Source organism: Miscanthus floridulus, chromosome 19 (assembly GCF_019320115.1).
Source record: "Miscanthus floridulus cultivar M001 chromosome 19, ASM1932011v1, whole genome shotgun sequence".
In the NCBI taxonomy this organism is placed as follows: domain Eukaryota; kingdom Viridiplantae; phylum Streptophyta; class Magnoliopsida; order Poales; family Poaceae; genus Miscanthus; species Miscanthus floridulus.
Window position 1 is genome coordinate 76,867,743 of NC_089598.1, and position 72,089 is coordinate 76,939,831.

Genomic DNA, 72,089 nt, shown 5'->3' on the forward strand with positions numbered 1-72,089 from the left:
CCAAATATAAGTCGTCGATGGTCCGAAAACACACAGCGAAAGCCTCATACTCATACTATATATGGCCTTTTCTTTTATCACCGACCTTGCATTGCATCAGTCTTGCCTATTGAAGCGCTAGTCAAATTGTCGCCAAGATTATTTGAGATGGCGCTCATGTCCGTAAGACCGTAATAACTAACGCTTGTTCAGTGAACACGTGAATTGAATTCTGACAGAGAAATAGGAAACCCACATTTTGGACAGCTACAAAAATCTACGGCCTACGGTGAACCAGCTTGGAAATCGAAACTTGAATCAAACTTTAATTGCCGCCACGTGCGATAAAAGAAAAAGGAAAAAAAAAGGTTCGAACGTATGTGGCTTCTTTTTCTTCGTCTCCTAACCCGTGAACGCAACAACCCGAGGCCTGAATTTTCTGTTTGATTTTGGCCCATAGATCAATTTCGAGGCCCAAACACTATGGGTCTAGTGTTCCAAATTCAAATCAGGCATTCCGACATTTAAGTGGCCCGTTAATGTTTCCAATCTTTTTTATCTGCATATCTGTACCTTTTCCTAAAAAAAACTGTACTTTTGGAGTTGCATTTCGCAAGTGATGAATGTCAGCTAGATTATCCTGGCAGGATTGTTTCCGGGACGTGATTCCCTAGGAACCGAATGTAGCCGTTGGAAACCAAACAACTACAGCTTTTCATATATTCAAAATTCAAAAAGTGAACATGTGGAGGATAGTAAATTATGTCGCACACGTTATTAGAAGGAATAGGAAGGCTATAGTAAATTATGTCGCTTCCATAATAAATTAGAAACCATTTGATGCATATTTTTTTAATGTCATTATGCTTTATTGTTTTTTAAAAAAGGGGAGAGTTTAACCATAGAAGGTCAACGTGATCAATCACAGGCTAAAGCCACCGGGATATCATCAGCAACAAAAACATATGAAAGCTCTCTTCTACCAAACTGACGTAGCTCATAAGCTACCTCATTTGCACTCCGATGACACTTGGAGATTCTTACTTCCCCAAAGTTCTTGAGGATTTCCTTCGCTTCTTCTATGGTATGGCATAAAATATATTAGTTTTTGCACTTGTCCTCTGGATGATGTACCATTCCGAGGCAGTCTAATTCCAACCAGAGGCACCCTTTCCATGAAGATAGGGTTGTGTTTTAGACCCGTCCAAGCAGCTAGACATTCTGCTTCTTCGGCCGACTTGCATCGTTGATCGCTTGACCATCCAGAGAACAAAACTTCACCCATATGGTTCATTGCAATGAAATCAAGGCCGACATGACTGGAGAGGGGGTCGAAACCTGCATCCACATAGTTTTATCTAGTCGGGGGAGGCGGCGACCAAGGAACTTTGACTTTTTTGTCATATTGAGGAGCAGTGGAGTGCTCTACAGGCTCTGGATTACTGATTTCTTTGCCCTTTCCTAGGGATGGTATATTGTTGTTTGGTTTCTTCGAGGGATACAATTCTGAAGGAATTCTACTGAAGCAGATATAGGACTTTCTCCTTTCCCAAAGATGATATCATTTCTTTTTGGCATGCTTTGCAATTTTGTTCCATATTGTGTTCCATTGTGTGTGTGGAGAATCTATTCAGTGGATGGCATAAATAGGAGGCAATCACACTATAATTTGCTACTACTAATTGATGCTGCTGGTTTTTATTCGTTATACGTCTAATAAGAAATAGCATCGTTTTTTATAAACTTCAACTTAAACCATATTTGTATGTTTATTCTATTCAGGAGAGCGGATTGGTTATATATATATATATATATATATATATATATATATATATATATATATATATATATATATATATATATATATATATATGCTTTTGGGCCTAATTACAACGATGTGATTAGAGTAAAGATTGCATCTTCTGGTAATATCATTAGTGGTAGTTTGTTGTGATGGCTTTGTTCGCCTCCCTTGTATGGCCTTTTAAATTTGGGCTTGAGTTTTAAAGTTACTTTGTGTAAGAGGCGTGATGGGAGAGGGGGCTAGCGGCGCTAGGGCAGAGGGGCGGTGGCTAGGGTTGGCAGCATGGGAAGGAGGGGCGGAGCTAAGAGAGAGAGAGAGCGACAGACGCAGGGAGAGAGGGAGAGAGATAGGGAAGGAGCAATCACTCATCTATTGCTTAGTTTGATTGATTACATCCCCCTCGTACTTATAGTCCCTCTAGGATTTGGACTCTAAGCAACCTACGGGAGATCCTTATAGGATTGGATTCTCCCTTTCCATACTAACAAACTCCAAATCCATAACTAACCAAACTCTATCCAAACTATAATAGATTCGACATGGTAACTTGGATAACGACTGTGGGATCGATGGGAGCGGCGGTGTCCTCCCCCCTAGGCGCGCTGGTGGAGGCACCTGGTGCCCCTCTGAAAGGTCCTAATGGCTAGAGGGGGGTGAATAGCCTATTAAAATTTTCTACAACAACACTTAACAAACCGGTTAGACAAATATGAGGCAAAGCAAGTGTTGCGCTAGCCTACTAAAAATGCAAGCCACCTACCATAGTTCTAGTTTCTATAGTCTCTATCCACACAATGGCTATGTCACTACACTAAGTTAGTGTACTCTCAAAAGCTAACTAAAGAGCCACACTAACCAAACTAACAAGCTCTCACGACTAGCTACTCTAAAGGGCTTGACAACTAGTTTGTGGTAATGTAAAGAGAGAGAGAGTAAGTTGATTATACCGTCGAGTCGAGGAATGAACCAATCAATCACAAGAATGAATACCAATCACCTCGGAATAAAATGATGAATACAATGATTTTTTACCGAGGTTCACTTGCTTGCCGGCAAGCTACTCCTCGTTCTGGCGATTCACTCACTTGGAGGTTCACGCGCTAATTGGCATCACATGCCAAACCCTCAATAGGGTGCCGCACAACCAACACAAGATGAGGATCACACAAGCCATGAGCACTTTACTAGAGTACCTTTTGTCTCTCCGCCGGGGAAAGGTCAAGAACCCCTCACAATCACCACGATCGGAGCTGGAGACAATCACCAACCTCCGCTCGACGATCCTCGCTACTCCAAGCATCTAGGTGGTGGAAACCACCAAGAGTAACAAGCGAACCCCGCAGTGAAACACGAACACCAAGTGCCTCTAGATGCAAACACTCAAGCAATGCACTTGGATTCACTCTCAATCTCACAAAGATGATGAATCTATGATGGAGATGAGTGGGAGGGCTTTGGCTAAGCTTACAAGGTTGTTATATCAATGCAAATGGCCAAGAGAGTGAGCTTGAGCCAGCAATGGGGCTTAAATAGAAGCCCCCATAAAATAGAGCCATTGTACCCCTTCACTAGGCACTACTCGAGGTGACCAGACGCTCTGGTCAGATCGACCGGATGAAGGACCCTAGCATCCGGTCGCCCGATGCTTGCCACGTGTCATCAGCTTCAAACGCTGATCGCCAGATCTCAACGGTCATCAGTACATTTAAGTAGTGACCGGGCGCGCTGCTCAAAGTGACCGAACGTAGGACCCCAACGTTCGGTCGTTTCCAATAAGCTTCTAGAGGTGGAAATTCGCGACTAGATGCATCCGGTCACCCCTGACTAGACGCACCCAGTGTCCGGGCAGTCACCCTCTTCTCTATGCGCTGCCACGTCAGCAGGACCGGACACACCCTCTCAGTGTCCAATCGAAGACCAACGCCAGTGTCTTCACTGCTTCTACTGATCGGACACGCCGGTCCAGTTGAGGCCAGCACCCGGTCCACTCTGTGAAACCCTATTTTTCTATACAGGGCGCCGGTGGCACCATTGGACTGTCCGCACTCTACGGGCGGACACTCCACCGGTGAGTTTCTAACTCTTGCTCAAATATGCCAACCACTAAGTGTATCACCTTGTGCACATGTGTTAGCATATTTTTACAAATATTTTCAAGGGTGTTAGCACTCCACTAGATCCTAAATGCATATGTAATGATTTAGAGCATCTAGTGGCACTATGATAACTGCATTTCAATATGAGTTTCACCCCTCTTAATAGTACGGCTATCGATCCTAAATGTGATCACACTCACTAAGTGTCTCGATCACCAAAATAAAAAAGGCTCCTACCACTTATACCTTTGCCTTGAGACTTTTATTTTTCTCTTTCTTCTTTTCAAGTCCAAGCACTTCATCACCATGGCATCACCATCATCATGTCATAATCTTTATTTACTTCAACACTTGGAATGTGCTACCTATCTCATGATTACTTGATAAACTAGGTTAGCACTTAGGGGTTCATCAATTTACCAAAACCAAACTAGAGCTTTCACCCTCCTTGGGCCCCTCTCAGCCCATTAGCTCTAGGTTGGGAGGCCTCCATTGGATGTATGACACCACCCCCCTTCTCCACTCGGCGTGTCCTCGTGCCGAAGTAGGGTCCAGTCATCGACGCTAGCTGGTGGAAAAGCTTTGTCGGGAAGAATGACCTCGATGCGGCCATGCATGTGGCTGAAGATGGGGTCAACGACGATGATGTTCTCCTGTGTGCATATTGGTGAAAACTCGAAGCAGTAAAGGAGATTGCCGATGTAGCCATAGAAGAAGTAGAGGTGCGCGCCAATGTTCGTCGCAGCTCCTATCGTCTGGCGAGCCACAACAAGTAGAGGTCGATGTATGGCTGCCCTGAATATGCAGTGTGCCATCTCTCTTGGTGGAGCAATGAAGTCATGGATGTGGTTGTTGGCGTTAGGGGTGAGGTAGGCAGGGATGCGGTGCCATACCATGGCATTTGATCATGTTCTCGGTGATGTCGTCAAGTCAAACATGGTGTTGAACATGAATGAGCCCAAGTCAAACTCTCTTGACGAAAGACGATGGACGTCGGAGTCAGGTCTGAGAGCGATGTGGATGCTGTCGACGTGAACGAGTCGATGGCTCAAGTTGTCGAGGAAGACCACCATTGCTCACGTGATGGGGCACCCTTGCAGCCACAGGCGTCCAAGTAGGACGCTTGTTGGCACTCCATTGTGTTGGCCCCTTGTCGGTGGTTGGTGGGTGCCTGAATGCTCTAGTTTGGTTTTGGTTAATTGATGAAACCCTAAGTGCTAACCTAGTTTATCAAAGTGATTATGAGATATGTAGCACTATTTCAAGTGGTGAAGCAAATAAAGATCATGACATTATGATGGTGATTCTGTGGTGATGATCAAGTGATTGGACTTGGAAAAGGAGAAAGAAAAACAAAAGGCTCAAGGCAAAGGTATAAGTGGTAGGAGCCTTTTTGTTTCGGTGATCAAGACACTTAGCGAGTATGATCACATTTAGGTTCGATAATGATACTATTAAGAGGGGTGAAACTCATATCAAAATACAGTTATCAAAGTGCCACTAGATGCTCTAACTCATTGCATATGCATTTAGGATCTAGTGGAGTGCTAACACCCTTGAAAATGTTTATGAAAATATGCTAACACACATGCACGAAGGTGATACACATTGTGTTTAGCACTTGCGAGCAAGGGTTTGAAATTCCACTGGCGCTCTATATAGAAAAGATAGGATTTCACAGAGTGCACTACATGCTGGGGTCCTGTGTCCGGTCAGTGGAAGCAGTGAAGACACTGGCGTCGGTCTTCGACCGGACACGGGGTCACTTAGTGATTAGACGCTGTTGGGCTGTGTCTAGTCCTACTAACATGGCAGCACACAATGAAGAGGGTGACTGACCAGACACTGGGTGAGTCCAGTCAAGGGTGACCGGACATGTCCAATCATGAAAAATTGTCTCTAGATGCTTACTAGAAACGACCGGACGCTCAGGTCCTACGTCCAGTCACTTCGAAGCAGCACGTCCAGTCATAACTTAAATGTACTAATGATCGTTGAGATTGGGCAATCAACGTTTGAAGCAGGGGCCACGTGGAATGCATAGCACGACCGGCGTGTCCGGTCGCCCCGTTTTTCAGTGAACTATGGAGCCAACGGCTCTATTTCTTGGGGGCTTCTATTTAAGCCCCATGGCCAGCTCAAGCTCACCCTCTTGGCCATTTGCATTGACATAGGAACCTTGTGAGCTTAGCCACGGCCCTCCCACTCATCTTCATCATTGATTCATCATCTTTGTGAGATTAGGAGAGAATCTAAGTGCATTGCTTGAGTGATTGCATCTAGAGGCACTTGGTGTTCGTGTTTTGCTGTGGGATTTGCTTGTTGCTCTTGGTGGTTGCCATCACCTAGATGGCTTAGAGCAACGGAGGAGGATTGGCATGAGTTGGTGATTGTTTGTGGCCATCTCCGATGATTGTGAGGGGACTTGTACCTTCCCCGGTGGAGCGCCGAAAGGTAACCCTAGTGGATTGCTCGTGTCATTGAGTTACCTCACTTGTGGGTAGGTTTTGCGGTGTCCAATTGCGTGGACGAGGTTCGTAAAACACCTCTTAGCCGCCGAACCACCAAGTGTTGGTTGACACAATGGGGATGTAGCGTGTTAACAAGCACGTGAACCTCGGAAGAAAATTGGTTGTCTCTTGCCCTTTGGTATTCTCCTAGTGATTGATTTAGTATTCATCTTGTGATTGGTTCTCTCCTCTACATGGCGGTATAATCACCCTACTCACTCATTTATATTCTTGCAAACTAGTTATAGCAAGCTCTTTAGTGTAGCTAGAATTGAGAGCTTGCTTTGTAGTTTAAGTTCATCTAGTGGAGCTCTTTAGTGTAGCAAGTGTGAGAGCTCTTAGTGAGTAGTGACATAGCATATTGTGTGTTTAGTAATCATAGCAACTAAAATTGTTGGATAGGTGGCTTGCAACCCTTGTAGAGCTAGAGCAAGTTTGCATTTTGCTATTTGTCATACTAATCAAATTGCTCTAGTTGGCTTGTAGATTTTTAAATAGGCTATTCACCCCCCTCTAGCCATATTAGGACCTTTCAAGTGGTATCAGAGCCGTGGTCACCGTTTGATTGAAGGCTTAACAACCTCAGAATCAAATTATGGCTCAAGTTGTGTTTAACCATGTGGGGGGGCAAACCACCATTCTTTGATGGCACAAGCTATGATTATTGGAAAAGAAAGATGATGATGTATCTTGGTTCAATCAATGATCAAGTATGGGATGTGACAAAAAAATGACTATGCTATCATTGATCCCGACAATCTCACCAAATAAGACAAGGCCAACAAGCAATGCAATACAATGGCCCTCAACACCATATACAATGCCATTGATTCCAAGGTGTTTGAGCAATTCAAGGATTGTGATAGAGCAAATGAGGTGTGGAAGAGATTGGAGGAAACCTATGAGGGCACACCGGAGGTAAAGAGTGCCAAGTTGTATATTCTCAAGGATAAGTTGACAAGCTTCAAGATGAAGAAGATGAGAGCATTCCAGAGATGTTCCATCGATTGCAAGTAATTGTCAATGATTTGAAGGCATTGGGAGAGAAGATCAAGAATGATGATGTCTCTTATCGGTTCTTGATGTGCTTACCTCCAAGATTTGAGATATTGAGATTGCTCATCATAAGAGGTGGATTGAAGGAGACTACCCCTAACCAAGTACTAGGTGAGGTCATAACATAAGAAACATACCGTGTGGAAAGGGAAGGGGTTGACATGGATAACAAGAAGGAAGATGAAGATAAGAAGAAGAAAAGTGTAGCATTCAAGGCTAGCTCATCATCCAAGAATAAGGGCAAGTCCAAGAAAGAATCAAGTGATGATGATGATCTTAGTGATATTGATGATGAAGCCATGGCTCTCTTTGTGCGCAAGATGGGCAAATTCATGAAGAAGAAGGGCTATGGTGCAAGAAAGAGAAGAGATCACACCAAAAGCAAAGAATATGTGAGAAGATGCTATAATTACAAGAGCCCCAATCACGTTGTAGCAGATTGTCCCTACAATAGTGACAATGATGAGGATGAGAAGAAGAAGCATAAGAAGGATAAGAAAAAGAAGGAGAAGAAGATGACCTTCCAAAAGAAGAAGAAGGGTGGAGGCTATGTGGTCACTTGGGATAGTGATGACTCTAGTGATGATGGCAAGAAATCTATTAAGAAAGCACTAGCAAGCATCGCCATCAACAATAAGCCCTCCATATTTGACACTCCATCGACATGCCTCATGGCAAAGCCAACTAAGGTAAAATATGATGTGAGTGATGATGATGAATGTGAAAATGATGCTTGTAGGAGTGATGATGATGATGATGAGGAGGAGGAGGAGTACACCAAGGAGGAGCTCTTGGACATGTGTGAGCAAGTGCTTGTAGGAGTGGTGAAGGTGAACAGGCGCCCGTTGCGGACGTACTAGAGCTGCATGGTGGTGAAGTCCCAAGTCAGTCGACCAAGGCTAGCCAACCAAGGCGTGACGAGGATGATGGCGACATCATTGCCAATGTTGAGGAGGTAGGTGTCGATGTTGAAGACGTTGGCATCGATGCGGAGAGGTACATTGAAGGATGCAACATGACAGGGAACCTCGTTCCTGCTTCCAATGAGTATGGCGGTGTTGGTGCGCTGCTCTTGTAGACCGATGAGGCGGGCTACGTTGACGTCAATGATGTTGTGCATAGAGCCCGTGTTGACGAGGATGTGGACGCCTGTGCCCGACACGACCCCCGCCAGGTACATGGGCGGCCGTCCCTAGACCGGGGACTAACCAGTCCCAATCATCATGAGAAGGTTGTTGTCGATGTCAACGTCATCATTGATGTTGTTGTAGTAGTTGATGGCCGTGATGTCGAGCAAATGCTTGCACTTGTGGCCGCGTGAGAAGGGCTCATCGTAGTTGAAGTAGAGCCCATAACGTCGGCATTTCGCCATATCCTCGGTGGTGAGATGCTTGAACGGGCGTGGGGGGCTATTGGAGATGCCGTTGGTGTAGCCGTCGAAGTCAGTGTCGAGGGGGCACCTTCAGGGGCAGCACCCACAGCGTCGAGTTGGTGAGTGGCGCCTTTTTGGAGTCGGCGACCACGGTGAGGCGTCGTTTGTATGCCCGAGCCAAGGACATGGCCATTTCCATGTCGATGGGGTTCTAGAGCTCGACGTCGGTCTTTAGAGGTTCGAGGAGGCCGGCGGTGTAAATGTTCACTTGTTGTTGTTCGTCGAGGGGCTCGGCACGAGCCACGTGCCCCAGGAAGCGCTTGGTGTAGTCATCGACGGTGCCTGTCTTGCGGAGAGAGGCGAGCTTGCCGAAGGGGTTGCACCGTGTAGGGAGGCCAAAGCGCTCGTTGACGTACCGAGCGAAGTATGCCTAGTCCATCACCATCTTGTCTTGCATCAGGCGCATGTACCACTACTGTGCGCCTCCTGTTAAATACCAGACTTGCTCCGTGTCTGGAGTCTTTTGGCCTCTGAAGAACTGCTCGTAGCGGTTGATCCATGGCAATAGATCGCCCTTGCCATCGTACGTGGGGAAGTTGAGCTTGTGGAGGCATGGCGTGAGGATGGGGAAGGAGCCTGGTAGTGTCCAATGGTACGGGAACGGCGGAGGTAGATTGATCTTGGGGGGCTCCGTCAAGGCGATGAAGAGTTTGCTCTCCAGATCATCCGCAATCTCAGGGATTGTAGATGATGGAGATGCCTCCTTTTGCTGCTTGAGGAAGGAGCATCCTGCATCCTCCATGGCTTTCTTGATGTCGACTTCGAGCTTGGTGGCAAGCGCTTTGCGCTCGCGTTCGGCATGAGCAGCAGCCGCGGCATCCTCCGTCGGGCCGTCGCATTGCTCGATCGTCGTTAGACGATTGTTGATGGAGGTGAACTCGTTCTTGATGTCGTCGAACTGCTGGTGGAGGTCTGCGACGAGCTTGTCGAAGCTAGCTTTGAAGTCACCATTGTTGGCACCCATGGCAGCGGCGTGGGATCGAACCGGTCTCTGAGATACCAGGTGTAAGAGCCATGATGGGGGAGGGGGCTGGCAGCGCTAGGATAGAGGGGCGGTGTGGGAAGGAGAGGTGGTGCTGAGAGAGAGAGAGCAGCAGGCACAGGGAGAGAGGGAGAGAGATAGGGAAGGAGCAATCGCTCGTCTATTGCTTAGTTTGATTGATTACATCCCCTCATACTTATAGTCCCTATAGGACTTGGACTCTAAGCAACCTACGGGAGATCCTTATAGGATTGGATTCTCTCTTTCATACTAACAAACTCCATTTCCACAACTAACCAAACTCTATCCAAACTCTAATAGACTCGACATGGTAACTTGGATAACGACGGCGGGATCAACGGGAGTGGCGGCGTCCTCCCTCCTGGGCGCGTGCGGCCCCTAGGGCACGCTGGTGGAGGTGCCTGGTGCCCCTCCTTGGGCCCCTCTCGGCCCGTTAGCTCTAGGTTGGGAGGTGTTCATCGGATGTATGACACTTTGTGAGTTGCGTACGACTAAGTTTTTATGGTTCACATTGTAATAAGCTGAATGTCTTTCATTATTAAAAAAATGAATATCTCCGCGCATTCTTCTGAAAAAAGGCTGCAGCGCTTTTTCCTCATCATCAAGGAAACTTCTCTGTTGGTACATATATAACTTTTTCCTCATCATCAAGGAAACTTCTCTGTTGGTACATATATAACCGTCTGCAGCTTACAAAACGCAGCAATCATGTAGTGCTAATACCTCGTGAAAGTTGTGCCGAAATGCAATGCTTAATCAGTGCGAAAGAGGCAAACAGGATATCACTGCAAGCAGCTACAAAGAACAAAACCCTATGCAGAAAGTGAACAGATATTTCAGTGCAAATGCCCAATGTAAGATACTACCACTACTTACTCCTGCACAAAGCCAATGTTTCAGCTACTGTAAAAGAGCAACAACTTGCTGAACTTTGCAAAAACACAAATAGTACTTGCCTCATAAAACTTTGCAGAAAGTGCATAGATATTTCATTGCAAAAGGAGCCCTGAATGCATATATATCTGATTGTCACCTGGACCCTATACGGTGCTCCATAGCCAATCTTCAGTTACTTCGTTCATCAACTTGCAATTTGAATACACAAAGAACAAAGAAAAGAGAAGCAATGAGAAGGACACCAATTACAAAGAGCAAGAGCATGCATTCAGACCTATCTGTTCCCCGATTAGGACACAAGCAATCATGCCCTCCAAAGCTGTTTAAAGCAGGATATTCCAGGGATTCAAAGCTTTAAAAGAGCCCTAATTGAATATAACGACCTCAACCATATATGCTTGCCCCTTTCTGCCCACTTGCCTCCAAACCAGCAGAAATAGCACCAGATCACTGTCTCCGGTAAGTTCATTCTATGGTCCGTGTAGAGACATGGAGTGATGACAACTTAAGAAAACATATCTCCTACTCATGGTTCACAGGTTTCTGTACTACTTAGTCAAAGAGCTGATTAGTGGGTGGATTAATTAGTAATTGTGTGTGCTTTCACCTTTGCGATAATGAGTTGATTACACTGAAAGAGGGAGAAATTGGGGGTTAGGATGGCACTAGTGGGGACGGCAATTGTGATGGTGAGGCTTGCAAAGTTGCAGACATGTACCTAACACGGCTATTGGGAACTAACTGATCATTCAGGTACAGGGTCTCTAGCCGGTGAAACTACTCTGAAACTGGTATATATAAGAAAACATGGATGCTTGCTTTGCCAGATCAGTTAGTTATTTGTTTTTGTCTTGAATGATTTGACGGTTAAAAGCACGCATGGTGGGCCGAAAGGCGGTTACATCCTTTGAAATGAACGGTGTTCTAGTTAAAAATATCAGAGGAGCTCTTGCCTGGCTTTAATTTGTCAGACTGGCTACAGTACGTCGAGTTCCATCAATAGTAGTCTTGTTACAGTGTAATTAACTTTGTTCCTTTTTTAACGAAATGACATGCAAATCTTGTGTTTGTTCCGAGAAAAGAAATGATACCTATGCTCAACGGAATCACAGGTCCTCTTTTCTAGTGGGTTCGTCCGTGCATCAACAATGCTGAATGGATCAGATAACAAAGCAGTGAACACTCTCTTATCGACAGAAGAAAAGGGGCCCGGCCCGTCTCCTTTGTCTGACTCCTCGTTTGATAGAGCGCACAAGGTTGCTGCATTCCACGGCAGCAACAAAGCAAGAACACAACTATACATATCGCTCCAAAGAAGAAGAAAAAAGTGATTTGTCTGAAGCAATAATTGCATCGGCAGACGAGATATAGTCTACTCTACTTGCAACACGTACGTAGGTCACCAAAATTCAGCAACAATAATTCACTTCACTGATTTTCAAATGACACAGAGGACAGGCATTGCATTGATTTGAGTTGTGTGGTCGTGTGAACTGGGGCTTGGTTAAGTTTTTTACATGCAACACGTATGCAAGGCGGCAATCATCGATCAAAGAATCTGCATCATATAAATCGATGCTGTGCACGTTTTGTATTTGTTGACAATGTGAATTCAAATCAAGACAAACTATATGTGCTGGTGGTAGCTAAGCGTTGTAGGTGCTCCTACGTGTGCATCCTGTGTTGAACCACGCATGAAAGGGAGGAAGTTTTGACTGCAGTACAGCTTCAGCCGATGCACACTTAGTGTTGTTGGTGATCTGGCCTAAACTCCACCAGTGATGGATACCTTAACCACGATTAAAATTGAAGAGCTTCGCTATCAAATGGACTGCTCGTTAGCTTGCTGCCACAAACACGATCTCCATCTACAACACCACCAACAAGCAGCTCAGTCATTATTGAGTTTCCATCGATTAAAATTGAAGAACTTCGCTATCAAATGGAAGTACTGCACGTTAGCTTGCTGCTCACAAACACCAGCTCACAGTCATTGAGTTTCGCTATCAAATGGGAGTACTGCACGTTAGCTTGCTGCCACAAACAAGATCTCCATCTAATACACCGCCAGCTCACAGTCATTATTGGGTTTCCATCGATTGAGATCTGGACGGAAACTACTCAAAATTTCGCCGAACCAGAACATGTGGAGCACGCTGGGAGAGCGAGTGCTTTGCGTCCCAAATATCATCGGTTTGATTGATTAATTTGATGATTAAGAACGTCGACAGCTGGGGCCAGTAGGGTAGCACACGATGGGTTTGTTTTGTTTACCACTGCACACAAAAGCGACCCCCTCGTGCCAATCATGCAGTTTGCAGACGCGGTCACTGCTTCCGCCTCACTCTCACAGCAGGTCACTTTCTTGGCATTGCAGCGCTTGTTCTTGTGGTCTCTCTGGTTTGGAGTGAGTCTCCAATGGGCAATGGCCAATGGCCAATGGCATCAAGTTTTCAGATTACGTGTTCGTATTCATATAGCTAGTTCCTGCCTTAAACCCTAAGAAAAAATGACTTTTATTTGCGTGCATGACCTTTAAGGGGGTAGCTTGTGACAAGGAGCACTACCGGAGACTGTGTAGTTACCGAGTGCCCCGACAATTACCGAGTGTCAAAAGTCGGGGCACTCGGAAAACAGTACTTACCGAGTGCCAACACTCGGAAAACATAAACACCCGGTAGTAGACCGCTTTACCGAGTCAGAACACTCGGTAACTTCAGACACTCGGTAAAACTACAAATTTACCGAAGGGGTGCACTCGGTAAAAACAACCACTCGGTATTGAGGTGCCACGTCACCTAGGATAGCAACCGTGCCCCAAACGGCGTCACGGCATGACATGTTTACCGAGTGTATTGGCGCAACACTCGGTAAACACTATCTTTTACCGAGTGTATTGGCGAAACACTCGGTAAAATTCAACCAAATTTCTTGTTTTTCCCTTCATTCTTTTTCCTCTATCCACATATGATATTTAGTACTCCATTCCAAAATATGGTGTTTATTTCGATTTATTTACTATATTTCACAAAATTTTCATTCTTTATGAAAATTAGGTACATATCGTGTAAATTTAATTGTAATAATTAAAATCCAACTCGATAAATCACAAGATTGGAAGAATTAACATTGAAGCATACATCTATGTTATAGAAAAAATTTCATAACGTTTTGGAAGTATTTTTACATTCGTCGCTGCCGAACCGGTACATCTCCCAAAGAGACGCTAAACATTCACAATGACGAGTATGATTTCTATTAAGAGTGAAATTCAACATTATGATTTGAACTTGGAATTTTTTAGATAGTAAATAGATGACATGAAATAGTTCATGTGAAAGTTTGGTGAATTTTAGGATTAAATTGGCATTTTTTCTTTTCTGTTTTGCATGAAATAATGGATACTTTTACCGAGTGTGACCTCAAACACTCGGTAAAGGTTAGCCACGGCCCACCTGTCTGCCACAGTGGGCTGCCATGCTTCTGTTTACCGAGTGCCGTAGATCTGGGCACTCGGTAAACATGTATCAGGCCCACATGTCATTGGGCTGCGGTGCTTGAGTTTACCGAGTGCCGTACATCTAGGCACTCGGTAAACAGAAGCATTAACATTTAGCCGTTTCTCCCTCAAATCGTGCACAGACACACACACACACCGCACACGACTCCCCACCACCGCGGCCGCCTCCTCCCCTCCACCACCGCCGCCACCGGGCGGTCCCCCATAGCCGCCGCCACCGGAGAGACTGAGAGAGAGAGACGGAGAGAGAGACAGTGGCACCGGCGCACCAGATGACGATCCCCTCCGCCGACGCCGCCCCGTGCTCCCTCCTTCGCTCCCGTTCCCGCGAGGTGGGGTGGGGTGGGCCCCAGCAGCAGCGGCGACGGCGAGCACTCTCTCCCCTCCCCTGACCGCGGCCTCCCCTTCCGTACGTGCTCCCGCCGCACCGGTCGCGACAAGGGACCCCTGCCTGCTCCCGTCGACGCCAGGTACCTGCCCTGTTGCCCACCTCTCCCCTCCGTCTGGTGGCGCCGTGATGCGATGGAATGGAAATGGATGGATCCGTGCGGGACGGCCCCCGTTGCCTGCACTGGCCGCCGTTTCTGCTGCTCGGACTGAGCGCTCGGCGTCCACGGACCTTTGAGGATTGCTTGCGTGCTCGTCGCGCCCGTGTGGAATTCATGTCAGATAGGGGATGTAGCGAGTCCGGCGGTTTCTTGTTTTTTCTTCTGAAAGTGAATAGGACACACGCTGAAAGCAGCAGGCTTCTCCTGATCTGAAGCTGAAATGCACACGCTGCACATATGTAAATGATACTAATTGATCAGCTAAAAGAGGAGACAATAGGCTTACCTTACTATTAGCCTCATGGAATATTTTGTTTTCGAAGTTGGTAGTAACCCTTCTGAGGTCCACGGTAGAGAGTCCAGGGAAAATGTGGTCCAATCTACATGCTCTGATTAAATTGAACATGTTCGATTGGGTTCAAAAAGGATTGGACGTGAGACATCAAAGAAACATGCTGAAGTTATGTGTCTGACTGATGAGAAATGCATTAGTGGATTCTCAGAGACAGAAATAAAGCTAGCTGATAACCAAACTGATCATCTTTATGCAGATAAAACATGAAGGAAATTTGAACCCGCGACACCAAAAAGATCCACATTTTAGAAATCATTGCAATATATTTCAAACCAAAAATGCCTTATCCACACATCAGTACACTAAAGAGAGTACGACTGATAAAGTCGTCGTAACAGTATGCATGAATGGTGGATCGAGACGAATCGAATTAAGACACTGATGACTGATCTATCTCCAGTAGTTAGGCTGTCCCTTGGCGGGTGTTGGAGGCTCCTCGCCACCTTTACTGTTAGTGTTGTAAGGTTTAAAACTCATGTCCTCTTAATGAAAAACGGGTGCAAACCCGCTCGCGAAAAAAAAATATGGTAGTAGCTTTTTAAGACAATTAGTTGAAGCAGCCAATGCCGGGCACTAATGAAGCATGGTAGTCTTAAGCTAGAAAGAAGTGTTACTAACATTTTACATGAAAGCAAAAAATTGTGGTTCAAATGTACAGCAGTGATAAACGCACACTTCCCTTAACCCACATGAGGATCTGGTGTGAACTTTAAATGGACACAGGCACTGCCACACTAATTGTCTAGTATCTGGACATGCCAAGCAGTACAATGTAACTTTTTCTAAGTAGAGAAGTCGTAAGTAAGCTAATTTCGAATAAGCATGTTTTTTTTATCATAACTTTCATATGAAATATTTTCTCTAAGTTACTGCTTCCTTCTTTAATTATAACTTGCAAAAAATTCTTTGAGTACAGATGAACACTTATTCTTGTTCGATAGTTTTGTTGCAATTGCAACCTCATTGGATCACATAGAACCTGCTCCACTAACTTGTTTGATTACATTCTATCCATTTATTATTTTCTTGTGATAAGTTTATTACAGTGTCATAATATTCATTTGTTTTCTTAAGGAAGGGGTCACCATCGCTCCCTAACTAACATGCATTTCTGAGCGTTTTTTCTTTCTTCTCCATTGTTTTCGATGATATGCACATCTAAAAGTTTCTTCCTATTTTCAAGGTTGGAGAATCCTAGCATCAAGCTTCTAGGAATTATAGTTGTTATTTCTACTGGAGTTCTGTTGACAGGTACAATATGCTTCTAAGATTTAACTGTTTGCCTGTCTTTGTTAAACTGTATTTTTCCTGCACTAATTGGAACATAAACCTTTAGGTGATGAACAAAAGCTTTACCTATAGAAAGGTGTTGTTAGGATACACATAGATATTCCACATATATATTACTAGTTTTTTAGAGTTCCAGGGACAAAGCCCCAGTCCATTGCATTGCATCAGGACCAGTAAATTCAGCGTTATTACAGCATAATCAAAGTGCATGCCCTCTGGCTGAACATCCAGTACAAAACGTTGAGCAATGCCATAGAGTTACGCGGATTTCATTTCGTTGTTGCTATGCTAACTTCTGAATGCATAATATCTTATTGTTGTGCTTCTTCCTGCAGACGCGGTTCCACCCCGGCGAGGAGTGCGCCTCGTTCAAGGCATATGCCTTGGCACACAAGGGCAAGGCAAAGGACCCCGACCTCGTCTACAACGCGGAGGACCCGCCCGAGGCAAACAGCAACCCGAGCGTGCACAGGCGCCTCAGCGAGTACACGGCGATGGCGAGAGAGATCCATGGGTCAGAATTTGATCCGAGCACCGCTGACCTCGAGGGTGACATCGTCATGAGGTTGGGACCAGGTAAGCCACACGGGTGGTACTATATGGGCAACAGCACCATAGACACGGCCAACACTCTGACACTCGCCCAGATTAGAGCCCGGAGCACTAGTTCGAGTCCGGCCATACGCCCACGCTCACAGCCCCAGGTGGTAGCACTCCAGGTTAGTTCTGTTGTATTCGTTGTCCATTCATTTTCTACTCGTTCTTTATTTGCATTCTAACTATGTGATAAATAATTGTAGGCCCAGATTGAAGCCCTGCAGGAGTCACAGCAGGCCTCACAGAGCCAGCTTTAGGCCCTCGAGCTGTCGCACCAGGCCGAGTTGGCACAGGAGAGGGCGCGAGTGCAGGCCCAGCTTGAGGCCTTCCAGCAGGCGCACAAGGACTGGTACGAGTACATGGCCCATTTTTCTCAGAGCATGGGCCAGCCTCCACCGCCTCCGCCGCCGTCGATGATACCGTTGGTGCCTCCACCTCCGCGCGACGGCACTCCTGTGAGTCACTTAGATGCACTCTTCACTTTCGTGTCATATACCTTCGACTTATACCTTAGTCTGACCTACCATAGCTTAGACCTTAGAATTTGCTTTGATCCAGATAACTCACATGTGCAATCTCATTCTAGGGACCTTCTACAGCTGGATCGAACAATGATATGCAGGGTGATCAAGACCTGGACTTGACTCCGTTTCTCCGCAGGCCTCCAACCACGTGACAGGTCATCCGACCTTGTTTGATGAGTTTGTATGTTGAACTGTGGACTTGGTTGAACTTTGTGGACTTTGGACACATGTTGATGGTGTTTGTGGACTTTGCATGGTGCTTGTCGACATATGTTGGTTATTGTGAGTGGATGTGACATTTGTGGACATATATGTGATATATATTGCCTATCTGTTATGTTATTATAATTTCCTGTGATTTTGTTGCTTATTGTGACTGGATATGCACTGAAACAAACGAAAAAAATTCTGTGGACATATTTTACCGAGTGCAGCACTCGGTAAAACGGAGATTCTGTCAGTTTTACCGAGTGTAGCACTCGGTAAAACAGAGAACAGAACCGAATTGGTTCTGATTATGTGAATTTTGCCGAGTGTGCCATTTTTTACCGAGTGCCGCATCCCCACTCGGTAATATTTGACTACTTTTTACCGAGTGGGAACACTCGGTAAACATTATTTCCCGAAGTTTATTTGCGGAATTGTTTTAATCACGAAATTGGTTATTCTTTTACCGAGTGTTTGGAGCTACACTCGGTAAACATTATTCAAAAAATTTATTTGCGGAATTGTTTTAATCACGAAATGCTAATTTATTTACCGAGTGCTGCTGGTCACACTCGGTAAAAATCGTCGTTAACGGTCAGTTTGGAGGCTGACGACCGTCAAGTCATAATTGTTTACCGAGTGTCATTTCAGCACTCGGTAAACCTATGTTCCGAGTGCGCCGATATTAGACACTCGGTAAAATAACGTTACCGAGTCGTTATTTGCCGAGTCCACTTTACCGAGTATGACACTCAGTAAAGAGTTTGCCGAGTGTGTAGCACTATTTGCCGAGTGTTACTCACACTCGGTAAATACACAGTATCCCGTAGTGGAGGTTTTAAACCCACAGCTGACAGATCAAAGTATCAGTCAACAACAATTGCATATATAATCCAACGCTGTTCCATCATGGCTCTGTGACCTATATATGAACAGAGTTTGATTCCCACCAAACAACGGCTGAGTGGCTGACGAAGGTTATCCGGTGGATTTTCCGGTATGTTTTTTTTTTTTTACTTTTACATAGCGTGTTCTTCAACGGAAATGGTTAAACAATTCACATGAAAGTTTGAAAGGTCGTCTATTTGTGTGCAAAATTATCTTCTGCCAATCTAACGGAAATGGCAGTAATATAATTCTCCCTACTAATCCATTGACCTGTGTGCTACTGCATGCATGGCCAATAATTTTAATAGACATAAGTGTGTTAAATATTCATGATAAATTAATGCCAACAACATATTCAAAAAAATATTCTTTACTATCTCATTTGCTCATAATTTAATACAAAACTCATTATTATACTTTATATTATTATCTTAATTAGGTTGTGGTAGATTTTAATCAACAATATTCCTCTGTATTTTTTTATGTGAATTACATGGTACAAACACAAATGACCATAAATACGGAAATGCAATCATCCCTATGAGCGCACGCGTAAACCCTACCCCTGTAAGTTAAAGACTAAGCTGGCACATTTCGAAACTTAATAAATGCAAGCACATTCATATGGACTTATATGGGCACACTAGAGAGACGAGATGGCATATCTTTAGAATGATAAAGTTACCACAAACGCCTTGCTATGGTACACCTCTTACCATATAAAGAATAATTAGTCATAAATACGAGCACTCTTGTCATGCTGGTGACTCAAATCATAGGGGATGGTTAATTTAATTGCCAATAATAATAATAATAATTTTTTAGATCAGTTTTCATAGTGGAATATAGAGTAATTTATTTACATGAAAATTAGGGGTTACTTTATGTTACTTTGTATGATGAGATTAATTTCATAATGGCAGTGGCAGGCTAATTTTTAGAAAAAAAAATTGATCTGATGGTTAAATTGTAAAAGATTATTATAGTCTACAAATTTTATGCTTTTTTTCTTAGGGCGATATGGACTAATAATGCAGAGAGGCTACAGATTGAGTCTCCGGTTAATAAAATTAAGATAGGCAATACATATGAGTGATCGACTCCTTGTCTGTGCTCTTCATTTTCTCCTTCTCTACTCTTTATCTCTCACAATCGCTTTTATTTGATATATAAAATGGTTTAATTTGTGTTTGTTAACTACTTGTTAGTACATTTTTAATGCGCAAAAATATAGCCAATTTCTAAACAATTTTCCGAAGATAGTCTGCTTGTCTACTCTTATATATGGTAGTAAATTCTACACAACACTACTACAGGATGACCTTGTTGTCCCGGGCGGTAACGGCCTTTAGTCCCGGTTACCGCGCCGGGACAACGATCCCGGGACTAAAGGTGGAACCTTCAGTCCCGGGTCATCGAGCCAGGACTAAAGAGGGACCTTTAGTCCCGGTTGGTGTTTCCAACCGGGACTAAAGGCCCTCCAGCCGAGCAAACGTGGCCGCACCCTTTAGTCCCGGTTGGTAACTCCAACCGGGACTAAAGGTTCCTTTTCTTTTTCTTTTTTTTTTGTTTAATTTGTTTTCAGTTCAGTTACACATATTTATTTAATATATAATATGTTTTTATGTATGTATTCTACACTGCTAATATAAATACACGCACGCATATAATTACATCTAATTCTCATCTTAAGCATTATTATATTCAAATAAAGTATGAAACTATATATATTATAGATATATATGTATATATACAACACTTTCATAATCTTGCTCTCGAAAATAACGATATCAATAAATATTTAATTTATATCATTTATTTCTTAGGATCAAAGTAGAACTCGCCGTTGGGATTTAGCACTTTTTCTAGAAGAAATCCTGTTATTGACTCTTGAACTGCTTTCAGATGGTCTTTTTGGATGACCCTTTGTTTCAACCATTCAGTCTTTCATTTAAAATAAAAGAAAAAGTATTAATACATATATATATATATTCATTTAAAAATAAATAAAAAATTGATATATACGTACTCTAAGGACATCTTCAGGAGTTCTTCTTATGTGTGTAGTGATAAATTCACAAACGTAGTATCCACACGAGTTATTACCTGGTTGCTGCCACAAACACCACTGTATGAGAAGAAGATTATTCTCATCATCTCACACGTAAATTGAAGTACGATATAGTAATTAAACACGTGGGGAAGTATATATAGTACAACTTACTGGTATTTCAACTACATTAAGTGGTGCCTTGCAATCCTTGCGGTGTTGCCGAATAAACTCTTTCCAAACCCTGTGCGACCAATAATGTACGATCGTTAATAAATTATGGCAAAGTCTATTTAATAATAGTTGTGCGCGAGAGATCGAAATTACCCCTAGATAATGTCTATCATATCTTGGTATAGTGCCTGCTCTTTTCTCAATGAGTCCAAGATTACTAACCGACTTGAGTTTAACTCAATGACAATGAGTATCCAGTGAAACCTACATTGGTTTATACACACACGTACATGCATATAAGTTGTATTGATATTACATAAAATGTGTAGACTACATTATTATTAACACTTACTCAAAGTTGTATGGGAAAAGTATTGTTGTCTTGTCGTGCTGCTTCACGAAGAACCTCATGATATTCTTCTATGCTTTAGATACCCACTGCTCCTTGACAATAATATCGGTTTTGAATACGATATAAGGATCAATGAAGCCAACACTGGTGTCTTATATTCTTTGGAGCTCTGACATCTGGAATCTGTATATAAATATAAGTTACATGTGAGGATAATTATATACACGTACGCATGGAAGTGAGTTTATTAAATAAAAGTAAGAATCACTTACAAACAAAAGCAGCTAATGATTGATTTGTCCAGAGCGTCCATGTGGTATAGTTGATGCAATTCTTCGAAACTAATATGTAAGATGTCATCGCCACGGAAATAATGATGGTCTCTAAATCTGACAAAGATCCACTCCTCACCCCTGCCACACGCCTGCATGTACCACTTGTTGAGCAAGTACATTTACGTACCCAATTCATTCAGAGCCGCAGGGTTGTACAGACTTTTGCCAAATTTATAAGTCTTCCAGGTATCAACTTCTAGGTTCTGGATTGGAGCTTTGCCCGTCAATTGATCCAAGGTTAAACCAGTTAGTTCAAAAAAAGCATTAAGGTCTTGAACCGACACTTCTCCAGAGTTGTCTGGTCGATAGACTTCTATGTTAGAACCATATTCATTAGCAACAACAAGATTTTGCATTGGTTGCTTCTGTTGTCCGAGCTGTGGGACATCCTTCCCTGAGGCTCTTTTCCTTTTCTTATCTACATCATGTGACTTCACGAGGGAGCGGTCATAGTTTGATAGTGGCGGAGGCTTACGAAGTTTAAGCATCTTTTTCTTGTGAGCTTCAACCTTCTGCCTCAGCAGATCTCGTGGTATGTAAAAGTATGACTTCTCCTTAAGCTTCGCTTGTCTCTGCTTTTGGATATCTATAAAAAAATCTGTCACTTTTTTGTCTTCTTCAGCTACTATTTGCTCATCAGTCTTTTCAGAAAGTATTTCTTAAGAAATAACTCTTTTTTCGGGGTCTTCTTTGCCGCTGGGACCTTAGACATCTCTGTAGTGTGTCGCTGTGGAGGGGATGGGGCAGTGTTGGAGATCGGCGTGGAGGCGATGAGGCCGGTGTTGGAGACCGGCATGGAGGCGTTGGAGATCATTGTGGAGGCGGTGGGGCCGGTGTAGGAGTTGGAGATCGTTGTGGAGGCGATGGGGTCGGTGTAGGAGTTGGAGATCGCCATGGGGATGAAGTCGTCTCGCCCCCCGCGACGCTGTGATGAGATGGGGAATGAATGATTGGGCTAGGCTGGAGGAGACCCTGCTACAAAAATAAGTTGTGAGTCAATTATTTTTGAAGCCAATATAAAATTAATGGAGAATAATATTTCATTCACTTTCATTCGTACCTAGGGTGAGGTAGGGGAAGCGGTGGCGCCCCAGGAATGATGATGAAGCGTTTGCGCCATTGAATAAATGTCTTCTCTGCTTCTCCTAGTGTCTTCTCCCCATCACCGCCTTCAATGTCAAGAGGAACATTGTTGTAACCTTTGAGCACTCTATCGACCGAGATGCTAGCATATCCAGGTTGAATAACTGACCCATGGATTCTTGGTGTCTTCGTTCGGTCTATTGGAGATAGAACCCCGACAGCCACCATGATTCATGCATTATTACCATCTGGAATGTGCAGCTCACATGTTGTTAGAGGCTCGGTAATGTTATCACAGGGAAGCGCAACCCAGCGTCATCTTGAATAACTAGCAGCTCTGTGGAAGCACAACTGCTTTTCATCTGACCAACGGGGCTAATGGTGACTCCCGGCATTGATTGCGATTGTATTTGACTCATTGCCAGCTGCACTTGCCTCTTGATCTCCTCCTGCATTCTTGCCTCAAGAGATTTTTCTTGTTCATGTGATTCAAGCAATGCTTGTCGTGACTCATTAACAAATTGCTCCAATACACGGATTCGGTCTACCTCCTTATCCTTCTTTCTCTGGCGGCTTCTGTAGGTATCCTTGTCTGCTGGGAATGCTTATAGCCATGGAACCGCCCCATAGCCTCTTGTTCGACCACCGTGTTTGGGATTCTCTAGGGCATATGTCAATTCATCCTTCTCTCTGTTGGGCTTGAAAACACCACTATCAGCTTCTTCCCAAGCACGAGCTAGTCTCTGTGTTGCTCTCTCAATTTTTTGGCCAAAAATTAGCTTGCTAGTGTCTGGGTCTAGGCTTCCCCCATGAGCGTAGAACCAATTCTTCACGCATTAAGGCCAGTTCTTCTCTATTGTTTCAGGTATGATTCCCTTGGTAGTAATCTCTGCTTCTAGGTTCTGCCACTTGTGAATAGCACTCCTATAACCACCTGATCCCATGCGATGATGGTATTGCTTCTGTCGGGTATTCTGCTGATTCCTCATCACACGTTCCTCACTCTCTTGAGATGTCTTGTATTGTACGAAGTCATTCCAATGGGACTCCAACTTGACAAACGCCTTAGCATTCAAATCCGGCGTATCATTCTTCAAGATAAACTTTTTATACAATGTCTTCTTCCAACTCTGGAACAATGTTGCCATCTTCATTGTCCAATCCCTCACTAGCTCCTTCAAAGCATCATCTACTTGTAATGTAAAATGCTGAGTGATATCTCTCCAAGCTAGGTTCTTGTTATGATCAGATACAAAACTAACATTAGGAGCGGATATCTTCTGCTTCCATTCATGAGCACTAACTAGGATCCTATCCCTTATAATGAACCCACATTGATTGACATATGTCTGAGCATGTGGTCCCAATGGTTTGTCGGTGTCGGTGTCGAATTCTGATATTATGAAACGACCTTCTAATGGCTTTTTTGGCCCTCGAATTTTTCTACTCTTGCCGGTGGTTGATGTAGATCTAGAGACCGGCTACATGAGTAGAAACACAATGATTAACAACAAATATATGTACGCATGCATCTATAAGAGATGATAGATAATCGAATATACCTCACTAGTATTTTCTTGCGCGATAATTTGTTGATCTTCAACCACCGGGATATTCAGGATATCCACATAATCAGCAAAGTACTGACTCGTGTCATCTACATCTGCATTGGTGCCGGCATTGATAATATCCACCATTATGTCATCATTCAAGTTATCATCCGGAGCAGCCATTTGTATCTTCAAGATAACACATAGATAGAATTACTCTGTCACATAACATAAGTACATGTGATAACACATATAGAATTACTAAATCCAATTAAATATAATAACACATAATATTTCATAAGGATAAACAATAATAAGGTATAGGCTTTAGAATCGAATCAAAAACACTTTCGATCCAAAAACATGGAAATAAGTACATGTATATATACACATAGAATGATACAATTTTCTCTCTCTCTCTCAACACATAGAAATAAGTGCATATATATATCTCTAGATATGTATGTGATAACACATAGAATGTCTCTCTAGATACAATTTTCTCTCTCTTTCAACACATGGAAATAAGTACATGTATATATACACATAGAAATAATTAAGTACATATGTATACATATAGAATCTCTCTCTAGATACGCATGTGATATAGATAGAATTACTAATAAAATATCCAAGTGATATATAGGTAGAATTACTAAAATAAAATATGCATGTGATATAGAGATAGAATTAATAATAAAATATGCATGTGTCAATTACTAAAACAAAATTAAATCTAAGATATATAGAGAGAGATAGAATATAATTACTAAATCCAATTAAATAAAATAACACACATATATCTAGATAGAATTAATTACTAAATCTAATTAAACCTAACATATATACATAGATAGAATTACTAAATCAAAATTAAATCTAACACATATACAGAGAGAGATAGAATAATAATTACTAAATATATCAAAAACTATAATAAAAAACTATCTAAAAAAACTATCTAAATAAAGTACTAATTAAATTTTAATACATTTAAATCTAATTAACATATATCAAAAACTATCTAAAAACTAACTAAAAAACTAAGAATAAACTACTAATTAAATTTTAATACATTTTAATCTAACATATATATCAAAAACTATCTAAAAACTATCTAAAAACTATCTAAATAAACTAGTAATTAAATTTAACATACATTTTAATCTAACATATATATCAAAAACAATCTAAAAAAACTAGAAACTTTGTAAAAAAATATGGCTGAGAGCAGCTAGCTAGCAGGCTAGCTGGGGCGGATGGCAGGCCGGGCAGTGCTGGCCGGCCACAGGGTCGAGCTGAGCACCTCGCGCGAGGATGACATACGGCGGAGACGAGCTTGACGGCTGCCGGGCGGAGCTCGACGACGAGGCCGGGCGGAGGTAGACGACGACGGTGGCGCGGCAGAGACGAGCTCGACGGCCGAGCGCGGCAGAGACGAGATCGACGTGTAGATCGAAAAGTAGAAGATGAACAGAACAGGAAACGTTCAATACATATGGGCCGGGACCCTTTAGTCCCGGCTAGTAACACCAGCCGAGACTAAACGTCATTTAGTCCCGGCTGGTAAGCCGAACCGGAACTAAAGGTCCAACCCTTTAGTCCTGGCTCGGCTTACCAGCCGGGACTAAAGGAGCTTTAGTCTCGGTTGGTGTTACCAGCCGGGACTAAAGGTATTTTTGGGCGGACAATTCCGTCCACCCTTTAGTCCCGGTTCCTGGCCTGAGCCAGGACTGAAGGCCTAAAAATTTTAGCAGCCCACCAGAGTAATTGGAAAGGTCTGAGATTTTGATTTTGTTCTCCTTGTTTAATACTAGGTTAATCAATTAATTCTATAGCAACTTCAATACTTTGCAATATTTATTTTAAAAAAATAATATTGATTAACTAATTATTTATTGTAAATAGGAAAATTTTGTAACCTAAAGTTTTTAATTTCTTTTATGAATATAAAATATAAATGTTACTAATACTAAGTATTTTGTTAATGTAAAAATATATTTGTAACTTAAAATTAATAAAACTAATATTATTCAATAGGAAATTTATTATCACATTATTGTAACGTCAATGTTTCAATTTTTTCTCGGTTTTTGACCAAAATGACAAGAAATTTTTGTTGAACCTATAAAAATAAAGAAAATATAATATTTTTATTCTACAACTTTTTCAAATGAAAAAATGGCCTATATATGGATTATAGATATTGATGAGTTGAACAAACTTAATATTCAAAACTTTTCAATTTGAGACAATCTAGGGTTTCGAAAACTAGTTTGTAGGCGTCGAAATTTAAAAATCACAAATTTGAACCATCTAAACTTTCTCAAATGGAAAGTTGACCAAAACAACAATTGTATATCTTGATGAGTTGAACAGGTATTCAAAACTTTTCAATTTCAGACAATCTAGGGTTCCAAAAACTAGTTTGTAGGCGTCAAAATTTAAAAATCATAAATTTGAACCATCCAAACTATCTCAAATGGAAAGTTGACCAAAACAACAATTGTAGATCTTGATGAGTTTAATAAACTTGGTATTCAAAACTTTTCAATTTGAAGTCATTTAGAGTTCATAATACTAGAGTCAAAGTGCTATTTTTTCATTTGACCAAAATTGACTTGGTCAAACTTGCTCAAATGAGACACTAAATGACCTCAGATGAAAAATCTCTAAATACCAAGTTTGATCATCTCAGCAAGATCTACAATTTTTACATAGCTCATTTTCCCATTTAAGAAAGTTTTATCAAACACTAGTCATAAATTCTTGAATCTCATAGACTTTCTAAAACTATGTCACACACTTATGAAATTTAAACTACATTTTGTTCAAACTTTCTTAAATAGAAAGATGACAAAAACAACAATTGTATATCTTGATGAGCTGAACAAACTTGATATTCAAAACTTTTCGATTGGAGACAATCTAGGGTTCCGAAAACTAGTTTGTAGGCATCAAAATTTAAAAGTCATAAATTTGAACCATCCAAACTATCTCAAATGAAAAATTGACCAAAATAACAATTGTAGATCTTGATGAGTTTAACAAAGTTGGTATTCAAAACTTTTCAAGTTGAAGTCATTTAGAGTTTATAATACTAGAGTCAAAGTGTTGTTTTTTTTATTTGACCAAATTTGACTTGGTCAAACTTGCTCAAATGAGACACTAAATGACCTCCGATGAAAAATCTCTGAATATCAAGTTTGATCATCTCAGCAAGATCTACAATTGTTACATAGCTCATTTTCCCATTTGAGAAAGTTTTATCAAACACTAGTCACAAATTCTTGAATCTCATATAGACTTTCTAAAACTATGTCACACACTTGTGAAATTTGAACTATATTTTGTTCAAACTTTCTCAAATGAAAAAATGTCCTATATAAGGATTGTAGATCTTGATGAGCTGAATAAACTTGGTATTCAAAACTTTTCAATTTGAGACAATCTAGGGTTCCGAAAACTAGTTTGTAGGCGTCGAAATTTAAAAATCACAAATTTGAACCATCCAAACTTTCTCAAATGGAAAGTTGACCAAAACAACAATTGTATATCTTGATGAGTTTAACAAACTTGGTATTCAAAACTTTTCAATTTGAAGTCATTTAGAGTTCATAATACCAGAGTCAAAGTGTTGTTTTTTCATTTGACCAAGTTGCTCAAATGAGACACTAAATGACCTCAGATGAAAAAACTCTGAATACCAAGTTTGATCATCTCAGTAGGATCTACAATTGTTACATAGCTCATTTTCCCATTTGAGAAAGTTTTATCAAACACTAGTCATAAATTCTTGAATCTCATATAGACTTTCTAAAACTATATCACACACTTGTGAAATTTGAAACATATATTAAACATATTACAATGTGAAGTCATAACATATTACATAATATCCATCTCTAAAACATAATATATTAAATATGCATCGTTGTATCATGCGGGCACAACAGTGAATTTCTTCTTGACGTATGACCCTTGGTTATGATCTTGTCGTAACCATGGAGTGTCTTCATCATTTAACATGATGCTTGGATCTTTCTTCACTATAAAGGGTGGAATTCAGACATTTCTTTCATAATCTTCTGACATGTCTGACTTGTCTTCAATTTCCACTATATTTATTTTCTCAAAAAGAACTATGTGGCGCTTTGGCTCATTGATCATTGAGTTGATGTCTTCGTTTTTTCCTCTCTTTGATTTTGTAGACATGTCTTTCACATAGAACACCTGACTCACATCGGCAACAAAGATGAATGGTTCATCTTTGTACCCAATATTGTTGAGGTCCACTGTTGTCATTCCATACTCTTTGTCGACTGTTACCCCTCCTCTGGTCAGCTTCACCCATTGGCACGGAACAAAGGGACTTTAAAATTAGGTGCGTAGTCTAGTTCTCATATCTCTTCTATGCGGCCATAATATGTTTGTATATTCCCATTTGGATCCGTGCCATCTATGCGAACACCACTATTTTGATTGGTGCTCCTTTTATCTTGGGCAACTGTGTAAAATGTATTCCTATTTATCTCGTACTCTTGGTACGTGAGGATATGCTACGATGGTTGCCTAGCCAACAAATATAGTTGCTCATCAATATTGTCATCGCCTTAACATTCTTTTCGCAACCAACCACTGAAACTTTCCATATGCTGACGCCTAATCCAAGCTTCAGTCTTCCCTGGAAACTTGGATCGTAAGAACTCCTTATGTATCTCGATGTATGGATGCACCAATGATGAGTTCTGAAGAACTGTGTAGTGTGATTTATTAAAATAATCGTCTTCCATGCCAATATATATTTTCTTCCCTAAAGTTCCTTTACCACTGAGTCTTCCCTCGTGTCGCGATTCGGGGGCGCCAATCGAGGCAAGGTCAGGAATAAAGTCAACACAGAACTCAATGACCTCCTCTGTTCCATAGCCCTGGGCGATGCTTCCTTCAGGCTTAGAACAGACTTTCACATATTTCTTCAAGACTCCCATAAACCTCTCGAAGGGGAACATGTTATGTAAGAACACAGGTCTAAGAATACTAATCTCCTTCACCAAATGAACTAGGAGGTGTGTCATGATATTAAAGAAGGATGGAGGGAACACCAACTAAAAGCTGACAAGACATTGAACCACATCATTCTGTAGAGTAGCTAGTTCCACTGGATTGATTGCCTTCTGGGAAATTGCATTGAGGAATACGCATAGCTTCACGGTGGCTAGACGTATATGTGGAGGTAGAATTCCTCTTAAAGCAACTGGAAGCAATTGTGTCATAAGCACGTGGCAGTCGTGGGACTTTAAGTTTAGAAATTTCTTCTCTGGCACATTTATTATACCCTTTATATTGGAGGAGAATCCTGATGGGACCTTGATGCTGCTTAGACATTCAAACATGCTATCCCTCTCTTCTTTGCTAAGCGTGTAGCTAGCAGAACTTAAGTAATGATGTCCATCATCTGTCTTCTCTGGATGAAGGTTGTCTCGTTCTTTCATGCCATGCAAGTCCTGGGGTGCTTCAAGTGAATCCTTTGGCTTCCCATACACACCCATGAATCCTAACAGGTTCACACAAAGATTCTTTGTTAGGTGCATCACATCGATTGCGTTGCGGACCTCTAGGACTTGCCAATAGGGTAGCTCCCAAAAGATGAACTTCTTCTTCCACATGGGTGCGTGTCCCTTAGCATCTTTGGGAATAGATTCGCTGCCTTGTCCCTTTCCAAATACTACTTTCACATCCTTGACCATTGCGAGTACATCTTCCTCGGTTCGGTTATGAGGCTTCTTCCGGTGGTCTGGCTTACCTTTAAAATGCTTCCCTTTCTTTCTTACTTGGTGATTCAAAGGAAGGAATCGACGATGGCCAAGGTACATGACCTTTTGACATCTTTTCAAATATATACTGTTAAGGTCATCAAAACAATGTGTGCATGCATTATATCCTTTGTTTGTCTGACCTGAAAGATTACTTAAAGTAGGCCAATCATTGATTGTTACGAACAACATTGCTCGTAGGTCAAAGTGTTCTTGTTTGTACTCATCCCAGACACGTAAACCTGGTTTGTTCCATAAAACTAGAAGTTCTTCAACTAATGGCTTCAGATAGACATCAATGTCGTTGCCAGGTTGCCTCGGACCTTGGATGAGGATCGGCATCATAATGAACTTCCGCTTCATGCATAACCATGGAGGAAGGTTGTAGATACATAGAGTAACTGGCCAAGTGCTATGACTAGTGCTCTGCTCCCCAAAAGGATTCATACCATCTGTACTTAAGGTGAACCTTAAGTTTCTAGCCTTATTTGCAAACTCTGGAAATTCCCTGTCTATCGCTCTCCACTAGGACCCATCAGCTAGGTGTCTCAGCATATTGTCTACCTTACGGTCTTCTTTATGCCACCACAATAACTTTGAATGGTCTTTATTTCTGAACAATCGTTTTAAGCGTGGTATTATAGGAGCATACCACATAACCTTGGCAGAGATTTTCTTTCTAGGACGTTGTTCATCCTCGACGTCACCAGGATCATCGCGCCCGATCTTATACCGCGATGCTTTACATACCGGACATTCATCCAAATTCTCGTATTCATTGCCATGGTAGAGGATGCAGTCATTAGGACATGCATGTATCTTCTGGATTTTTAATCCCAAAGGGCAGACAACCTTTTTTGCTTTGTACGTAGTGGTGGGCAATTCATTTGGCTTTGGAAGCATCTTCTTTATGAGGTTCAATAAATTCCCAAATGCCTTGTCGGATACACCATTCTTTGCCTTGCACTGTAGCAATTTTAGTGTTGTACCTAGCTTTTTTTGCCCCTCTTCGGCCATCGGGTATAGCAACTTCCTATGATCCTCAAGCATGCGCTCGAACTTAACTTTCTCTTTTTTACTTTCATATTCTTGTTGTGCATCACGAATGGCATTGCCAAGAGCATCACCGAGATCATCTTCTGCTGCTACCTCTTCTTCATCTCCCCCCATTGTAGTATCATCAAAGGCACTATACTAAGCAATAATGTCATCAATGTCTAAATCTTCTCCTTCACCTTCTTCCATCATGACCCCGTTTTCTCCATGCTTAGTCCAACATATATAGTTTGACATGAAACCTGACTTAAGCAAATATGAATGAAGACTCATTGAGCTTGAATATTCCTTTAAATTCTTACATAGGGCACATGGACAGCACATGAAACCATCCTGCTTATTTGTCTCGGCCACACCTAAGAAATAGTGCACGCCCTCAATAAAGTCTTGGGAGTGGCGATTGGCATTGTACATCCAATGGCGTAACATAATCTATATTACACGACAAATTATAAAAACCTTGAACATAATTAAGTATTTTATTACACAACATAGATGACACATACACGGTTGATTAATTAACTAAGTCTGGCTACAACGTAAGCAATCCCAACTATCACTAAATAAACTAAAACTACAATGCACTTCAGTAACATAATTATTTCGTAACCGTACGCAACTAAAACAGACAAATCATTCGTCTGTTGAATATCAATAAGCTTCTCCTACAGGCTCACTACCTCATCATCAGCAGTCGCTACCTCAAGCACACCCGAATTCTGCACGTATGTAGCATAATCTTCCTCCTAGTACCAACCATCGCATCCATTGCCCTCCCACTGAAATTAAAGCCAAAAAATATTTAGTAAAAAATATTCAAGAAAAGCAAGTCAATTAGCCATAATAATCAAATGCGTAAGAAACTCACATCGCGATCCGGGCACTTGTAGAAAACACGACCCTTGTTGGGTCCCTGTCTCTTGACTCGGTACTCCATCACAATCTTCTGCTTACACTTGCCGCAGATAATGAGAGGGAGTTCTAGCCTCAGTCGTTTCGCAACCGAACGAGAGGCCGAGGATCCGATACCAGTTGTCATCTACTTTCTATACTTATTTTTGCAAACTAGTGTAAATTTCACATTTTCTAAAATAATATATTTAAACAAAACTAAAATTATTTTTTTATATAACTAAACCAATATGTACTATGTATAATAGTAAAATACCAAACTATCAAGTGATTTTACTATTGTAAATCATCATGTGATTTTGAGCTAAAAATGACATAGAAATCATAATCAAATCCACCATATTAAGTTACTTTCTATACTTATTTTTGCAAACTATTGTAAATTTCTCATTTCTAAAGTAATATATTAAAAAAATAAAAATATTTATTTATTTAACTAAACCATGAAATGTACTACATATACTAGCAATACTAAACTATCAAGTGATTTTGATGAACTAATTTAACTTTTGTTTATCCAAACATATATGCAAATCATCATGTGATTTTGAGCTAAAAATGACATAAAATCATAATAAAGTCCAACATATAAAGTCACACATGCATCTACATCGCAAAATGAGATAAGCTACTGATAAAACATAAGAGGATTAAATTTGTTACCTTCAAAATTGAAGAGCAACACCAATGGAGGGGGAGAGAGTAAGAACAACAGCAAGCTGAAGAACAGAGGCAGTGAGTTTGAATGGAATGGCTCGGGCTCGGAGAGAAAGAAATGAGCTGGCCTATAGGCCGGGATAATTAGTCCTGGTTGGGGGAGGCCAAACCAGGACTAAAGATTAATCTTTATTTCCGGGGCATCACCCAAACCGGAACTAAAAGCTTTAGTCCCGGCTGGTATTACCAACCGGGACTAAAGATCCCTGCCCCGCGGACGACCGTTGGGCAGGAACCTTTAGTCCCGGTTGGTATTATCAACCGGGACTAAAGGAACCTTTAGTCCCGGGGGCAAAAAAAAATGCCGAGGCTAATGCCAAATTAGGACATCGTTCTAAAGTCTGTTCTATAGTAGTGTAAGCTTTCTGACCATCTATCCATCAGACTTACAAAGCATAACGATTATTACATAGCAAAATAAATATTGTGAGACTTTCTGTAGAGTAGACTTGTTAAAAAAGCCATTACAGCCCAATACTCCTTTCACCGATGTACGTGTTATAGCTAGCTGTATTTATTCTGTCCCCTAAATATTTTTTTTGGAAGAAACAGGAGGGGTTTGCACCCCTACTGGGCAACTTTATTGTCCCCTAAATATAATTAAGATGAGCAAACAGACGCTTAAATTTAGAGGTTGATAGTAATTTTATACTCCCTCGGAGGTTAAATTAGCATGAGTACTAAGGCATTCAATCAATATGCATCATTAATCAATGGTTGATGTGATCATGACCATAACACGATTGACCATGAGTTTTGTTCCATTTTCTTTTACGTGTTGATCGAGTGGGTCGGCAAGCTAAAGATAGGGAAGTGACTTTTCTAGCTTTACCTAAAAAGAGCTTGCGGTCCAACAAAGCTGTAACACTACGGCAGCGGTCTTTGTGGGGGGTGAATCCGTGTAACCACAAGAACCCCATATGAAAAGCAGCCAAATGCATGATTTCACGCATGAAGGAGCAAAGAAGAAACCGAAAGGAGGTGGAGAATAGGAAAGTGACAAGTGCAAATCTCGTGGTTCTCATGAATCATGACCAGTAACTTTAACTAACTAACTAACTAACTATATGCGCGTACGTGTAACCTCTCCGGATGGTGTGTAACTGAAATTTCAATCTCCATATTTCTTAATACAAAGATGTGCAAGGGACCTGAACTAGTTATTAGTCCGACTAAAGTTTAACTGAAAGTTTAGATGACTTTAAATAACACTAGCCCATCAACACGTCCTAGAATCTCACCTTATATAAGTATTAAAAATTATATGAATAAATTTAATATGTACAACTAATCAAAATTGATTATTGTTACTCTTTCTCTCTCCATTCCTTAACACAACATTTAGATACTTTGTAATATCTTTGTGATGTGATAAATTTACAAATTACTCAATGTGTTTTAAACCTTTGCATTGCACCTTAGTCGGCTTTTAATATGTATTTAATTGAAACCTTAGCATAAGTTATATTGGTTCTTGGTACATTTTTTTACATTAAGAGTGTCGACGAAATATAGTCGACAGTCTACCTAGGGGTATGCCCAAGGTAGTTGATTATCGGTAGATAGATGCGCAAGCTACAAACAAGATGGTGACGCAAGACAGACACGAGGTTTTATCCAGGTTCGGCCGCCGTGAAGGCGTAATACCTACGTCCCGCGTCTGATTGTATTGCTGTATGTCAATGAGAGATGTTTTTGAGAGGGGTCCCCTGCCCGCCTTATATAGTCTGGAGGGCAGGGTTACAGATCTGGAAACTAATCCTAACCAGTTACAATTGCCATAGGTGGCCGGATAAGGATTCCTATTCTAACTAACCAGGATCTTGCTTGATCTCTAAATCTGCCTTGATTCCTTGCGCGGGACTCCGAACAGATTGGCCGGGCCACGCGTCGTCTTCTAGTGGGCCAGACCCCTTGGTCCGGGTCGGCCCAAGCCTAGCCGTAAGGGTATAGGGGTTAATACCCCCACAGCTAGTCCCCGAGCACCATGTATTATGCTGTGACATGTCGTTCGATCTCCTTCGGCTAATGTGATCCGTCTTCATGTCATCTCCAACTGGTTGAAACATTGACCAAGTGAATGTGCCAGTATTCTGGTCAGAACAGATAGCAGTAGACCACGATTATAACCGAAGATTCCGGTTGTCCGAAGAATGCATGGTGCTCTAAAGAAAAAAAGAAAAAGATTTCTTTCCTGATGAAGTGTGCCCACTTGTATTTCTGAAAAGAAATGTAAGTAACCCTTGTACAGTAGTAGTTATAGCCAATAGTCAGGGCGTAGTGGTCGAAAAACAAGCACATTCACCGTAAGGAGAAGTGTGCCCACTTAGTCCCCGAGCCTGGTAGTAGGTGACGTAGGCACGTGGTGCCAGGGTCTAAAAAGAATTCCTAGTTAAGTTGAGAATCCAATCATCGTATAGGCGATACGAGATGCACCGGCAGGTGCATCGTACCGATGTAGTCCCCGAGTTTGCTGGAAGGCGAGGTATGAGCCTTGTAGCAAGGTCTAAGTGAGAAAAAATAAAAGCCTCTCAATTGTATGCGAGTACCGATCACATGTAGCCAAGGAGAGCGGTCTCCGAGCAATGTTCAAAGAGTGGTCGGGGCAGCCCCAGAGCACGAGAGTGGTCGGAACGGTCCCTGAGCACGATGGTGGTCTGAACTGTCCCCGAGCATGATAGTGGTCTGGACAGTCCCCGAGCACGATGGTGGTCTGGGTAGTCCTCGAGCACGATGGTGATCTGGACAGTCCCCGAGCATAGGGATAGTGGCGATAGTCCCCGAGCACGAGAAGTGTGGCAAAAAACCATATGCCACTTGTACTATTGTTTTATGTATTTATTTATTTACTTGCTCTGTCAAGTCCAATCTGACACATCTGGTCAAAAAAGTAGACAGATATAGCACGTCATACTGCCTTTTTGTCTTGTCAAGCAAACAGTTGCGTGGCACCTGTCAGTAGGTGCGTCAGCGTGGGCCCTCCTACACTGGCAACGAAGAGGCACATATATTGGCATAGATCTCGAGGTTGTGAGAACAACCGTCTACGGTGCGTGCGCACGTCTCCCAAGAATCTCAGGCAGACGAAACGGCATAACTCTTGGGTTAAATACAGTATAGGATAGGTAAGTTACTTTTTACTGAACCCCATTGCCATTCGTAGCCACAACCTTCTTCTTCCTCTCGCCAACCCTAATACCTCAGAAATCACCACCAATCAATCCTCCGCCTTTTCCTCGTTCATCAGCAAGGCCAGATTCATGGCGAAAAGTGATGCACAGAAGAAAGCAGGAGTCATGGCGAAGGAATGGTGGAAATCAAGAAGCAACGAGCAGACCATTGAAGACCTCGTCACCATGGGGGTACTCCACAACAAGAAGCTCGTAGGATGGCGTACGCCGGAGGACGAGGGGTACCCCGATCCACAACCAGGTGAGATCGTGGTGTTCGAAGACTTCTTTAAGCGTGGATTTGGGTTTCCGGTACATCCTTTTCTTCAGGGGCTCTGTCTTTACTACGAGATTGGGATTTGCAATCTGCATCCCAACTCGATCCTCCTTGTCACCACTTTCATACATCTTTGCGAAGCATATGGTGGCTTCCAGCTCCATTTCAATTTTTTCCGCCATCTTTTCTGTCTGTGGAAGAAAGGAAGTGGCAGTTCGAAGATAGCCGGGGGTGTGTACCTCAACCTCCATGATGGCATGAAAGCCCAGTACCTACACTGCCCATGGAACACGTTGCTAGACGACTGGTACAAGAAATGGTTCTACATCCGCGAAGAGCCGAACACGATTACACTGTGCGACGTGGGGTACATTCCGGAGAAGAGGACAAGCTGGTCGGAGAAGCCTGAGCACCTAGAACAGATTCCAGAAATATTTGGAATGATCCCGTGGAAAAAACTGGATGGTCTAAGCATGGTCGGAAACTTCATCAGCCGACGGATCTAGCCCTACCAGAGGAGAGTACATCCTGGCTATGAATATCAAGGTAGTGCGGACCCGATGAGGACGAGGCAGGGGGCGCTTGACAAAATTGAAGTCAAAGCCAGAATTGGAGAGCTATTTAACTTAGCTGATCCAAATTATGCCAGATTGAGCGACATCGAGCACGCTTTCAAGCTTGCCCGACGTCCCCCAAAGGTAACTCGTCTTGCCCTGTACCCGTAGTTTTATATTGTGGTAGGATAAGTGGAAACTTACTGTGTTCACCCATTTTTATTACCTAGGTTAATGGTCGGGATAGAGCGACAGTGTTTGTGTCACCACCCCCTGGAGTGGAGTGGCCACAAGGAGCTAGTCCCACCACCCAGACCAGCATCGATATCGAGGACGAGGACGTCGACTGGGCGGTGCTCGGAGCTAGAGAGGAGGCAGCGGCCCTAGCCACTGGTAAGCAGCCGGCTGCCCCCAAACAGTCGAAGAAGAGATTAGCAACATCCCTGCTCACCCGGGGGGCGCTAAATATTAACGAGCCCAAGGGAGGCCCGGAGGAGATACCGGCCAGCAAGCGTCGACAGGCAATTTTTGCCTGGTCAAACGATGATGCAGAGAAGGGAGAGGATGCAGACACCTTTCGACTTGTCCCTCGAAAGAGGAGGAAACAACTAGAGTTGATGGGGCAGGGTGTCTCCTCCACGCCTATGGGACCCACATCATCGACATCGGTGAAGGATGCAGCCGGGTCGACCTCAGGAGTACTTGGTCAAGGAACGCGACCGGCGACGGAAGCGACAACCCGACTGAGCACACCACCGACCACTGCAGCGCAAAGGACAAGCGGCGGAGGGGTCGAGCACCAAGGCCTAGCGATAGTGCTAGATGTAGAGGGAGACCAGAAGTCACCCACACAGCACGTGGAGCAAGTATGGCCGAAGAGACACGCCTTCGCCACATCATTCCGTGCTTCTAACATTTAAGTATTTGTAACCTTATTATAAGTTAGCAATTTGCATTTAATATGATTGCTTTCTGAGCTTATTGCGGATGTACTAGCTCGGCGTCCACCGAAAGTCTAGACCAGCTAGCCGGAAGTGGCGTGACGCCAGCAATAAGTGCAGAGCAGACTGCCCAGCGGCCGACCATTGAGGAACACATAGTAGAAGATCCGTCGGGGCCTTAGGAAACAAACAGTCAGACAACAGTCCCCGAGCAGACGGTCGAGGAAAGAGCCGAGCCGAGCACGAGTGCTCTGAGCACTAAACCTACTGAGGGAAACACCTCAGCGTCAAGGGTAACAGAACAGACCGAGGAGCAGCGGCCGAAGGTGAGAGCACAGACCATGTTTGTCGACGCTGCAGCCCATGGGAAGGCCATGGTGATCACAGAAGCTGCTGACACCGGACCAGCACCAAGACCCGAAGAAGAGCCCGAAGAGGACGAAGTGGAGGAGGTCCTAGGCCATCCGTAGGACAAGCGACAACATGTGTATGTGTCGCGTTGGTGGAACGACCAATGGGTTGTCCATGAGGAAATCCCGGAGGTCGAAGAAACCAAGAAAGGTTAACGGGTGGCGAAACGACTGGTGACAGAGGTGCAGGTAAGCTTCGCTTCACCCCCTAATCTTGCTGTCCAGTCATAGCTATCTTACTTAGCGATCTGCACATAGGACTTAATGAAGACCGCAAGGTACCGCAAGAAATGCTTCGACCAGATCGAGGGGATCACTGCAAGCAACAAGGAGCTGACGGCGGAGGTGGAATGCTTGCGCCAGCGACTTGAAGCCGCTAACCATGAAAAGACGGTGCAAGAGTCCCAAAACCAGAACCTGGTCGTCCAGCTCAGTAATAAAGAGCGGGAAAGAACAAGTAAGTAGCCACTTTATCACAACGACTACTGACAAGTGCTGTTGCGTTGTTGGTAGTAACAGCTGTAGTGCAGACTTAGAAGCCGAAGTGGTCCGTCTCCGAGAGGAGAACAGTCGTGCGGTCGTGGAGTGTGATCGCTTGAAAGAGGACAACAGAAAACTAGTGCAAGACTAGTCGCAACTCCGGGGCCACACGACCAAGATGACAGAGGAGCTGAAAGGTAAGTTTTCCAAACCCCTTTGCTCATTTTTGTTGCCTACCATAGTTTGGCGTAATGTAGCGTCTTAATAGCATGTGTGGTTTGTAGTTATAAAAATCAATGCAAAGAAGCATTTGGAGGCCGTGATAAAAGACTGTGAGGGCTGGAAGGCGCAATGCCAAGAGATCACCAAGGATCATGACACCTAGAAACCGGTGCCAGGAGGTGGCAATGGGCATTTTGCCGGTCCTTAACCTCATTGATCCAGCGCTAGCAGAGGACGTGCCAAGGACACCGCAGCTGGGATTGATCAAGAGATGCCGAAAGGCATGGGGATGGTTCCAGGAGTTCGTGAAGGAGGCGGGTGAGTACACAGGCACACATGTGCTAAGCATGGTACGTGCTCACTACCCCTTGATCGATCTCAAGCGCCTAGAGGCTGGATACCCGAAGGAGGTAGATCCAGACAAGGCTGAGGAGCTACGGATGACCTAGCTGGACTTGTTGGCGAAAATAATTGGCGACATTAACCTGTATGGAGGCGCAACGCCACCTGTACAGGGAACGCCATCAACAAGTCAGCTGGAAGCGCCATCATTTTTAAGCCAACCAGCAAAGCCTGTGGTCTCGACCAGCCAGGCATCAGCGGGGCCATCTTCTTTAGCTCGATCAGTGCTAGAGTCCTTGAGACCCTTGCATGATGTCAGGCCCAGTGAGCAGCAGGTGCCGCGTGCCCCGACCAGCCAATAGTATAGGCTATAGCTATAGAAGAAGATGTAGTTGTGTTATTGTAAACTTGGACCTTTTTAGGCAAGCTTGTAATAACGTAACTGTATATCAACATAAGCTTGTTTGTTTTGTGGAAAACGTGTTTAAGCTCGGATATCGTGTTGGTGTAACTGAGTTAGAACGTGTTAGCGTTCTATTCGGTTGTACCAGTTTAGTCAACACGTCATCCTGAAAGGTTTGTATGGCCCTGGTTTGTCTTGTGGTTGGAGTGTGAGGTGCGTAGCTTGTGCACTCGTAGAAACACACAAGTCAAACCAGAGAGCACCTGCCGATCACCCGTAGCGTAGAGAGCGGATCCCATGCACGTGTTGGGAGGAATCGGAGACAGGGCCTGCTCCGAAAACCCAAGAAGGAATGGTGGTCGGTTTTAACTGGTTGAGTTAGAATAACAATAGACTTCGAAGTGAGACATTAGAGTGGTCGGAGAAATCATAATAGCTTTATTGAATTAAATTGAAAGTACAAGAGGGGTACATATCTTAGTAGTTAAGCATAGAAACACCTAAGCTTGTCGATGTGCCATGAGTTGGGTACGTCTGTACCATCTAGGTGAGCTAACCTATAAGATGTTGGGCAAGTAACCTCCTTGATTATGAAGGGCCCTTCCCATGGGGTTGCGAGTTTGTGGACGCCAGCCTGATTCGTCTTCCACTTCAGGACCAGGTCCCCAACCACGAAGAACCGCTCCTTGATGTTCTTGTTGTAGTACCTATGCAAAACAGCAAGGTATTTGGCTATACGTACGTAAGAATCGAGCCGCTTCTCTTCTGCACTATTCACTTCTAGCTCCCATACTTCATTGGCCTTGTCTTCATTGAAGTTCTCTACCCATGCTGATCTAAAGGCTATATCTGCTGGGAGCATTGCCTCAGTGCCATAAACCATAAAGTATGGTGATACGCCGGTATTGCGACTAGGTTGGGTCCTAAGGCCCTAGACCACGGCTGGTAACTCTTTGAGCCATCTTCCACGAGCTTTGTCATTTTCTCTGTACATCCTCTTCTTAAGTGCATCCAAGATCATACCATTTGCCCGCTCGACCTATCCATTAGCTCTAGGGTGCACCACTGAGACGTATTTTACTACTATGCTCCTTTCATCGTAGAAGTCCCAAAAAGTGTTCCTGGTGAACTGAGTACCCAGATAAGTGATGATGCTGTTGGGTATGCCAAAGCAGTGGATGACCTGGTCGATGAATGCGATAGCCTTTTATGAAGATGCCTTGACCAGGGGCTTGTACTCTATCCACTTGGAAAATTTGTCGATCAGCACAAAGACGCATGTAAATTTCCCAAGGGCCGGTTTAAAAGGCCCGATCATATCCAGTCCCCAGCATGCGAAGGGCCAAGAGGCTGGTATTGTCTGAATCTCATGTGCTGGTACGTGGATTCTCTTGGCGAAGAACTGACAACCTTCACAATGGTGGACTAGCTTCTCTCCATCGGCTACAGCTGACGGCCAATAGAACCCTGCTCGGAAAGCCTTGCCAACTAGCGTTCTCGAGGCCGCGTGGTTGCCATAGGAGCTAGAGTGGATTTGGTCTAGGAGATGTTCACCATCCTCCTAGGTTATACACTTCATCAAGATTTTCTCCTTCGTGTTCTTGTGCCACAATTTGCCATCGACGAGCAGATACTGCTCACTGCGACGCATCAGGCATTCATTTTCTGTCCGATCGGTGTAACCGCTACCATCTATTAGGTACTTGATGAAAGGTACTCTCCAGTCAGGCTCCTTAGTGGTCGGAGGTGGTTCGATGGTGTTTGACGCCGGAACCGTAGCCACCAATAGCTGGTCTGGAGGCTTGTCGACCATGGGATCTTCTTCTTTGATGGAAGGCGTGAGCAGGTCTTGAACAAATACGCCATGTGGGACTTTGGCTCGGGATGATCCTAACTTTGACAGCGCATCTGCTGCTTGATTTTTGTCCCGGACCACATGTGTGTACTCGATGCCATAGAACTTGCCTTTCAGCTTTCTGATCGATTTGCAGTATGTGTCCATCTTTTCGCTGGTCGTATCCCAGTCCTTGTTGAGTTGGTTGATGACCAGAGCCGATTCTCTGTAGACATAGAGACGTTTGACACTGAGCTCAACCGCAATGCACAGACCATGTAGGCATGCTTCGTACTCAGCGGCGTTATTAGACACCGAGAAATAAATCCTGAGGACGTATTGGAGCTGCTCCTTGGATGGTGATACAAAAAGGACTCTTGCTCCTATGCCATCGTTGTTGAGAGAGCCATCGAAGTACATCTTTCAATACTCGGCGAGCCCCTGAGAGGTAGGTGTGCTTAAGTCTGTCCACTCAATGATGAAATCGACAAGTGCCTGAGACTTGATTGTAGTATGGCTTGCAAATTCCAAGGAGAAAGGGCATAGCTCCATTGCCCATTTGACGATGTGCCCGTTTGCATCCTTGTTGTGAATGATGTCTCCTAGAGGGTACTCAGTCGTGACCACCACGCGATATCCGTCGAAGTAGTGTTTCAACTTTTGGGATGTGATTAGTATGGCATAGATCAGTTTTTGAATCTGTGGGTACCTGGTCTTGGATTCATTGAGCACCTCACTGACAAAATAAATTGGTCGCTATACCTTGTAGACATGGCCAGGCTCATCGCGCTCGACCACCATGGCAGTGGAGACCACTCGATTAGTTGCTGTAATGTAAAGCAGGAGGGTTTCGTCTTCTCTAGGAGCAGTGAGGACCGGAGGTGATGTAAGGAATTGTTTCAGCTGTGTGAAGGTAGCGTCTGCTTCCTCTGACCACCCAAACTTCTCAGATGCTTTGAGCAGCTTGAAAAACGGTAGTCCTTTTTCGCCTAATCTTGATATGAAACAACTTAGGGCAGCCATGCATCCAATAAGCTTTTGAACATCCTTCACCTTTTTGGGCGGCTTCATGTCCAAGATAGCTTTTACCTTCTCTGGGTTAGGGCATATGCCGTCGTGACTGACGATGTTGCCGAGCAATATACTAGATGGAACACCAAAGATACACTTCTTTGGGTTTAATTTCCATTGGAATGCGTTAAGAGCTGCAAAGGTACGTTCGAGGTTGTCAACAAGGGTGTATGCTTCCTTGGTTTTAACAACTACATCATCAACATAAGCCTCGATGAGGTCGTCTTTTATCTCGTCTTTGAGACAGGCCTGTATGGCACATTGGTAGGTAGCCCCGGTGTTCTTGAGCCCGAACAACATGGTCGTGTAGCAGTAAGCGCCAAAGGGCGTGATGAAGGATGTCTTGATCTAGTCGTCCTTTTTGAGAGTAATCTGGTGATAACCAGAGTAGCAATCGAGAAAGGAAAGCAACTTGCAACCGGCAGTTGAATCTACAACCTCGTCTATGCGAGGTAAGCCGAAAGGGTCTTTAGGGCAGTGTTTGTTGAGATCAGTGTAATCAACGCATATTCTCCATTCATTATTCTTTTTGCATACAAGAACTGGGTTGGCTAACCACTCCGGATGATACACTTCTTTGATAAATCTGGCTACCAAAAGCCATGTAACTTCTACCCTAATAGCCTCCTTTTTGTCATGAGCGAACCATCGTAGCTTCTGCTTGCTAGGTTTGGCCTTGCTATCGACACTTAAGGAGTGCTCGATCAAGTTCCGAGGTACACCGGGCATGTCAGCGGGTTTCCATGCGAACACACTCACGTTGCTCCTCAAGAACCTAATGAGCGCATCTTCCTATTTAGGATCCAGGTTGGCCCCAATAAGGGCCATTTTGCTGGGATCACCGTTGACCAGCTGGATCGCTTTGTGCTCTTTGGACTTGATGTTCTTGTGTGGGGCCTCGAACTCTAGGATCTCTAGGTGGTCGGCTGGGGTCTTCTTGGCGTTGAGTGTAGTCTCGGCCATGCGAATAGAGAGGTCATGAGCATCTGCTATTTTGAAGCTATCATCCTCGTAGGTATAAGCTGCATATACATTGCCCCTGAGAGTTAGAACCCCTTTCTCAGTAGGCATCTTGAGCACCAAATACCTGTAGTGAGGTATGGCCATGAACTTGGTGAGCGCTGGTCGACCAAGGATAGCATGGTAGGTGCCTTCGAAGTCAGCGACCACAAAGTTGACGTTGTCGGTGCGGAAGTGGTCCAGGGTACCAAATTGCACAGGTAGCGTGATCTGCCTGAGAGGTGTGGAGCTCTGTCCAGGGAGAACACCCCAGAACTATGCCTCATATGGCTTGAGATCAGCCTGGGTTATCTTCAGGGCTAGCAAACTATTCTTGAACAGTATATCAATGGAACTGCCATCATCAATCAGCACTCTGTCGAACTGAACCTTGTTGACACAAGGATCGAGAACCAGAGGAAAATGTCCTGGCTCAGGTATTGTAGCCCATTGGTCCTTTCTGCTAAAGGAGATCTCGTGGTGAGACCAAGGAGGGAGCCGCAGATCGGTGATGAGGCTGTTGATGTTGGCCACGTTCAAGCAAGCACGGGCGAGCAGCTTGCATTCTCGTTTGGTCTCGATGGACACTTTGCCCCCGATGATGGTGTGGACACGATCGGTTGGCTTGACGTACTTGTGATGGGGATCTACGTCTTCATCGTCGTTGTCCTCGTTACGCTGCTCCCCTGTGTCGTTAGGCTTGTCGGATGTATCCAGAGCCTATTGGCGCGTGTAGATAGATTTGAGAACACAGCAATTCTCCATGGTATGGTTTGACTTGGGATGGAGCTGGCAGGGTCCTTTCAATACTTTGGCATAGTCTTCTTTGTAGTTGCGACATCCGCCACCTTTTTTAACGGTGTTGACCTCGCCGTCGCCTTCCCGAGCACGCTTGCCCCTGTAATCATCACGACGATTACGCTGGTCGCGGTGGTCGCGGGAATCATTGCGCTGGTTGCGGCGATCAAAATTGTCGTTCCGACCACGGTTGCTGCGGTAGTCGTCGCGGTGTGGGGGGTGGTCAGAGCATGGAACCCTTGCTGGTTCTTCGATGATTATCTTTTTAGCATCATCGGCATCCACATATTTTTTAGCAGTGGCTAGGAGCGCTGTGACTGATTCAGGTCTCTTGCGGAGGAGCTTGTCCCTTAGGGCATCGTGGAAGTGGAGACCAGTGATGAAAGCCTTGATTGCCTCATTATCAGAGATTGATGGGACCTTGATGCACATCTCTGAGAAGCGTCGGACGTACTCGCGTAGTGGCTCATCTTTGCGATCTCGAATCCGCTGCAGATCATATTTGTTGCCGGGTTGCTCGCAAGTAGCAATGAAGTTGTCGATGAATGCTTGCTTGAGCTCTTGCCAAGAATCAAAGTAGTTCACTGACAAGCTGACCAGCCATTGGTGGCCTGCATGGCCGACGACGACTGGGAAGTAATTACACATGACGTGCTCGTCAGCCATGGCTGATCTACACGCGGTTTCATAGAGCATGACCCATAATTTGGGGTTCTCCTTGCCGTCGTACTTCTGAAGTTTTTCGAGCTTGAAGTTCTTAGGCCATATGACTTGGCGAAGGTGTGGAGTAAACTGCTTCAAACCTGGAGGGCCGTGGGTAGTATCATATTCCATACAGCGATAGCTTTCGTGGGATGCACGATTGTTGGCTCTTTGGTTAATGCGATCGCGCAGATCACGTTCTCCGAGGGAATGGTGGAGATCGTTATTGCCATCAGGGTGATCTCGATTGCCACCCTGGTTAACCCTGCGACCGTGGTTATCACGGCAATTATCGCGGTTGTCTCGACGGTTGTCGTCCCGGTAGTCGCGGCGGTTGTCATCCCGACCACCATCATGACCACCGTTTCCACCTTGACGGTTATCTGATGGGTCATTGTTGCGTGAGCTATGTTGGTTGGGTGGCTATGAGCGACTTGAGTACTGGCGGCTGTGGCTTGATTCGATTGAGACGGATGGAGCCCGGGCTTGATTTACAATCTCTGCAGTCTAGGCCATAGCAGCCGTCAGGTAAGCTTGTATATCATCATGAACTGCCTGGATTTTCGGGGTATTGGGTAGTCGTTGCATTGTTGCCATAGCAACAGCTACGTTGGCACTTGGAGTCCTGAAGACCTACTTGTCCCCCATCCTGTCAAAGGCATTGTTATGGTCTCGTGGCTGGACCCTTATGCGTCATGCCTCCTCTTCTGCTTCGGCTTCGACTTGTCGGTGATTAAACCGATCAATATTGCGTGCTTCGCGTGCTAGCCTTTCTTGTTCCGTTTCGCCAACTGCCGATGGTTCGTCATTACTGACAACATTGATCAAGTCTCCTCACCTTGGTGGGAAGGATGGGAATCGTGGGAACCCTAAGGCATGGTCTGGGATATCTAGATCATATTCAACGCCTTCATTGTCATGATGCTAGAGCTCGGTGTGGATGGAGCCATTAGATGCGATGTCAGACGGGGAGCTTGTGCCACCCTCTTGAACTATGTGGACCGATCCTTCCTGATACTCCTCAATCTGGACCATGTTGACAAAGTTGCGTAGGCCATAGGGCTGAGCCTGGTAGTTCTCCATCAAGGCTTCGCACTCGGAGAGCCAGAGACCCATCGCAGGGGCTGGTCGGCGACGAACAGAGTGCCCTTTAGGAGTAGATGTGACCACGAGATCCATACTGAGTCATGCAGGACGACTGGCCCGAGCTGGTCGGGTAGATCTATTGTGGGTAGTGGTTACCTGCTCATTAGGTTGACTTTGAATCGAACTTACCAGAGCTAGGGTTTCACAAGTTTGGTGCTGACCCGATCGATGGAGTCGAGCAGGTCGGTGTTGTCGATCTGCCTCCCTTTATAGCGAGGAAGCGAACGATGGGTTGTCGGCGTGGCTGAAGACGATGCTGGCATGGCCACAGCCAGATCCACGTGGTCAGAGCCATAGCCGATGCAGGTGAAGCAGTGGTCGACGTAGATTGAATCCATGCCTCCTTCGTGGTCATGGCAATGAAGTCATCAGAGCCAGTTGTCCAGGTGATCTGGCCGATGATGAACGTGAGGCCGTTCGGCGTAGCCATGGAACCGGAGATGATGACCATCTTGTTCGTCTGGAGAGCAGTACGCACACCCCCTACCTAGCGTGCCACTATCGACGAAATATGGTCGGCAGTCTACCTAGGGGTATGCCCAAGGTAGTAGATTATCGGTAGACAGATGCGCAAGCTACAAACAAGATGGTGACGCAAGACAGACACGAGGTTTTATCCAGGTTCGGCCGCCGTGAAGGCGTAATACCTACGTCCTACGTCTGATTGTATTGCTGTATGTCAATGAGAGATGTTTTTGAGAGGGGTCCCCTGCCCGCCTTATATAGTCTGGGGGCAGGGTTACAGATCTGGAAACTAATCCTAACCAGTTACAATTGCCATAGGTGGCCGGATAAGGATTCCTATTCTAACCGACCAGGATCTTGCTTGATCTCCAAATCTGCCTTGATTCCTTACGCGGGACTCCGAACAGATTGGCCGGGCCGCGCGTCATCTTCTAGTGGGCCAGACCCCTTGGTCCGGGCCGGCCCAAGCCTAGCCGTAAGGGTATAGGGGTTAATACCCCCACAAAGAGTCTATATTTTGGCTTTCAACTTTGAATCTTATTAGTTGTTCTAATCTTTTATCCAAGTGTTAAGTTGAAACTCTAGTGTTAATAGTTGTATCTTTTGTTCAAAACACCCTTTATGTTTTATTTTAAAAATTAGGTTCTAGGTTCTAGGCTTCACTCTTAGTTATTATAATAGCATAAACAGACATTTCAGCTTGCACCACAACACTCACGATGTTGAATTTATTTGCTATATCGAAAAATTATATGTATAATAATGTTATTTTATAAAAGTATAGAGTACTTAAAATTAAATTACTTGTCATAATGTATAAACTTATCTTAAAAACTTACAGAATTTATGTTATGTGAATATTAATATAATTTAGTGTGAATTAATACTATCATTAGTATGTGTTTGTTAAATGAACATTTTTACATAATTGATAAACCATTAAAATAAATATTTACCTAATTTATGGAGGTGAATTATTACTATCATTGGAATGTGTTTTTTAAAGGAACATTTTTACATAGTTGATAAACCATTAAAATAAATATTTATCCTATTATATGCATGTTTATTTGGTCTATATGTAGCACATATCATTTATTCTTACTTTAAATCTAACATTGGTAGAAGTATGTAATTTAGAAACATGTGCAATTATGTATCATACTTTATGGTTCTTAATTTTTTTTATAATAGCTTATTATATTGGTAGTTTGACATAGATTTGAGGGATATTTTAGTTTATGGATATCTATTATTGGTTGTGATGATTAGACCAAATTGGCTAGAAGTTTATATTTTTGTGAGAATTTCTATGGTTTATCTTTTTTTCTGGCGCGTTTCATGAGAATTAGGAGCTGTTTGGTTCATGCAAGAACTTCTAAAATTTCTATCACGTCGAATGTTTGACACATACATGGAGTATTAAATATAGACTAATTACAAAACTAATTGCATAACTTACGACTAATTTGCGAGACGAATCTTTTAAGCCTAATTAGTCCATGATTTGACAACGCGGTGCTACAGTAAACATGCGCTAATGACAGATTAATTAGGCTTAAAAATTTCGTCTCGAAAATTAGCCTCCATCTATGTAATTAGTTTTGTAATTAATCTATATTTAATGTTCCTTATTAGTATCTAAATATTCGATGCGACATAAATTTTAACCAAACACCCCCTTAATGTGGAGGCTTTGTTAGAACCTACCCACTCGGGCAAGTCTTAAGCTTTGGTACAGGTGCTCATATTCCTGCTATATAGTGTACTCAATGATGCTTATACATATTGTAGCGACCGGGTACATGATTATGTTTATCCATCTCATAACGGAAAGACATCTAGATAACTTATTTATATAGAAAGAAAAACATCTGATAGTGAACAAGGTACATTACTGGAAACTGGGCCTTTGTTGTAACACCCCGGTGTTACGATCTCGTTTAGCACTGCGATTTAGGCCTAAGAAAAATTACTGAAACGAGTTTCTCGAATGTTGAAATTTTAAATATTGCGCTTAGGGTTAAAATACCATTTGTAGCAAACTATACAAGACAATACAAGGCACTTTAGGGCACTATGGACGGGCAGCCCGCATCCTTTACACGCAGACTTGAGATTTCCAAGCCTAGCGGAGACTGGGAGATTAATACGACGGAGTGACAAACAACGTAGATCGTGTAGACGGCTATCAGCCTACCGATGTAGTACCACAGCAATTTCACTGATGGACGGTAAAATTGAGGCACTAAACAATCGGAGGCCCAGTATGATTGCACGGCCCTGCACACACATATGTATATATATATATATATATATATATATATATATATATATATATATATATATATATATATATATATGCACACACATACTGCATTGCCGAACACCCGCCTGCCTCCGTGGTCACGTCAAGATTAATGCCTTGTCGCGGTAACGCTGCCTGCCTCCGCTGTCCCTCAGTCTTTGTCACTGTTCTGCTATGCGCTGCAGCCGCAACTGTGGACGTTGACTTCTCCTTGCTTCACCGTCCTCGCCACGCTGTGCCTCTGCCGCTCTGTGTGCGCCCCTACCTGCTGCGTCCTGGCCGTGCTGCTCCCTCGCCCCATCCTTATACGAGGCGCTCGGCCACTCCCTCTACTCTCTCACTCTTTATGTCGCTCTCTCATGCCACGCTGGACCAGGCTGTGAACGTCGCTCCTCCTTTTCCTTCCCACGAGCGAGTCCCCGAACCGCGCGCCCCTTGGCCGCGCCCGTGCCTGCAGCGCTGCTCCGCTGCTCCACACGTGCCTCGGGCCCCGCGCGCGCTGCCCTGCCACTCGGTCAGCGCCGCTGCTTCTTCCTTCCTCCGGCCGCCGCGCCCCTTGTCCTCTGCGCTGCCTCTCCCATGTCGCGTGCCGGCGCTCCTGAGCCGCCCGGCCGAGCAACCGCCTGGGTCTCAACCGCGCACCTCCTCGCACCGAGCCGTAGAGCTCCTCAGTCACGCCTGCCGTCCTCTACCCGGTGGCCGCACCACAGCAGCCACGGTCTCGCCTCCCTGTGCCGGTGCTCTGCCCCGGTCCGTTTCGGACCGTAGCCGATGGACTGCGTTCCCAAGCGTTTGCCTCACCGACATTCGTTCCTACGCCACTGCGCGTGAAGTTTTGCGTCCTGTGCCGGGACGCTGCTCCACGGTCACATCGGCGCCCTCCTTTTCTTCTACTTGCCCGCGTGCCCGAGCCTACGTTGGAGCCGGTCCATCACCGCGCGCATGGCCCGGTCCCGTGCTGGGCATGCTGTTCCTTGGTGCGCCGTGGCCGCACTTCCTCCCCTTCCAAAATTCATCATGCATGAAGCTCTTCCCTCAAATTCCTTGCGCTCACTGGTGCCCAAGGTCCCTAGCTTGTCATTGCTGTCGATCGTGGTGGAAATCGTCCATCAGAGAGCTCGCACGAAGCATCGCCGTCGCCGCTGGCCACCATGGGCGCCGCACTGAGCTCGGCCATGGTTTCCTCTCCTTCCTTGCTTCCTCTATTTGATTCTTGATGTTTTGGTTCCGCACTGATATCACAGCTTTGTTCGTGAAGCAGTTTCGCCGGCGGGTCTTCGTAGCAGCAGGAACGCCGCTGTCGTCGTGGCGCACCGGCGCCACCATTGCTGCGCACGAGGCCAGCGTAGCTCCAGCCCTTTCCACCTTTAACCGTTCTGCGACTAGGACTATGGTAAGCCCCCATTGCTCATCGCATGTCGTCTTGGTTCTAGTACGTATCCTTGCGCCGGAACGAGCTCGTCGCCCCGATGAACGGCCGCCACCATCGGTCTGCACACGGTCGGGCGTGTGCGACCTTGCCCTGTTACTCAACGCCGTTCCGCCGTCTCCACCTCTGCGGCGTTGTCCCATCCGGACCCGCGCCCTGCAGCGCCGTTGTGGCCACGCCGTGCCGGTGCCGTGCCGCAACGCTGCTCCCCCTCATCTTCGCGACGTTCGCCGCAGCCGCCTATACTCGGTCACCACCGACCGGACCTCCCCTGTTCCTCTGCTTTGGAAGATGAAGAAAGGTTATAACTCCAAGCGAAATTTTATACAAGGTTGTCGGTGCGAAATACTCGACTCATTTGAATAGTGCAAATCGTGTTTGGGCGATTAGACAAACGTAGAAGGGGTTTTCTGCTAAAATGCAACGTGCCTGGGCCGCTTGCCTTGCCTGGGCCGGCGTGCTCCCGGCTTGCCTGGGCCGCCTGCGCGCCACGCTGGGCCGTGCTAAGCTGCTTCCGCGTGGGCCGGTTAGCGGGGCAGCGGCCTGCCTTTCGCGGGGCCATGCGCCTTCGCCTGGGCCGCGCAGGCCATGCCCGCCTGGATCGTTGGGCCAGATGTGTGGCCGCTGGCTCTTTAGTTTTATAAAGCGATTGCTAATTGAGTCTCGGGAATAAAATTTTAACATCAAAATAAAATGGTATAGGAATCCAAAAATGATGAAACCAGTTTGGTTGAGTTCCTAAAATTAGGACCTACATATTAGTATATTTTGTTCACATAATTCGATGATAATTTTGGAAGCCATATAATTAATCTAAGATATTTAATATTGCAAAATATAAACTTGTATGAACTTTCGTGACAAATTGGTAATAGTATTAGATCTGAAATCTTTACAGTAGGTTCCTAGCTATATTAGCTGCTCACCATAATTTTGTAGCTCTAGAATAATTAGTTGCTAGATAAATAATAATGTCCTATTGCGAATAGAGAAACACCGTTGGTTTATATAACTAAAAGAATTGTTGAGAAATAATGCCTTGTTCGACAACACGGATATGTAGCCTAAGTACGGTCGTCATTAGATCTAGCTTGTTAATGTGAGCGGCGTAAAGCGTATTTATACGAGTCACGATTGCAGTCAATTAATTATATCTTTGCATGGCATTACATTGCATATCATAATAGGGACGTCGGTGGATCACGGAGTGGTCGGGAGTTGTTGGAGGAATGGTGCTTTTGGAGATTATGTCGCCATGATGGAAAGCCAACTTCTGATTATATTTTTCCCAGGCAAGCCCCGGTGCATAACCCCTACTTTTCTGCAGTTTAAATTATATATGTGCATTAAGTTTTAAGGAGTTGAATGAAACCCACTTGCATATATATCTTTATCCTATGAGTCTTACTAGTATGACAGGATCGTGTAGATTGCTATGCTACAGGACTCCGGTAGAAGTCGAGTGATTGCCTGTCACTCGCGAGAGATAGGAAATATATTATTGGATTACTATCACTTGGAAAATATGAAAATGGTGACCGGGCAGGGATATGGTTGGGTATTGGTGGGTGTAAGAAGTTGTGTCGCCGCGGAGGCGGGTCATAGCTTGGTTACACCGTTTCTCCCTGTCTGGTCGATTAAGGACCGATCATGCATATGACTCTAGGCAGGTCACAGACTTATTATCCCGAGCACATACTTGTGTATGGGCGCTTGGAAAGCTTGTTGCTCTCTTGTCGCGGATCCGGCTCTTTCCGGACTGACTGTCAGGGTTTTATTTTGGTGGAGGAGGTCCTTGCGCCGCACTGAGTCCGAGACTTAGGGGCGGGGGCTTGGAGTCCCAGTTTGGACGGGGACCTGGACACCCAGGACAGGAGAGTTATGGGTTGGTCTTGCTTGTGCCTGGGGTACAAGCGGGGCATGTGTTTTCGGGGTACCCAGCTGGGGGCATTGACCGGACTATCCGGTACGGCTTGTCTACGGTTTAGCATCGTAGTAAGAACTGAAGATGAAAGATGGAAGATTGACTAAAAGGAAATCTGATTGCTTACCACCTGCTTGAAAGTAGCACAGGTGCTTACATAGAATGGTTAGTTAATGAACCAATGTGGCTTTTAATAAAAATCGAATATAAGGACTCACGTGTAGTAATGCTTCCTACAAATGCAATGAACCCACAAGCCAAATAGCTTTGCATATCCTTGGAGTCTTTTCTTTTCTCCTATTGGGTAAGTCTTGCTGAGTACAATTGAGTACTCAGGGTTTTATTCCCCCTGTTGCAGGTGACAGGTGGATGCTAGAGCTAACCTTTGTGTGTGGATTCCTCCTGGTGGGCTCAACGAGGATTTCCTTTACGCTGCGATCGTAGTTGTTATTTATAACTCTCACCAAATGTTTTTATAAATGGAAGTTTAACAATCTGTTGTCGTAGTTTATATATCAATACTTCATCATGTCATTAATAGAGGTTTATTTCCGCTGTAACTCTAATCACATGTTTATATTCCGCTGTTCAATTAAATTGTTTACAACTCTGATAATATGATTTCATTCCGCTGTTATATTAATAGATATTATACTCTGACGTTGTATTAAAAAGTGATGTAAGAAATGGTTACGAATGATGTAAGCTTTATTCTCTCATTTGTGATCCTGATGGCAAAAATGTGGATTTTCGGGTTCTCCCCTGGGGTGTGTCCGATGGAACCGAGTAATCTAGTGTTCTCCCCTGAGTGCTTAGTGTCTAATGGAAGACAAGCACTCCTGTGAGGCATTAAATTAGGCGGTTCTGCCACAGGTGGTATCAGAGCATAAATGAGGAAATAAAGCTTCAAAAACCTTTTCTAAACTAAAATTTGACAACCCATTTTTGCAAAAAGTTAGGGCGTTTGTATGCGAAGTTATATAAGTAGACCTATTACTATGGTTATGTATCCAGGATAGATGGCACTCTGCTAACTTAGATAGGCTTGATCAAGTTTTCTGCAGGTACACTGACTCAAGCATAGTTCGATAGTATCGACTAGTTATAGGGAGAGAACGATGTGCCAAAAATCTGAGAACGGTTGCCCTATATGTTGGCAACAGTGAAAGGACATATAGGACGTGCATTCATGCATATTCCGTTGGTGCATTGTAGCGCTCGTATTGCTGGTAGATACACCATCCATAGGTGTCACGCGTGTCGTATTGTGCACGACTAACTCGTTCCTGTTCTAGAGTTAGGTCTGCACTATGGCTTCGTGTTTCGCGTTCGCCCGTGGTTCGCACCGGTCGTGACCCACATCTCCTCGTACCCCTTTCTGCGCCCTTGTTGGACCCTTGCCCTGCAGTCGTACTAGTCAGTAATGGCATCACACGTCGCTCGCCTCGAACTCGTGGAATTTGGTCGATCCGCCGTAGTGATCTCGCGTGGGAATCCTAGTGAACCGCACCAGGACCACCGAACGCTCCGCCTTTATAAGTAGAGCCTGGCTTAGCCATTGTTACCACCACTTGGCGCACTTTAGCTCGCTTAGCTTTTCCTTTGAGCCAGCTTTTCGCTCAGCCTTCCTTGCAACCACTGCCAAAGATGGCAGGAGCCTAGGTTAGTACCTACTGCCTGAACGTTGAGGGTTTTCCCAGAATCCTGCATGCCACCCTGCAAAAGCTCAGAGTCAATGATCGCCCCGAGTATGAGGGCCATGAGTATGAAGAGCATGGCACTGAGCGGTGTGAGGTTACCATCTACATCGGGAAGAGTGAGGAGTTCCCCGACCTCACTGAAGCCTGGAGTGTGATCGCAACCGGGTTTCGCTTCGTCGACACCTACCAGGTTGTGGCCCGCAAAGCCTTGCGGTACCTCTGCCAGATCTATGAGGAGCCCATTGCTCGTACTCCCATGCGGTTCTTTCCTCCTTTGGACAAGAATCGGCAGGCATGGAGGGCCCACATGGAGGCTTTGCAAGGACGGGATGTGCAAGAGGACAGTCCCACCATGGTGCACTTGACCACGTACCTGCTCGCTCTAGATGAGCAGTACGACCATCAAGCCTTGGAGCTGAGGGCGTGCCTTCGGTGCGCCGAGGAAGCCAAGATCTTCAATCGGATGCTCCAGGTGCAGCTCGCCAAAGCGCATGCCAGTGCTGCAGCTGCTGAGAGCCGAGAGGCTGCCATGGAGGAAACTCTAAAGGGGGCCGAAGATCGGCATGATCATCAGCTGTGGGTGGCCTATCTTGTCACCAGGGCCGAGCGGAGGATGCTGGCTGCTGAAAGGCAGGATGCCCCAATTTTGGAAGGGATCCCTATCCACCCGCCCGAGAGAAGAAGAACCGGTGTTGCAGCACCGCCCGCACCTCCACCCTCGGAAGTGTCAGAAGAAGAACCCTCGATTCATCTTGCTCCGCCGTTGCCATGAGGGTATGTAGATTAGTTGCCTTGGGATGTTGTACCCATAGTAGTAGTGTTTTTCGTCACTATCCTCCGGTATTGTATTCTTGCCGTTGTTGTCGTCCGTAGTTGTTGAGATCGTCCGACCGTAGGTGAATGCTATGCCATGAATGTGAGCCTGAATGCCTGTACGTTGTACCCGCATAAGATCGTTGGAACATGCATTTTAATTATTTCGCTGTGTTTATTGTGTCCATTTAATTTAAAGTCTCATTAGACGTGCTCCAAGTCTTCAAGGGCGATGTTAAGTGAGTTACAAGAGAAGTTGCCATTCAGATGCCAAGCAGATCAGCCGTAATTGGATGTTATTGGACACTGTATCGATTAATTGTGGATGTCCCAACAGAACACTTAAATCTTTTTAAAACAAATCCGTCATTGGATTTGAATTCCTTGTCCCTTGTTGTGGAGGGAAACTTTTGTTGTTTGAATTTTCCCTTGCGATACCCCATACTCTGTGGTCTATGACCCCACTGCCTTCATGGCGTGTAAGTTGGTGATAGTTGCCTGGTTAAAAGCTTATGGTGCCGCAACGAAACCGAGGGCTCCCTGTGGAACAGCTGCCACCTGTGACGCTGCTCGGCACGCGCTGGTATCGAGGTTTTTGACCACGTACCTTTACCAAGTTACACCGCCGTACCATTTTGTTTTAAAAATTTTCTCCTTGGAAATGTTCAAGTGTTCACACGGGAATTCCACAATGGGTTGATGCAGAGGTGTTCTCTCTAGTAACCAAGAGGAGATGGTTCAGAGAAAGAAAGTATGACATGATCTGGGTTTACAGAAAAGACGGATGTGGTCAAGGAAGGAAAGCAAAAGAAGAGTAGTAATGGAAGGTTAGCCATGGATAGTCGTAAAAGTCTGAGTAGACGTCTTGCCCAAAGCCCTGTGCTTAGTTGACCGCCACGCATGTTGGGTCATTTCACTGCGTTCCCTACGAACGCCGTCGGTGTCGGGTCCATTATCGTCCCATTTTCGCGTTTCGCGGCACCATGCAGTGCTCGCCGTCTTTGTGCACTGTGCGTTGCTCCTTTTCCCCAGCATCCGGTCGGCTCTCGACTCTCACGCCTTGTCCCTCATACCAGACCCCACTTCCCCCTCTTTTCCTTCTTCTTTTGGTGACACGACCGCCCGCACGCCTGCCTCATCGAGCGGACCTCCTCTACTCTCCTTTATTTCCCCCTCCACCGCTCGCACAAGAAGCATGCCATGTCTCTGACCTTATCTGCATAGCATGCACCATCTGTGTATCCCATCCCCACCGCAATAGCCTCCAGTGTGTTGCTTCCCACCTCCGTTCGCCTATATAAGATACCCTTGGTCCTTGCTCTTCCCTTCATCCCCATCCCTCTCGCTTTCACAGCAGAGCTACGAAATTCATTCGACGTTGTAAAGCTAGATTTATCAGTTTGAGGTGTAAGAAGAAGAAAGGATCCGGTTCGTCGAGGAAGTTCAAGTTCCCTTTGGTTAGTTGTTCTCAGGGTTCGCGATGTTTGAGTTCTGGGAGTCCTATTTCTGGACCATATGGTGCTACGCCATGTTTTGGATAATCATTATCTTGTTGTTTCTCCATTGCCCTCGTCTATCTCGACTTCTGGATTAAGTCTTAGTTGTATTAGGTTGTTCTTAACCATGTATCCCTAGATCCCCGTGTGGTTAGTATTCGAGGTCGTGTAATCTTTCGTGTAATCCCTGATCTACGGAATGTAATCGCGTTTCCCCTTTTCTGGTTCTAGCTTTGAATCTCGGGACGAGATTCTTTTTTAAGGGGGGTTGGTTGTAACACCCCGGTGTTACGATCTCGTTTAGCACTGCGATTTAGGCCTAAGAAAAATTACCGAAACAAGTTTCTTGAATGTTGAAATTTTAAATATTGCGCTTAGGGTTAAAATACCATTTGTAGCAAACTATACAAGACAATACCAGGCACTTTAGGGCACTACGGACGGGCAGCCCGCATCCTTTACATGCAGACTTGAGATTTCCAAGCCTAGCGGAGACTGGGAGATTAATACGACGGAGTGACAAACAACGTAGATCGTGTAGATGGCTATCAGCCTACCGATGTAGTACCACAGCAATTTCACTGATGGATGGTAAAATTGAGGCACTAAACAATCGGAGGCCCGGTATGATTGCATGGCCCTGCACACACATATGTGTATATATGTATATATATATATATGCACACACATACTGCATTGCCGAACACCCGCCTGCCTCCGTGGTCACGTCAAGATTAATGCCTTGTCACGGTAACGCTGCCTGCCTCCGCTGTCCCTCAGTCTTTGTCACTGTTCTGCTATGCGCCGCAGCCACAACTGTGGACGTTGACTTCTCCTTGCTTCACCGTCCTCGCCACGCTGTGCCTCTGCCGTTCTGTGTGCGCCCCTACCTGCTGCATCCTGGCCATGCTGCTCCCTCACCCCGTCCTTATACGAGGCGCTCGGCCACTCCCTCTACTCTCTCACTCTTTATGTCGCTCTCTCATGCCGCGCTGGACCGGGCTGTGAACGTCGCTCCTCCTTTTCCTTCCCACGAGCGAGTCCCTGAACCGCACGCTCCTTGGCCGCGCCCACAGCGCTGCTCTGCTGCTCCACACGTGCCTCGGGCCCCACGCGCCATGCCCTACCACTCGGTCAGCGCCGCCGCTTCTTCCTTCCTCCGGCCGCCGCGCCCCTTGTCCTCTGCGCTGCCTCTCTCATGTCGCGTGCCGGCGCTCCTGAGCCGCCCGGCCGAGCAACCACCTAGGTCTCAACCGCGCACCTCCTCGTGCCGAGCCGCAGAGCTCCTCGGTCGCGCCTGCCGTCCTCTACCTAGTGGCCGCACCATAGCAGCCACGGTCTCGCCTCCCTGTGCCGGTGCTCTGCCCCGGTCCGTTTCGGACCGTAGCTGACGGACTGCGTTCCCAAGCGTTTGCCTCGCCGACATTCGTTCCTACACCGCTGCGCGTGAAGTTTCGCGTCCTGTGCCGGGCCGCTGCTCCACGGTCACATCGGTGCCCTCCTTTTCTTCTCCTTGCCCGCGCGCCCGAGCCTATGCTGGAGCCAGTCCATCCCCACGCACATGGCCCGGTCCCGTGCTGGGCATGCTATTCCTTGGTGCGCCGTGGCCGCACTTCCTCCCCTTCCAAAATTCATCATGCACAAAGCTCTTCCCTCAAATTCCTTGCGCTCACTGGTGCCCGAGGTCCCTAGCTTGTCATTGCTGTCGATCGTGGTGGAAATCGTCCATCAGAGAGCTCGCACGAAGCATCGCCGTCGCCGCTGGCCACCATGGGCGCCGCACTGAGCTCGGCCATGGTTTCCTCTCCATCCTTGCTTCCTCTGTTTGATTCTTGATGTTTTGGTTCCACACTGATATCACGGCTTTGTCCGTGAAGCAGTTTCGCCGGCGGGTCTTCGTAGCAGTAGGAACGCCGCTGTCGTCGTGACGCACCGGCACCACCATTGCTGTGCATGAGGCCAGCGCAGCTCCAGCCCTTTCCACCTTGAACCATTCCGTGACTAGGACTATGGTAAGCCCCCATTGCTCATCGCATGTCGTCTTGGTTCTAGTACGTATCCTTGCGTTGGAATGAGCTCGTCGCCCCGATGAACGACCGCCACCATCGGTCTGCACATGGTTGGGCGTGTGCGACCTTGCCCTGTTACTCAATGTCGTTCCGCCATCTCCACCTCTACGGCGTCGTCCCGTCCAGACCCGCGCCCTGCAGCGCCGTTGTGGTCGCGCCGTGCCGGTGCCGTGCCGCAGCGCTGCTCCCCCTCATCTTCGCAATGTTCGCCGCAGCCGCCCATACTCGGTCACCACCGACCGGACCTCCCCTGTTCCTCTGCTTTGGAACATGAAGGAAGGTTATAACTCCAAGCGAAATTTTATACAAGGTTGTCGGTGCGAAATACTCGACTCATTTGAATAGTGCAAATCGGGTTTGGGCGATTAGACAAACGTAGAAGGGGTTTTCTGCTAAAACGCGACGCGCCTAGGCCGCTTGCCTCGCCTAGGCCGGCATGCTCCCGGCTTGCCTGGGCCGCCTACGCGCCATGCTGGGCCATGCTAAGCTGCTTCCGCGTGGGCCGGTTAGCGGGGCAGTGGCCTGCCTTTCGTGGGGCCATGTGCCTTCGCCTGGGCCGCGCAGGCCGTGCCCGCCTGGGCCGCCTGGATCGTTGGGCCAGATGTGTGGCCGCTGGCTCTTTAGTTTTATAAAGCGATTGCTAATTGAGTCTCAGGAATAAAATTTTAACATCAAAATAAAATGGTATAGGAATCCAAAAATGATGAAACCAGTTTGGTTGAGTTCCTAAAATTAGGACCTACCTATTAGTATATTTTGTTCACATAATTCGATGATAATTTTGGAAGCCATATAATTAATCTAAGATATTTAATATTGCAAAATATAAACTTGTAGGAACTTTCGTGACAAATTGGTAATAGTATTAGATCTGAAATCTTTACAGTAGGTTCCTAGCTATATTAGCTGCTCACCATAATTTTGTAGCTCTAGAATAATTAGTTGCTAGATAAATAATAATGTCCTATTGCGAATAGAGAAACACCGTTGGTTTATATAACTAAAAGAATTGTTGAGAAATAATGCCTTGTTTGACAACACGGATATGTAGCCTAAGTACGGTCGTCGTTAGATCTAGCTTGTTAACGTGAGCGGCGTAAAGCGTATTTATACAAGTCACGATTGCAGTCAATTAATTATATCTTTGCATGGCATTACATTGCATATCATAATAGGGACGTCGGTGGATCACGGAGTCGTCGGGAGTTGCTGGAGGAATGGTGCTTTTGGAGATCATGTCGCCATGATGGAAAGCTAACTTCTGATTATATTTTTCCCAGGCAAGCCCCGGTGCATAACCCCTACTTTTCTGCAGTTTAAATTATATATGTGCATTAAGTTTTAAGGAGTTGAATGAAACCCACTTGCATATATATCTCTATCCTATGAGTCTTACTAGTATGACAGGATCGTGTAGATTGCTATGCTACAGGACTCCGGTAGAAGTCGAGTGATTGCCTGTCACTCGCGAGAGATAGGAAATATATTATTGGATTACTATCACTAGGAAAATATGAAAATGGTGACCGGGCAGGGATATGGTTGGGTATTGGTGGGTGTAAGAAGTTGTGTCACCGTGGAGGCGGGTCATAGCTTGGTTACACCGTTTCTCCCTGTCTGGTCGATTAAGGACCGATCGTGCATATGACTCTAGGCAGGTCACAGACTTATTATCCCAAGCACATACTTATGTATGGGCGCTTGGAAAGCTTGTTGCTCTCTTGTCGCGGATCCGGCTCTTTTTGGACCGACTGTCAGGGTTTTATTTTGGTGGAGGAGGTCCTTGCGCCGCACTGAGTCCGGGACTCAGGGGCGGGGGCTTGGAGTCCCAGTTTGGACGGGGACCTAGACACCTGGGATAGGAGAGTTATGGGTTGGTCTTGCTTGTGCCTGGGGTACAAGCGGGGCGTGTGTTTTCGGGGTACCCAGCTGGGGGCATTGATTCGTGAATCGCCGGACTATCCGGTACGGCTTGTCTTCGATTTAGCATCGTAGTATGAACTGAAGATGAAAGATGGAAGATTGACTAAGAGGAAATCTGATTGCTTACCACCTGCTTGAAAGTAGCACAGGTGCTTACATAGAATGGTTAGTTAATGAACCAATGCGGCTTTTAATAAAAATCGAATATAAGGACTCACGTGTAGTAATGCTTCCTGCAAATGCAATGAACCCACAAGCCAAATAGCTTTGCATATCCTTGGAGTCTTTTCTTTTCTCCTATCGGGTAAGTCTTGCTGAGTACAATTGAGTACTCAGGGTTTTATTCCCCCTGTTGCAGGTGACAGGTGGATGCTAGAGCTGACCTTTGTGTGTGGATTCCTCCTGGTGGGCTCAGCGAGGATTTCCTTTACGCTGCGATCGTAGTTGTTATTTATAACTCTCACCAAATGCTTTTATAAATGGAAGTTTAATAATCTGTTGTCGTAGTTTATATATCAATACTTCATCATGTCATTAATAGAGGTTTATTTCCGCTGTAACTCTGATCACATGTTTATATTCTGCTGTTCAATTAAATTGTTTACAACTCTGATAATATGATTTCATTCCGCTGTTATATTAATAGATATTATACTCTGACGTTGTATTAAAAGGTGATGTAAGAAATGGTTACGAATGATGTAAGCTTTATTCTCTCATTTGTGATCCTGATAGCAAAAATGTGGATTTTTGGGTTCTCCCCTGGGGTGTGTCCGACGGAACCGAGTAATCTAGTGTTCTCCCCTGAGTGCTTAGTGTCTAATGGAAGACAAGCACTCCTGTGAGGCATTAAATTAGGCGGTTCTGCCACATTTGTCGAGTACAAACTGCTTTGCCGAGTGTCAAAAATCGGGCACTCGGCAAAGACCTTCTTTGCCGAGTGCCACGCTCGGCAAAGAATTGCACTCAGCAAAGGACTTCTTTGCCGAGTGTCAGGCTCTCGGCAAAAGCGTGGCGCTCGGCATAGGCTGCCCCGCGTAATGGTGTTCGGTCACTTCCATCTTTGCCGAGTGCCTGCTGTCAGGCACTCAGCAAAGATTTTTTTTAAAAAAATACTTTGCCGAGTACCCCTGACACGGCGCTCGGCAAAGATTCAATTTGTTTTTTGAAATGTCTTTGCCGAGTGCCTAACAGCTTCGGCACTCGGCAAAGGGAGGAATTAAAAAAATTACATTTTTTTAAATACCTTTGCCGAGTGCCCCTGTGAAGGCACTCGTCAAAGAGAAAATTTCTAAAAAAATTCAAAAAACCTCTTTGCCGAGCATCTTATTCTTGGCACTCGGCAAAAACCCCCTTTGCCAAGTGCCATGCCCCGGCACTCGACAAAGTTTTTTTTGTGTTTTTGGCCTCCAAATTTTTTGTGCAGCCCTTTTAAAATACCAGGAACTCTTCGCTAGAATTTGAGGATTTTTGTGGCTTTTTGATATATTTAGTTACTTTATTTTGATTACTTGAATTTTTTCGAAAAATATAAATTTGAACTGCACGTGGTACGAATAATGGAATTTAATGATTCAAAAATTGATAGTCATGTTACGGAGTGTAGTGTGAGGCCATATCTAGGAACGGACCCGAAATTTTGGACATCTGGTTCAGGAAACATGACCGCGAACTTGCGTGCGAAGTGTTTTTAAATTCTATAAAAAGCAAACGAAGTCCGAAAATCATGAAACTTGTTGAGATGTCGTGATATCGTATGTGGAGGCTATGATAAAAATTTCAGAAGATTTCGTGCACGTTGTCACATATGATGCTTACAAACGAGGACATCTCTACATGTGTCACGCGTGCCGCCCTCCCCTCCCTGTGCGCCGCGCCCGCCACCGGGCCCCCATGCCCGCCAGCCATCGGGCCGCCGCCGACGCCGCGCGACATGTGCTGCAGCCCCTTCCCGCGCTGTGCGCCAGTGCCTTCCCCAGCCCCTGCCAGCCCCCACCCCCGCGCTCGCGTGTGGCCGAGCGTGGCCAGTTCGCCCACGCCGGCCCACCAACGCCGGCGGGTGGAGGAGGGGAGGAGGAGGAGGAGGGGGAGGAGGCGAGGAGGAGGCAAGGAGGAGGAGGAGGGGGAGGAGGAGGAGGAGGAGGAGGAGGAGGAGGAGGATGAGGAGTAGGAACCAGCCCTTCCCCCGGCCATGCCTCGTGGACCGCCCGCCCCGACGCTGCCTGTGCCCGACCCCGTTCCCGACTCCGGCAACCCCGACCCCGACCCCGACGCCGCCCGCCCATACCCCCGGCGCCCGTCAGGTATTCCCTCTCTCTTGTTGTTGTCGTGGTAGTGATAGTTGTAGTAGTATTAGTTGTAGTAGTAGTGCTAGTGGTAGTAGTAGTATTAGAAGTAGTGGAAGTAGTAGTAGAACTAGTGGTAGTTGTAGTAGTAGAACTAGTGGTAGTAGTAGTAGAAGTAGTGGTAGTAGTAGTAGTAGTAGAACTAGTGGTAGTAGTAGTAGCAATAGTGGTAGTAGTAGTAGTAGAACTAGTGGTAGTAGTAGTAGCAATAGTGGAAGTAGTAGTAGAAGTAGTGGTACTACTTGGATATATTCTTCTGCATTGATTGATATCCAAACTACATGGCTTCTGTTGAGACATATGTGCTTGTTGGCCATCGTGCCGTTGTTTTTTGTAGGTTTTGGAAACCTCACCGTGTAGGTGAGGTTCTGCCAATTTTTTTTAAAATGACAATATTTTGTTCCATTTTTGTAGAGAAGAGCCCATCGGAGTTCCCGTCGCCGTGCTGGTCTGCCTACACCGCGTCGCCTCACCACTGCACCAACCCGCCACGTCCCCGCTAGCCTGACTCCGCCGCCACCCTAGGTATAACCCCTCTTTCCGTATCATAGTCATAGATCGCGTAACCTAGTTAGGCATCTCCCGTTTGAAAGAGATATGGTTGGAGGTATGTAGATCTTTGCATATCTATGATCGTATCTATTTTGGATTGTCCACATTTTTTGGACAGCCCGCGGATGCATAGATGGGTTAGTTTCCATGGTTTGCTCTGGTCTGAGATAGAGTTTCGGCATCACCTCCCTGTTGTTCTCTGGATACGCACTCTTCTTTGGCAGAACGTGTATCTAGAGAACAGCGGGGAGGTGCTACCGAAATTCTATCTCGGATAGGAGTAGAGCATGGAAACTAACCTCATCTACGCATCCGCGGGTGGGATTATGACCTATCCTCACCTATTAGATGTAACACCTCGGGTGTTAGCCTTGCATAACTTGACTTTCATAGCATGAGCATGATCATAAAGCATTCATATATAAGCTTTGACACTTGAAACATTTGATTGAAACATATGCAACATTCTTATTATTTCATGTTCCCATGTGTAGGTGCATATGATCATGAGTGTAAACATGTAGATGATTGTGTGACCTTGCAAATAGCTTAAACATGTTTAGTATATCATCATGAACAACTTTGGTATTTATGTCTAGGGCTAATTAGGTCATTATGTCATAGTTTAAGTATGTACCATCTTTTGAATGTAGCTTGTTTGACCAAGTTTGAACTAGGTGTTAGAGACCTTGCATAGAGGAGATCACTAAAGCAAAGTTGTAGTATTTGACATAAGGAACAACTTTTATTTTTGGGTCATTGACTGATTTAGCTTCTAACATGCTTGAATTGGTCCCACAAAAATTAGAAGAATCAAGATTTCAACACTTAACAAAATTTTTCTAAGTCTTGTTCACTGACAGTCTGACAGCCTGACTTTGGAATGAAATAACTTGAGTTTGGTTGAGTGTTGGAGCATGATCCTTTAATAACAATTGGAGATGGTACTTAGGGCTACAATTTTCATTTAAAAAGCATTCACTGAATCACCCTGTATCGACGGCAAATTCAACTCGAAATCACGTCGTCAGGCTCGGTTTTGGCTTAACGGACGAACTGAATGAAGAGCTTCAGTGGCTGACCGGTTCAGACCTTGGCTGCCGCGTGGACGCGAGGTTGGCCGCGCATCGCCGGCGCCCTGCCCAGCATGGCAGAGCCTGGCCAGAGAGCGCGTTTAAGTCACCTGCGCTTGCCCGCTCCATCCTGCGCTCCATTTTCCTTTCCCGGCTCCTCCTTCCTCACCGTAGCAACAGCCGAGCTCGGCCCACACCTCCGCCGTCGCCATAGCCGCGCCAAGCCTCGCTGAGCCACCCATTCATCACCACGGCAGCACCACCATCTTCCCAGCAACTCCCTGCGTCTCCCCATTGCCGCTGTTCCAGCTTGGTAAGCCACCGCAACGCGCGTGAGCTCGTCGGAGCTCCGCCGCTAGCCCCGTCTCCGTGGCCACGTCGCCACCGTCCACCCCAGGCCACGATAGGGCGTTAGCTAGGTCCATCATAGCTCGGTGATGCTCGGCGTAGCATTCGATCGAGTTGCCGTAGCCTCCACCGGCGCCTCGCCGTCGTCCAGCACCACCGCTCTGCCATGGCCGCCGCCGCCGTCACTAGCATCGATGATAGGGCCGGGCAAGTAGTGCAAACGATGTGCCTCGACGAGTAGATCATACCATGAAGACGTCACCATCGGCGAGTTCGCCATCGATGAGCTCTGGCCGCGCCAGCGCTGTGCAGCGTCGCTGCCCTGTTTCGAGTCACTGACGCGTGGGGTCCCCTGACCAGCGGGTCCCACCGGTCAGCGACAATTAGAGTGTGGGATAGTTCAATTGCTTCCAATTTTTGAATTCTTTTGTGATTTTTATATCTTCAGTTTGGTAGCTTCAAAAATTATGAAATAAATTTGTTAGTGTTCCTTAGGAAGTGTAGTATTTAGGAAAAATATGTTCTTAACATTTACAGTAGAAATTTTGGGAGATTTAAATAGAGATTTGAAATGTGTTTTTGAATGCATGCAAACTTGTTTATTTTATATCTAGAGTTCCTGTGCTTCAAAAATTATGAAAATTTTGTGGTAAGGTAGTCTTAGCATATATGAGCTCTGGTCAAAATTTGAGAATCAGTGCATGTGTAGATTTATAGTTATAGATTTTTCTTTTATAAATAGTGAATCCTTGTATGAATTTCTATAAATTAATTGTGAATCATTTATTCCTGAAATTTGTTGGGGGTGATCCTAGTACCATAAGTATGCTAAGAAAAATAGGAAATCTATTGCTTGACACTTTTCAATAGGGTTTTCCATTTATGCTTTTTCAAGCCTTGCTGCCTTGCCATTTTTGTATAGGATGTTCTACTTGGCAAAATGGCATGAAACTTTTACAGTAGTCCTTTGATAGCATTGGTAAGGCACTGTAAATTTTTGAGAATTTATGAAGTACATCTAGTATATGTTTATTATTTAACCTAGATATCTAAATAAAATAATAAAGACATTTAAATAAATAGTTTGGGCTTCACCATTATATTATCTTAAAAGTATTTGGTATGCTTAAACTGTTGGTAGACTTTATGTTGTCAAATTTTGAGTGATTACATGAAGTAGAAGTATCGTTGCTTTAAAATGCAAAATTAAAAAGATTCCGGATAGATTCTGTAGTTTGATAAGTTGCATGATAGGGATGATGTGTACTATAAAAATGGTTAATAACAAAGTTGTAGAGAATTTGATAAGCTTTCCAGAAAGTCCATGATCACTGTATTTGGATTAGCAGAACTCCAGTTATGAGTGAAACAAGTAGCTACTGTTTTGTGGTATAATCGATGCATTGTGGAAGTAGATAATTAAATAATCAAGAAGAGATATGCACCTACTCAATGAACATGATGCACTTGTTAACATATATGCATTCGTAATGCTTATGCCATATTCATGCATCTAGGATCGGAGGAAGAGATAACGTTGCTGGAATTCGAAGAAGCAGAGGAAGGGGACCAGCAGGAGAATCCGCAAGCCGCAGCTCCCGAAGGCGTGGAGCAGAACCCTGAAGAGCTTCCGGAGTGTCCTGACCACCACCCTACTTCCTTTCTATGAGGCAAGCCCTGGAGCATTCTAAGTCTTCCAGTAATTTACAAATGTTTACTTAAGTACTTATGATTGATGCATTAGGTTATAAGAGTTGAATGGAACCACTTGATGCATATAAATTCCTTGTTCAGATCTTACACCTTTAATCGGTATAGGTCTAGGATTGAATATATTCTTAGCCATGCTTAGACCGATAGAAGTCGGGTGATGTCCTATCACCTGCGAGATATAGGTGGATACCGGAGCACGGTTGGCTATATTTGCTATCGTGGAACAGAACCATGGGGTAAAAGAAAATCGAGACCGGACGGGAAGTCGATAGAGAAGCAACAAGACATGGATGTCTTGGGTGTGGATCTATCCCTGTCTGTGTCGATTAAGGACCATACTGTTGTTGGCGCTTCTGATAAGATTGAATGCATGCCTCTCACTTAGCTGGCCGGATAACTCGTTTCGACCGCGAAGCCGAGTAATTCAACTCAGGCCGGGACCCGTTCTGTTGTGCGCTCCTTCCGGGGAACGATCAGACTGAGCCCAAGGGCAGGCTAGGCTTGAACGTCCTGGCATCTGGTGTTCTATATTGTGCGGTGCGGTACGGACCCACGAAATGTGTACCTGAGTTGTACCAAAGGTGATGTGGCAGAACCTCCTAAATTCTAGGACCCACATGCACTTATCACTGTCCAACGACCTTTGACTACAATGCATAGGTTCCTGGTAACTTAAGAAGTCTGTTGGGTGTCCTCGGGGAACCCCGAATCATCCACGATTTCCAAGCAGGATCACGTTACAGAGTCATTGCAGTATTACAACATTTATTCAAATATCGACACAAGAGTAAAAATAGCGGAAGTCTTACGGTAACATAGTTTACAAACCAGTTGTTTCAAACCTTACAAACTAAGTTTGATAATTATTACAAACCATAGTAGTAGTGGAGTGGCATAATTAACATATACATAACACACAAAATACACATCCTGCCCAAGGATCACACATTTACTTCTCATCGTCAGAACGAACGATAGTCATGCAGCACGATCCAAAACAGATCTGCTCATGAGGCTCACCTGCAACAAGGGTCAATGAACCCTGAGTACAAAAGTACTCAACAAGACTTAACCGAAATATTAACTGATAACATAGGAATGCAGGCTCAGGGATTCAAGGTATGGTTTTAGTAATAATCAAAGTTATTTTGCGTAAAAGCTCTTTGACAAAATTCTTTATTTCAACTATTTAAACTTCATAAAATCATATACAAAGATGACACAATCCATAATGAGATCATGACACTTCATATCCAACACCTTCATCAACCATTCTCAAGTTCCAGTTATTAATACTACGATGATGAACAGTGAGTTGAGTCTCCATAACCGAGGAGCAACGACGATTCGAACCGATTATAAACCCAGCTGGGAATTCCAGACCACACGACATATGTAGGTCCCCGACCTACATATACCAACCTACCCTCGGATCCTCTAAACAAGAACGGGTCCGCGCCACCCGAGGATACAGTACTCCACCATTCCAGCCCATGGCCACGTGGGTACACGCTATTCCCGCCATCCACTCCCAGTGCGCGAGTAGCCATTCTCGTAATAGAATTGCCAAGTTCAGGCTTACCGGAGTATGTGGTTAGTACTACAAATTCTCACCTCATGCAATTCAACAACGGACGTGCCTTAATCGACACAGGCAGAAAGAACTCGCTCACAAGACCTCCATGTCTTGTGGCTCACATACACCGAGTCCGCCCGGTCTAGATTTATTACTCCACATTCCCATATCACATGCTAACATAATTAACCAATGTTCCATTTAAAACTTGCAGGTGGCAGGTAGTCACCCGACTTTCATCATTCTACGCATAGCTAAGCAAAACTAGGCATATACGAATTTAAAACTAGTAATATGATAAATATGGAATAACAAGGGTGGTAATGCACCAATTAGGCTTTTACTTAACTCCTAATCACTTAATGCAGTAACGGAAAGCAAAAGCGAAATTAATTTGTAAAACACAAGGTAGGGTCGTATGCATCCGGGACTTGCCTTCGTTGACAGAAAAGTCCGGCTCCTGCGACGTTTCACAAGTATTCGATCCTACCTCAACAGACGGATTAACCTCCTCAACAACTTGATTAACTACCACGTGTTCACCTTCGTTCACTACACGTAATAACAATGCCATGTTTAACATGATGCGGAATACGAAATATGATGCTCGATGATGGATACAAAAATTATCAATTTGAATACAACGTTCCTTCGCGGTACACTTGCAAGTCACACAAACTAAATCTTTTTCGTAACACATACATCAACTGCCAAGGATCATTATCTACAAATGACCTAAGGTCATTACTCAATCCAAAATTACAAACAAAACCTAAATCACTAAAGGTTACTATTTACTTTTATGAATTAATTATTTAATTCAAAATTATGAAATAAATCAACTTATTCCAATTGAGCTCAAAATTTTTTTAAATGTTCATTACATGATAACTAAGTGGCAAAACAAATTTCATAATTTTTGGATAAATAAATAAGCCTAGAAAAATCATGGAAATCCATTTATTAATAAATTGAGCAATTTTTATCACATTCAAAAATTACTGAAAAACCTTATTTCATATTTTTCTTAAATACTTTACATCATAGAGAAGTCACACAAAAATTTTCATAATTTTTGGACTCTAAATAAATCTACACAAAAATAACAAAAATAGACACTATTCATTCAAATCTGAAAATAGAAAAATTCATTTAAACTACACGGTCACTGACATGGTGACCCCACCTGTCATCCCCTTCCTCCGACGTTGACCACGGCGGCGACGGCTCTGACCAGCGATTCCTCACCGATGGTGAGATCACCGGCGATGGCGATAGCACCAACATGTTCTACACTACTAGGCGCACCTATAGACGTACTTAGACGTACCGATTACGACTCAATTCTAGCTCAACGTCGACCATGGCGGACACGGTGCCTCGGCGATACTACGCCGGCAACTATAGGCTGGTAGCAGTTAAACAAAGGGCATAGGAAGCATCAGGAGCTCACCCCGAACGCGTTGGAGCCAAAGATCGAGTCGGAGGAGCAACAGCAAGGGGGTTCGACAATCAGCGCGGGCACGGCGGAGCAAAACGTCGTCGGCGATGATGTACCAGCGACTGCAGTGGTCAAAATGAACAACCAGCTATGGAGTAAGCACCACAGTATCGAGACAAAGCCATAGGAACATAGAGCAAGGACAGCAGCTCACCGGAGGGTGCTAGCCACGGAGATGCGCTCGCGACGGAAAGGTCACCAGCCGCGAAGAAGAAAGACGTGGACAGCGAGTTTCCGGTGGAGATAAACTGAATTGGTGGGGCAGCTGGATGCGTAAGGTTAAGGCGGAGCTGGGACTAGCTTATTAGCGACGGTGGATCACGACAACGACAGCACAGGCTCGCCGGAGTGGAGCAGCGGCGACGGGAAAACAGAGCAAGGGAGAAGGGCAACGACGATGGCGGCTCAGGCTAAAAAGGATGGGCAGGAAGCTCAAAGAAGCCACGACGAAGCCTTCAGCGCGCCAACGCGATGCCTAGACGGCCACGCGCGCGACTGGAAGCAAGCCGAAGCTCGCCGGCGGTGTAGCGCAAGCGGTGAACACTGTTCACAGTAATTACAAGTTTGCCATTCGCCAAAATTCACAAATTACTCTCAAATTTTCATAACAACTCAAAAATCTCCAAAAACAAAAGTTGTTAAAAATCAAAAGTTCCACAACTTTGCTTCTATAACCATCTCCTAATTCGGTCTAGATTTTGAAATGAACTTTTGAATTTGAATAGGGAAATTTAACGAATTACGCCTTTTTGAATTACTCAAAATTTTTCTAAACAACTTGAAAAACTCCAAAAACAAACTTTGTATAACTTGCCAAGCTCTACACTTTTGCTTTTGGGCTCAACCCCAAAATATGCTTAGATTTTGAATATCCATGCAACATAAAGTAAACTTGTTTTAGTAATTGCATATCCAAGTTTTCAATATGTCCAAATGCTTTGCAATGCATATGATGTCATGGCAAGTTTTAGTATTTTAAACACCCGGGGTGTTACAATCCTCCCCCCTAAAAGAAATTTCACCCCGAGATTCAAAGCCATAGAGTAAGTAATGGAAAAGGAAATGTGTCAATCCAAAAACATCCAGAACTTTTCCAAAAACAACTGAGGTTCTTTTACAAAACACAATTTGTACAACCGAACTCAACTAACATTACTCTATTCTATATTGACGCTAGAAACTCTGGAAATTTTTCTAACAAGTAATCTTCTGATTCCCAAGTAGCTTCCTCTTCTGAATGTTGATTCCATTGTATTTTATAGAACTTGATTGTCCATCTTCGAGTAACACGATCTTTCTGATCTAACACTCGGATAGGATGTTCAGAATAGGTTAAATCCGGTTCTAGTTCCACTCCTTCAACTTCCATATTCTGTTCAGGTACTCGAAGACACTTTTTCAATTGAGAAACATGGAACACATCATGCACAGCTGCGAGATGTTCAGGTAATTTCAAGCGATATGCCACTTTTCCATACCTCTCCAAAACTTGATACGGTCCAATATATCGAGGTGCCAACTTTCCTTTAACACCAAAATGGTTAACTCTCTTCATTGGTGATACTTTCAGATATACAAAATCTCCTTTGTTAAATACCAATGGTCTCCATCTTTTATCTGCATAACTCTTTTGTCGGGACTGAGCTATCTTCAAATTACTCTGTATTTGCCTAACCTTGTCTTCTGTTTCTTTCACAAGGTCAACTCCAAAGAATCTTCTTTCTCCAGGCTCAGACCAACTCAATGATGTTCTGCATCTACGACCATAGAGTGCTTCAAATGGAGCCATTCTAATGCTTTCCTGATAACTATTGTTGTATGAGAACTCGGCCAAAGGTAAGCATTCATCCCACTTAGTGGAATAGTTAAGGACACAACACCTTAACATATCTTCAAGCACCTGATTGACTCTTTCAGTTTGTCCATCAGTCTGTGGATGATAAGTTGTATTGTATAGAAGTTTGGTACCTAACGAAGCATGTAAGTGTTTCCAAAAGATGGAGACAAACTATGTACCCCTATCTGACACTATGGTCTTTGGTACTCCATGCAAACTCATGATTCTTGCTAAGTACATCTTGGCATATTGGATTATGGGATATATTGTCTTGACTGGAAGAAAATGTGCTGACTTAGTGAGTCGATCTACAATAACCCATACTGAGTCAAATCCCTTTGATGTCTTGGGTAGACCAACAATAAAATCCATACTTATGTCCTCCCACTTCCAAGATGGAATAGGTAATGGTTGTAACTCACCAGCAGACCTCAAATGTATAGCTTTTACCTTTTGACAAGTATCACACTTTGCTATATATCTAGCAATCTCTATTTTCATTTTAGTCCACCAGAATCTCTGCTTCAAGTCATGGTACATCTTATTTCTTCCTGGATGAATAGATAACCTAGTAGCATGTGCCTCATCTAGAATTGACTGCCGCAACTCAGGAACTTTTGGTACCACCAGGCGATCCTTGAACCATAACACATCTTCATCATCTATGCTAAAGCATTCCGCTTTTCCATTCTTGACTCTTTCCTTGATATGGGCTATACCCTTGTTTTCCTTCTGAGCAGCAATAACTTGATCTCAAATAGTGGCTTCAACAATTATGTTGGTCAAACTTCCTTGCTGAATTACTTCTACATTCAACTTTTTTATTTCTTGACATAAATTCAAACCCATTGTTCTTACTATTAGACAATTGCAATAACTTTTGTGACTGAGGGCATCTGCAACTACATTTGCTTTACCAG